This window comes from Euphorbia lathyris, chromosome 8 (genome assembly GCF_963576675.1).
Source record: "Euphorbia lathyris chromosome 8, ddEupLath1.1, whole genome shotgun sequence".
In the NCBI taxonomy this organism is placed as follows: domain Eukaryota; kingdom Viridiplantae; phylum Streptophyta; class Magnoliopsida; order Malpighiales; family Euphorbiaceae; genus Euphorbia; species Euphorbia lathyris.
The window spans coordinates 86,739,050-86,811,138 of NC_088917.1; the positions used below are offsets into that span (position 1 = coordinate 86,739,050).

The following is a 72,089-nucleotide window of genomic DNA, read 5'->3' on the forward strand; positions in this document are numbered from 1 at the left end:
AAGGAACTCAGTATGAGCTCCCCCATGATAGTTGACCTTTTTAATTAAGTGAACTCCCCCATAAGGATAGAACTACTGACTTAGTTTTATTCTAAACATTCTAAGGTTTGGCTGATAAGCCTAAGATCAGTTTTCAGTTATAGGTCAGCTTATGGGTCATATTCTATTTTACTCAGTATTCAGCGGAAGTGATGTATAGTGACAGAGCGCGCTGAGCAAATTATTGTTCAATGAGTTATATTTGACAAGTTCAAACATCTATATGCAGCATGCATTTATATAATACTTGGCATTTAAAGGATGAATAATCAACAGTTAAAATATGAATGCAAGTATTTCAGGAGTAACCGAAGTTAGGCAGGTTAGGCATAAAACAACACAAAAACAAACATTACAAAACAAAACAAGATAAAGTTCTTTTTCCTAACTTCTAACACTTAACACTCTAGTTTCTCTAACACTCTAGAGTTCCTTCTCCTTAGTTGCCACTTTTCTCCCCCGTTTTACCAGCATCAGCAGTAGGCAAATTAATCGGTAGGGGCAGGAGATTTGGCCTGATCCTGCAGCACACGTATTTGACCCTCCAAAGAATTCATATGACTGACCATAGCCAGCATGAGTTCAGTCATTCTGGTCATGTGAGCGTGTGTGGGTAGCTGCGTCTGGACAGAGGAGAAGTGATTGATTAATTCATGGATTTCACGCAGAATATGGTGTGTGATAGGTGGATGAGAGGACTGAGCAGGAGTCGATGGAGTAGGTGCTTGTTCTTGAAGCAGAATGCTTGCTGAGGCGATGACACGCCGACCTGACTCAGTGGCACCAAGGTGTGCATATTTGGCAGAAGTGGGTTCACACTGAGGGCCTTGTGTAGTGACAGGACTACGAGGCGTGTTGACCTCAGGTGCTGAATTGCTTTGAGTTTGAGGTGGGAGTGGAGCTTCCTTTGGACTTACAGGGGTCTTGGCTTGTTTCTCTACGGGAGGAACATAGGCTTGATTTTGTGGAGACCCCTCTTGAGCAACATGGCCCTCAAGAACAGGTTCTTCAGCTGTTCGCAGCTTCTTCTCAGCTGACTCAGCTAGGTCTTGATCAGCTTTCCTCTTGTTGCTTTCTATGAGCCTTATCTTTCTCGGGACAGTATGAATATCCTTTGAGCATGCTCCCTTTTTCTTCTTCTTCTCAGCTTCAGCAACCTCAGATGGCACAGTGGATGGATTCTCAGTTGGAGGTTCATTGATTGGTTCTGTACCCTCAGCAGTGTGAGCGGCTTCAGCCATAACATCATCTATAATGGCATCCAGGTTAGCCAGATTTTCCATTTCTCCAATGGGTTGCTCATCCTCAGCCATAAGATTCTCCTCCTCAGGAGTGGCATTTTCATCATATCCTCTAAGAGGTTGGCTATGTGAGAGTCCATTCAGCAGACGTGCAGTGATAGCAGTTCCCGTTGAACTTATTTCACCAACAGTCTCTATGTTCTTGTCTTGTATTATCCTGGTGATGAGAGAACCTAAACGGAGCTTCCTTCCGCTTCTTTGGAAAGCTCCGACCAAAAATACAGGCATGTTGAAAGGAGTACTGGTCAGCATATGCCAGATGAAACATTGTTCAAAATTAGAGGCAGATGAGGGAGAGCTGAGTTTAGGGAAGATAAAGTTGGTCAGCAAGAAGTGGGCCATCTTCTGATTTTTGCCCATGCAGGTGCTGGGTACTTCTCCCTTGTAGTTTCTGGGTTTACAGAATCCCTTCATCTTCTCTGCGATGGCTTTCGGTATCGGCTCCTTTGTGGTTCTGAACTGGATCCCTATATTTGGTATCTCTAGCAATGTAGCTAGATATTCAGGGGTTATCACTATCTTTTGACCCTTGACTGTGGTCTCCAGATAGTCAGAGTAATCTGCATCAACATGCAGGTTGGAGTAGAACTCTCTTACTATTGTAGGATAGGTTTGCCCGGACAGAGAGAAGAGACCTGTCCATTTGTTGTTTTTGATCCATTCACAGAATGGAGTCTCTGAAGAGATGAAGTCAGGGTGGAAGAATCGACTTCTTAATACCTCTTGATTCTTAGCCCAAGAGTGTACTTTAATCATTTTTCTCATTAGGCTAGTTGAAGGACCAGCCTGGTCAGAGGATTTGAGAGTTGGAGAGAAATAACTTTCGTTGTAAGACATTTTTGAAATTTTGAAGTTCTTTGGAAAATTTTGAAGCTTTCTTAGAGTTCAGTGTATATGTGACAAGGGTAGTGGGTTAGTATTTACTATTTATAGATTTTATGGTTTAGGGTTCCGTTTGAATTTTAATCCAGTTTTGCTCTGGGTTGTCCAATCGCCAGAAACCCTGACACTTATGACACTATTAAGACGTTATTCGGCGCATGCGCAGTACAGGTGTCACCTCGCGTGTAGTGACATTAAATGCTAATAAGTGCTTCTACTTAGTCGTTTGTTGATATAAACGTTTCATATTCTGAGTAGTCAGTACATTCTTTAGGAATGGCTTTAAGTTAAAGTTCGAAGCTAATTTACTCAGTGTGCAAGATTACTCAGTATTGTATATTTAGTCAGTTTCAAGAGATACTCAGCAAACAATAAATCATTCAGCATTCAATATTCATTTAGCACAGGAATTTACTGAAGAGGATTAAACATACCAATTGCTTCTCTCAGTATGCTAAATTGCTCTCGTGCTAGAGGCTTTGTAAAGATATCAGCAAGCTGCTCGTCTGTTGGTACATACGTCAGCTTGATTTCTTTCTTGAGTACATGATATCTGATGAAGTGATGTCGTATACTGACATGTTTCATCCTGCTGTGTTGAATTGGGTTCTTTGAGAGGTCAATTGCACTTTTGTTGTCGCATTTGACTTCAATTGTCTTTGTTTGAACACCATAATCTTCAAGCTGTTGCTTAATCCAAAGGACTTGAGCAACACAACCTCCAGCAGCAATGTACTCAGCTTCAGTTGTGGACAGGGCTACTGACGCCTGCTTCTTGCTGAACCAAGATACAAGACAGCTTCCTAGGAATTGGCATCCTCCAGAGGTGCTTTTTCTTTCCAGCTTGTCTCGTCCATAGTCAGCGTCAGTGTATCCGATGAGTGTAAAGTCATGAGTATTTGGATACCACAAACCTGCATTTACTGAGCTTTGCAAATATCTAAGGATCCTTTTTACGGCTATCTAATGGGATTCCTTAGGGTTAGCTTGATATCTAACGCAATAGCATACTGAGTATTTGTGCCTCATCAAGTAGATGTAACCATATCGAATATGGTCATCTATGAAGCTTATGAAGTATCTGAATCCTCCTCTTGCTTGGACCGACATAGGACCGCATACATCTGAATGAATGAGTCCTAGAGTGTCTGATACACGCTCACCTTTATTGCTAAAGGGTGTCTTTGTCATTTTACCTTTTAAACATGATTCGCATGTTTCCAATGATTCGGAATCGATTGGATCTATAAGCCCATCTGAATGTAGCTTTAGCATGCGTCTCTTGTTTATATGGCCTAAACGACAATGCCACAAGTAAGTTGAATTATCTAGCTTATGTCTTTTGGTATCAATTGCAAAAGCAGGAATTTTGTTATCTAACACATAAATCCCATTTTGTGAAATTCCTGAAAAATAAAAGATCGAATCTTTATAAAAATTGCAACTCTTGTCTTTTATTGAAATATGAAAACCGTCGTCAACAAGACGGCTAATAGAAATAATGTTACGAGACATTTCAGGAACGTATAAACAATTCCTTAATTCTATTACAAGCCCAGAGGGCAAAGGTAAAACATAATCTCCAATTGCGAGGGCGGAAACTCTTGCTCGATTTCCTACTCGCAAGTTTATGCTTCCTTTCTTTAGTTCATCAGTCTGTTTTAGCTCATGCATATTTGTACAAATATGAGATCCACATCCGGTATCAAGTACCCAAGATTCAGACTGTGAAACTGTATTTATTTCAATATAAAACATACCAGATGTAGAAGCACCTCCTTTTCCCTTCTTGAGGGTGGCTAGATACTCCTTGCAGTTTCTCTTCCAATGCCCGTCTTTACCACAGAAGTGGCACTCTCCTTTGGGCTTCTTCACTTCCTTTCCCTTGGACACAGCTTTCTTACCTTTCTTGGGATGTTTAGGATTGGGAAAATTCCATTTCCTCTTCTTTGATCCCTCAATTACAAGAGCCGGTATGGTCTTGTCTTTCTTCATATTGGGCTCAACTGACTTGAGCATATTTGCAAGCTCTTCAAGAGAGGTTTTCAAGTCATTCATCTGATAGTTCATAATGAACTGTGAATAACTTTCTGGGAGGGATTGAAGAATTAAGTCTACACTTAATTCGTTATCCATCGCAAATCCAATACTAGAAAGTTTGGTAATGTAGCCAATCATCTTGACAATGTGTCATGACTGATGTGCCCTCTTGCATCCTGCAACGATATAACAACTTGGATATCTCATAGCGTTCGCACCTGGTTTGTTTCCCAAACAATTCCTTTAGGTGCATGATGATGGAATTGGCATTCATCTCCTCATGTTGCCTTTGTAATTCTGATGTCATCGATGCAAGTATGATGCATCCGGCATGATCGTCATCAGCCTTGTTCTTCTGATAAGCACAATTTCCTCGATGGGAGCATCATCTTCAGGGACAGGGGGTATCGGTGTATCAAGTACATACCCAATTTTCTCGAACTTCAAAACAATTTTGAGGTTACGAAACCAGTCGGTGAAGTTTGAACCATTCAGTTTGTTATCGGTAAGAATGTTTTGCAGATTGGTTTTAGTCATGATTTTAAGAGTGTGTTTAAACAAAACCTGAGAGTGAGAAAGAGTAAACGTATGTCATTCATTTGCTTTAAAGTATAACAATCTAAAATTATAGGCCTTTTAATTTATTTCAGATTGCTCCCACTATTTTGCCAAATTAATAGCCCTCCATATTAATTCGAAGAATTTCACAAATCCTTTAGTGAGCTAGGATCCTAACTCCTGAGATTTCGCCTTGAGTGTGCTCAACAAGCTAGTCTCATTTGTTAGGTAGATTCATGTAATCAATCACATCTCGAATGTGACTCCTAGGTTATTGGGTTACTAACCACATTAGTAACTAATATGCTACTCATATTAATCCCAACCATATTGCCTATTAGTTTATGACAACATGAGTTTGCTCATCAAATTATCATAATCTAATTTAAGTATTACCCCATATTCATGAAAAAACGATTTTCGATAATTCAGGTGTTACCATAAGACCCCGAGCTTGAGTTTGCTCAACAACCCAAAGGCCCCCAGTACTGCCGGCTGAATTATAATATTAGGGAGGGGCAACCGATTCTAATAACTTACTTATTTACTTAACTTTTTAACGAGGGATTTTATTTAAGTCTCATAATCTAACTTAGTCTTGATTTGCTTTAGTATACATCAGACACATACATTCACATACATTGGCGTTATGGACATATCATCTAAATTATTCCATCGAGCCAGAGACGGAATAAAAGGGCAAACCTAAGGAAATACTAACTATTATATATTTCTCTTTAGGTCCTCCGTCTTCTCCATGACGCCTTGAAATTACATATTAATTTCTATACTACTATAAGAAAACTTCAATTGAATTGAAGGGAATCAAATGAGAGGAGAAATTACAATAGATAGTAGAAAGGCAGGACGCGCAGACCCTATTTCAAAAATACCAAAAGACTAAAAGGAGGGTCCAAATATGTCCATAACTCCAAACATGCATAGACTCAATTAAATAAATTTAATTGGTTGATTACATATCCGTCTTATGTAATATTTAGGTTAATCACATTAACTCGTCAAATTAACTTTCATCCAATTTTACTTCTAATCGTTTTGTATCTTTATATTAATTCTTAGATTAATATAACCATATAAAACGTCGATTACGCATGTCCCAATTATTTTGATTTCAATTCATTTAACACTTTGATTTACAACTTCGTAAAAACAAACTTTTAAACGAATTTTTCATTCGATAATCAAAACAGAAAAACTATTAATTTCTGAAACATATATTTATATATATAAGTTATATTCAAGCCGATTTTAACGATTAAAATCAAGTGGGATTCGGGCCGGGGGCCCGAAGCCGGGCTGCTGCCGCGAGGCTACAGCCGCGCGACGGCGGCTGGTCGCGCCGTGAGACGCGACCCGAGCCGCTGTCGTATTTTTTTTTTAATATAAAACATATATATGTATATATATATATATCAGATTTTAAAACGGTTTTAAAAACGATTTTCAGAAATAGGAAAAACTACAATAGATTTTCGTTTTATCTTTTAGAATTAATAAAACTAATTTTATTGACCTAACTATAAAACTAATAGATTTTGTTATCATGATTATCAACCGAAATAATTAGAAACATACGCATAATCTATTTTAATTAACAATTAATTAAAATTTATTTATCTTTAGAATTAATTAATCAAACAATTTGTTAATTAATCCTAACCATAAATATTTATTCAATCCTATTGAAAACTTCTAAATTTTCATATATGAAATAACGGATTTAACGATGGCTCTGATACCATTGAAGGTAATTAGGCTAAGGTATAGCAGCGGAAATATAAAATTTTTAGCCTACTTCCTTTTAACTATAGGATCCGTTAATCGTTATTTCATATAAAGAGGGATAAGAAGAAATACCTTTTGAAGAACAATCTACCGTTGTTATTCCACGAACTAGGGGAGTCGAATTCTCTTTCTCTCTCTAATTTGCAAATTTCGAAAATCACAAAGGGGGGATTAGGGAGCTTAGTCGAAATTCATGTAGTAGGGGGTATATATAATCACTTGTATCTAAACCCTAGCTAGATAGGAATAGGTTACTTAATAGGAATTCAATTCGGAATAGAATTCCCAATTATTATCTCACTATATATCTAATATATCTAGGATAATAATAAATAACCTAGTTGGATAATAATAGGAGTATACTAATCTAATTAAAACTCCTAACTTAATTATCTCTTAATTAATTTAATTCATATTCCTAATCAAATTAGGATTAATAGAATTAAAATAATTCCTTATTTATTATATATAAATTTCGGCCCCCTCTAATTAAATGGGTCTTACTGGGCTCAATTGGGCTTCCATCAATTAATAACATCCATCTCTCTTTCGGTTCCAAGTCTTATGTGTGATCCATTAGGTTCTTACTACTTCTGGCCGTATGCAACTATTTAATTAATTTCTTCAAGAATTATATTTAATCTTTGCATAACGGAATGATGTACTGAGTATGTTATTGGCAAGTCTGTAATCATTCCCCCAAAGTCCGTTAAGAAGACAGGTTGATTCTGTCGTTAACCTTTCCGTATTAGTTACAGTATAATTCGATCCTTTATCAACTACATCCTTGAACTGAATCTTATGACTATGGGTGATGTCAAGTCACATATAACGAGACGTTTGTTTTACTTGTACAGGCCGAGTCAACTCAAATAGATAGGTTAAGTGAAATCTGTATTTCTTACTCTTAAGCTATCACCTTGCAAGGATTTAGAGTCGAGTCTTCCACAAGCGATCCTTGGATGTATCTCCCATTAATCGGGAGTGATAAATGCTCAATCCAATGTATAACTACCCTGACATTACCTCCTGTGACACCCAACCTTTTCCGTTCACACCCTAAAGTCATCTCTGTTAAGGATCGTGGGACAGCAGGATCAAAGTCTCACATTTAGTAATTCAGGATGACCAATTAACATTCCTTTGAGTCTGAGGATTAGTTATACCTATTAATACCAATGAGATGAACAGGTGACAAGGATGAATCTACCCATCCTGTTATCTCAAATCGGATCCCCAATCCTAATGAACAACGTTTCATCGGATCTATGTAACTATCCAGATATCTGTATATATGAAGCTTGTGAGATCAGCTTTCTGTCGGACAGAAGACATTGTTACATACAAGTCTCAACAGTGATATATCAATCCTAAACATATCACTTGACTTGGGGTGGTTTTAAGTTTATTAGTTTATTATAAAGTTTTGTCTCACTTCATGCTTGTATGAACACTTTATAATCACTTTAAACAAACTTACAGATTTCCTTTTATTAGACTTTATTTAGTGCTTAAAAGGGATTGCCTTTATATAGTTATAAAACATATATCTCATTAAAACAAATGATATAAAGAACAATTCATTTACATTAAGTTTGTATCCTAGAACAATTGTCTATAGGACACCAAAACCCCAACACATATGACACCGAAGGAAATGAACACTGATACGTGGAGTGTTGATAACCTTCGGATTCAAGGGAGACGTGGAAAACCGAGAGCCTTCAAATCCAACAGACCCCTAGGAACTGTTTTCCTTAAAGGAAAACCCTCCTGATCGAACAAATAGATAACTGTTTAGAAGACGTTTCTTAAAAGAGGATTCCTCCTAAAAGAAAACGTCTAATAGAAGAGTGATTCCTAATAAAAAAGGGATTCTTGGAAGGAGTATTCTGCAGAACATTATAAATAGGTAAATATGACCAAAGCTAGATGTACGTTAACATCACTATTTCACAAGTAATTCATCACCTTCAACCCTCAAATCCTTGCTTACTTAGACATTGGAGCGGGTTTATCGGATTTAGGCCCCTCTCTGACCATCTGTTCCGTCTTATAGGTATCACGAAGAAGAATTCGAAAGGAGCTTCAGAAACATAGATCACATTTTACATATGAAAAGTAGTTTTTCCAACAGTAATGAATTATACTTTTCCAACAGCAAACAACAAGTAAACCAAATGAGCATTTAAACTGAATAAGTTATACTCCCTTCGTTTTTTAGTATATGACGTTTTAACCTTTTTAGTTTGTTCTTTTTTTATATGTTTTGTATTACCAATGTACTTTTAGAAATATTTTCTTAATTTTACCCTTATTTATAATAAGAGAGAGAAATTTAGTATTAATGCAAATAATCTTATTTAAGAAGAGAAAGAATTTTTGCATAGAAAGTACAAATTTGGAAGAGATGTATCAATAGTAAATTAATCATTTTAATAGTGTACTTAATGTACATTCCTCTTGATGAAAAACCAATAAAAAACGAAATGAGTATTGATAATGGATTTGCCCATGGGCCGGGTCTAATGGGCTTTTATATAAAAACACTCAGTCTAAGCTCAGCCTGCTATTAATTTAGACGGGCTCGGGCCGGACTGGGCTGGGACTTAAAAGCTAAATCCTAAACCCAGTCCATATAAACCCACTTAAAAATATATACATATTTTTTAGTTATAAAAAATAAAATTTATACTTAAAAGTAAATATGTAATATATAAATTTATTAATTAATATTAATATGCAGGTCGGGCTGGGCTAGTCCATGCTATTTTATAAATCTCAAGACCGTCCAAAATATAGGCGGGCTTTAGAAAACCTGGACTGTCTAGACTAATATTAATTTTCATTGTCCAAACCCAACCAAAAGATACATCTCTGGACGGGATGGGCGGGTATCCGAGCTCGTAGAAAGGTCTAACGGATAAGCATTTAAAACATTTTGTAATTCGGTTTCAAAAAAAAAAATTTTTTGTAATTATAACATTTTTAAATATTTTTGGACATTTAAAACATGGGATTACATCCATTTGGATCTTCAAATTAAAGCTTCAAAATCAATTAGGACCCTAAACTATAAAAATCATCAACCAGATCCCTGAACTAAGTAAAAATCATCAATTGAATCCCCATTCTATCCTAAAATAAAAAACTGTGACTATTTAATAGACTGTAATAATCTCCTGTGTTGGTTCAAAATGGGTTTGGGGAAGAAAGTTTGAAACTTTTCAACCGAATGATTTTCTACCATGCCTCAATTGATGGTTTTTGTTTAGAATAAGGACTCAATTGATGATTTTTTTTAATTATTTTAGGGGATAAGGTACCAAAATAGGCCTAAGGTTTTTAGGGAAGTACCAATTTAGATTCAACATTCAAAATAGCACCAATACAGGCTTAACGTTTACACCATAATATCAATTTAGGCTTAACGCTTACAACATAGCATCAATTTAGGAATTACTAACAGAACGTGATACGTCATCCGTTAAGTCTGCCAACTCAGCGCTACGTTATACAAGGTACCAAAATAGGTCTAAGGTTTGTAGAAAACACCAATTTAAGTCTATATTCTTATTTATTATAACTTGATATGTTATCTTTTTATTTAGTTCTATATTCTTATTTATTATAATACAATTAATTAGTATTCTTGTCTATTAAAACTTTATATTTGTTTTTCATCAAAGTTAATTTGGACAAACTTGAAACAAAGATAAAAAAAGATGGCACGAATAGGGATGAAGTGATTTTGAGATTGAAATTGTCATAATCTTGCTGCGGAAAAATTAAGGACTAATTTTGTGTGAATTAATAAATATATTAGAACCAAAACTGACTTTTAATTGAAGAAGTAGAGGCGGGATGAAAAACAAATAATGTTTTAATGGGCAATAATACTAATTAATTGTATTATAATAAATAAGAATATAGAACTATCAAGTTAATAGGAAAAGAATATAATATGATTAATTGTGACGTTTAGCTGAAATTGGGTATATTTTGTAAACGTTAAGCTTAAATTCGTATTATTTTGTAAACGTTGAGTCTATATTGATGTCTTTTGTACGTAAAGCTTAAATTGATGCTTTCTACAAACCTTAAGTCTATTTTGATACCTTATGTGATGTGACGTTGAGTTGGCAGACTTAACGGATGACGTGTCACGTTCTGTTATTAATTCATAAATTGATGTTATGTTGTAAACGTTAAGCCTAAATATTGGATGGTGATGAACTTTGACAAAGTAAGCTCATCCAATGGTAGAAGAAACAAAGTAAGACACCATTGATATTATATTGTAAAAGTTAAATCTATAGTTGTGCTATTTTGAATGTTTAGCCTAAATTGGTACTTTCCTAAAATCTTAGACCTATTTTAGTACCTTATCTCTTATTTTAGGGATCCGATTAATGATTCTCTTATTTTAGGGATCCGATTAATGATTTTGATAGGTTAAGCTCATAACTGACATTAAAATCTTAGTTTAGAGAGCAAAATGTGTATTATGCCTTGGAATATTTATGTTTCCGGATTGAAGGACGGATCTCACCAATATAAACATCCAACTAACATACATAAATAACCCCTTGAACTTGTCCAAATGTTGCAACTGCCTCCCTCAACTTTCAATCATAACAACTTACCCTTTAAACTTGTTCAATTGTAAAACGTAACCCCAAATTGGGAATTTTTTTACCCCATACTTGAAGCAACAGTAAACGCGTTTCCCCGGATTCGTATCACGCCAAAAATCTGATTATCACACTCCACGAGCGCTGCAGATTTGGCATTTCACGTGTTTCTTCAATTGCAGTCCATATCAGCAATTTGGGGTTATATTTTACAATTGGACAAGTTTAAGGGGTAAATTGTTACAATTAAACAAGTTCGAGGGATAAGTTGTTATAATTGAAAGTTGGAGGGACAGTTGCAACATTTGGACAAGTTTGGGGGTTATTTATGTATTAAGCCAACTAACAATGAAAGGAACTTATCCCCCCGAAAAAAACACCCCTGCTTCAACAGCAGTCATTCCACTGAGGGTCCGAAGTTCAGAGGAGCTAGATGAAAACGTTGAACCACAGCTGAACCCTAAAGAAGAGGTTTAAGCTTCCGAAACTGTAATTCGCCTACAAATTGAATCCGGTACCATGGATTTCGAGAGCTTAACATGGCGGCTACAATTTCCGACGAGGAGCACCCCCTTCTTCTCTATGATGTCAATGACATCAAAAGCTCTTCTTATTTTGCTTCATTTGCGAAATGGTTTCTCAAATCTATTATGTGGCTTTTGTTTCTTTCATGGATTGCTATCTTCTTCCTTGTTCCGTCTGATTTTGGTGCTCAACTTTATTCTAATTGGGTTGCTGCTACAAGTACAAGCGTCTTTGGAGAGACTGGTATGTTTTTTGTTCTTATTTTATGTAAATGTTAAATTAGGTTAAACGCACATTGGTCAATTTTCACTCAAAATGACAATTCAACTTCAATTTTGTATCAATAAAATTATTCAAACTTTTAATTTTGTCTCAATAAATCACTCGGCATGTTATCTTCTCTTTCTAGAACCAATTTTTTACATAAACCTTTGAAACTTCTCAAAATTAGTCTAGATTTAGACTAGAAACAGTTAATTAACCATAAGAAACCTTAATTTATTGGAAACAAGAGCAGGAAACATCATAGTAGAGATAGTTCCAACATTCCGAGGCCGAAACTATCCACAGTAGAGATAATTCCAATAGTCCGAGCCGAAAACATCTAAATAGCTGTGGTCACGGGGCCAGGGGGCCTGGCTCCTCCGGCCTTCCTCTCGTGCCGGCAAACTTAAAAGCAAAAATACATCAAGAAAGTGATATGGCTGCCACATTAGCATTATTACTGATGTGGGAGCTAGGTGGCAGCCATCATTTTTTTGCTATTGAAGTCTAGGAATAACTTTATTGAGACAAAATTTAAAGTTTGAATAATATTATTGAGATAAATTGAAATTGTACCATAATCTTGAGACCATCATGAAAATTCAGTGACCAATGATACATTTAACCCTTATTTTACCTAAATGTTCAATTAGGTGTGTAAATGTTGTTTATTTATTGCTAGATTTTGTTCTTTCTGTGAATTGCAGGAAGTGCTTTGTTGATATACAATGGCCCCATATTCATTATTATGCTTGTTGCTGTTCCTTATCTTGCTCTTTTTAGGAAAGAGGTGGACCAACAAAAGCTTCATGGGTATGCTATTTTTATGCACATAACCTGTTTGTTTTAATTCCCCTTCGAAGAAGTGGGATAAAAAGTTTTTACGGTCACTAAAATAAAGTCCCAAAGTATCAAAATTTAAGGTTACTATGGCAGAATCTAACGAGGTTTAATACATCTTTAGCTTTATGTATTTGTCCAAAAAATTCAATTGCCAATTGTGCTTCTAAAATGTTCAATTTACCCCTGAGCTTGTTTAAAATAACATATTAATCCCCTAAAATACACGCGGCAGAATAAGAAGTTTTGAAAAAGTTGACATGCTTACACTTTTAGAACTTTTTCAAAGTACAAGGGAACAATTTTTTAGACAAGTACCGGAGGACTAAAGATGTATTAAGCCAATCTTAACAATGTAAACCACCGACAAGCTGAAGTGGCTGCATGTTAATAACACCTCACAATTTGTTTGACACGTGTTGCCACGTGGCAATTAAAAAAAAAAGTAATTTTTTTAATATCCTAACCCGGTGATTCTTATCCCAAACTGATTCAATTCATTTTATTTTTCACTTGGCAACATACAGAGGTGTTATTGATGTGACGGCCACAACAGTTTTTCAGTGGTTTAAATTGTTGGATACGATTATTGTGATTTTATTGATAAAAGGCCTAATACATCACCCGCTATCTGAACTTGTCCATAAAAGTAGATTGACTCTTAGTGTCTCACCAGCTCCTTGAACTTGATTATTTCGTATCACAAACTCTCTGAACTTGTCCATAAAATTAGATTAGCTCCATGAACTTTATAAGTGTCTCAACAACTCCCTAAAATTGCTTATTCCGTAACAACTAAATACAAAAACCTATTAAACTAAATTCTAAATTTTTCTCTTCTCCTACCTTTCAACCTATTATAAGAGATAGTGTTGCAGGTTTGAGAGATCGAATGGATGAGGATTAAGAGTTAGTATTATGGTTTTTCTCTTCTCCTACCTTTCAACCTACTTTTCTCTTCTCCTACCTTTCATTGAGCTGATGAGACACTTGCAAAGTTTATGGAGCTAATCTACTTTTATGTACAAGTTGGTGATGTATTAGGCCTTGATAAAATTTACTACTTTAGTGATTTTATGGGATAAAAACTACTTTAATGACCATAGAAACTTTTTATCCTGAAGAAGTGTGAAGAAGGGTTTTAATTTTTTTTAATTTTTTTAGGAATGCAGCTCCAAGACTTCGCTTGGGGACTTTTCCTGTTATAGTAGATGGACCATTTGGAGTTGTCTCTGCAGCTGAATTAATTGGGATGTTTCTCTTTTTGGTGTTCATTCTCTGGGCTGCTTATTCTTATGCCATAGCAAATTTTGAATTACTACTTACTTATGGCGATTTGACGCTTCAAGAAAGCAGGTTTACTTCTACTGTTGGACATGGGTTTTGTTTGTATTTATTTGGCCTATACCACAGGAGCCCTCTATAGTTGTCCATTTTGGTCACCTATGTTGCACAGAGAAACGTTATTTCTAAAAAAAATACAGCAAGGAAACGGTAAAGAAACGGAAACGGACACCAAACATGGAAACGCTAGTGAATGTTTTGACCACTCGCCTTTTGGGTTGACTTTCCATATGCAATGTGATTTTTTCCTTAAAGAAAAACACACAACATAGTTTGTAATAGCCTCTCTAAACTCATACACAATTTGAAATATAATCCCGAAAGGTCACATTGCAATTTTTTATAAAAGGAAAAGCCACATTGCATATCGTAAAGGCGATTCGTCCTCACGGGTCAACAACTTCTCCGATTAAGTAAAAATAGAGGGCGCTTTATGTCACTTTAAGGGAGTTTGAGTGGCTAGTGGATTGTCCCTTGAGTTCTTTGTATGGTTTAAGCTTTTTTTTGGGATAAATTACACTCATGACCACTAAACTTTATTCATTTTTACGGTATGACTACTGAATTTCAAAAAGTAACATAAAAGTCAATCAACTTTACACAATCTAATATTATAGCCACTAAACTTCAAACTCAAATTGACCGATGATGGTCGCAAAATGGAAATGTCCAAGAATTAAAGTTGCTTTGAAACACATTTACCATGAAACCACATTTTTTATTTTTCAAAATCAACATGTTTTCTCTCTCTAAACAATCACATTCTCTCTCTAAGTAAACAACACTCAAGTGACCTCAAATAAAAAAAAAAAAAGTCTAAGAATTAAAGTTTCTTAGGAAATTATCAATTCTTGGAATTTTTTATTTTGAGGTCATCAATAGTAATTTTGGGATGTTAATTGAAGTTTTAGTGGCTATAATGTTAGAAAGTTTAAAGTTGAATGACTTTTATATTACGTCTTGAAGTTTCGTGAGCTATACAGTGAAATGAGTAAAGTTCAATGACCATGGATGTAACTTACCCATTTTTTGGGTATAAGTTACAAAGTGACCTCAATGTTTTTGTGATAGTGCCAATTTAGTCCCAACATACAAAGTAACACAATTTTAACCTCAACCTTTATGAAATAGTACCAACTTAGTCTTGCGTAACGAAACTTGACACCTCAACGTTTGTGAAATGGTACCATTTTAACCCCAAGTTCCGTTACCTAAAATTGGTACCATTTCATAAATTTTATTTTTATTAATGAGCCTTTTGGCTCTCGCTATGGGCCATGTTTCTAGGACCCATTATGCCTTAGTGCGCCATATACCTTTAATAACCATGAAGTTGCAAAACTTTGTCATCAAATTCCTTTTGCATCAAAAATTGCATACAACAGTTAGAGAATCATTGAAAATGCTTTGTTTTCTTGCAACTAATTGGCCAATTTCAACCATTTTGCAGGCTCCGAATGTTGCAGATGACAGTCTATCGCTTTGGTTCGATGGCCCTGTCGATCATAGCTTTTTTGTTTCTCCCGGTTGCAAGGGGATCAATCCTCCTTCGTATTGTAGATATACCTTTTGAGCATGCCACAAAATATCATGCTTGGTTGGGACATCTCACTATGTTTCTTCTGACCCTTCATGCACTAGGCTATATGCTTGTATGGATTATTCGAGGCGAGCTGCTTGCATCTGTAAGTTCTTATACCAATGCGTTTTTTGTTTACCGGAAAATATTGCACAGGAAAATATTTTCCTCATTTTTCTGTGTTGGTTTGCTTAGGAAAACAAGTCAATGGAAAATTTTAGGTTAGTCAAGGGAAAATTTTACCAAAAAAGTGAAGAAAATTGCTTTAAAAAAAGAAGTGAAAGAAAATATTTTACCCTACCCTTTTGAAAACAATAAAATATTTTCCTAACCTTTTAAAACCATACTTCATTCTTTCTTTAGTCGTTTGAAAATAAACAGACACCCACCACTTCTTTCCGTTTTTCGGTGTTGTAGCCTAACACCGAAAAATATTTTATTCTTCAATACAAAAAATTTCCTTAAACACGATTTTCCAAAACACAATATTTTCTGACAAACCTAACCTAAATTTTCTTGTTTTTACATCCATATTATTGTGTTCGTGTCACTCTTTGTTGTATATGTATCAACTACTTCTACATGACTACATCAACATACAATGGTATTGCTAACATTCTGGCTGCAATGGATGAGTTACATTATTAAGTTTTGTCCTAAACCATATGAATCCCCTTAAAGTTATTCGTTTTGGTCATTTTGGTCATATGACTACTTACCTTTCGATTGACTTTTCCTATGCAATGTAGCTTTTCTTTTTATAAAAAACTGCAATGTGACATTTTCGGATGATATGTCAAAGTGTCTATGAGTTTAGAGAGGCTATTGCGAAGGTGTAAATTTTTTTGAAAGAAAAAGCTACGCTGCATATAGAAAGTCAACCGAAAAGCGAGTAGTCAACATCTTCAACAATTGAGGATAAATACAATAGTGTTATGTCACTTTCAGGGAGTTGGAGTGACTAATGAGTACTGTTATTAGAATCTTACGACTCGGGATTCAAATCGTACTATTCGATTCGATTCAGCTCTATTTCGACCCGGATCTATAAGGCGAATCTAAGTTATAACAAAATCTTACGATTCGCAATTCGAATCATACAATTTGATTCGATTTAGCTTTATTCGAGCCGGATCTTCACCACCGTTCATCAAAAACTCCACCAACACTCACTAGTAAACTCACTCTCCTCCACTCCACTCCGATTGTTATTTTGTCAAGTTATCAACTCAAACTAGTTCCATTTTATCATTATAAAGTTGACAACAGGGCCAAAAAAAAAGTTAGAAACTCCAACTCCTCAGCTCCACTAAGTTATTAAACAGAGTCCTATTTGTGAATTAGTTTGACTAGTATTGCATTTGCATTAGATTTGAATATTAAGTACTTGGTTGATATGATTTGTTTTTTCGCATTAAAATTGCATTTCTAGACTAGTATTTGATAATATTTTGAGTTCATCTTGGTAAATATTTTATTGTTTATAATATTATAAATTTGAATCGAATCTTACAATTCGATTTGATTCACAAGCCATGATTCATAAAATGTGGATTTCGATTCACGAGTCGAATCTCAATTTGCCTTCTAAACTTGTTCAAAAAAGCTTGATTGGCCCCCTAATCTTTCAAAGTATCCCGAACCCCCTCAACTTGCTTAAAATAGCTCCTTCAACTTTAAATGTAAGCAATTAATCACTCGGTTGCAAAAAAGTAAGCTGTATGTGTAAGAAGTGTTGCACGCTCTTTGAAATGTTATTACATAATTAACAAAATAGATTAAAACATATTAAAAAGAATGTTCATACTTGCTCAACCGTAAAAACATTTCCTCTCTCATATTAGAACTTCATACCAGGCGCGTGCAACCTACTTCTTTGCAAACCAGTGATTAAGTGACTGCATTTTAAGCAAGTTGAGGGGCTATCAGATACTTTGAAAGTTTAGGAGACCAATCAAGTTTTTAGACAAGTTCAGGGGGACAGAATGTATTAAGCCTATATTTTTATTTATTTTTTGCGCCTCATGTTCAACATACGCATGCCTTGCACGTAGGTTCGAAGACCTCTTAGCGTCTTACGCCTTTAACAACTAAGATTATTTCTGTGCAGATATTGGAGTGGAAAAGTGATACTGGTGCAAATTTTGCTGGGTTTATAAGCTATGCATTTGGCCTATTAATGTGGATGACAACACTCCCCCCTGTGAAAAAGCGATGTTTTGAACTTTTCTTCTATACTCATCAACTTTACATACTTTTCATCTTCTTCTTTGCGTTACATGTTGGTGATATCTTGTTTAGCAAAGCTATGGGAGGAATAATTCTTTTCATGCTTGATCGTTTTCTGAGATTTTTCCAGTCACGAAGAACTGTTAATATAATTTCAACAATGGTGTTTCCATGTGGAACAATGAAGCTTGTGTTTTCAAAACCCAGAAGTAAGACTACTTCTTCCCACGTAAATTACATCCATGGCTACTGAACTTTACTCATTTTCACGGTATGACTACTGGAACTTTACACTTTCAGACATTATAGCTACTCAACTTTAATCAACGCCTCAAAATTAAAGTTGGTAATTATCGGGTTTGTGTCGTGTCAATTTCGAGTTAGTGTCAAAATGAAGTCAACTCTAACCCAACCCAAAAACTTGTGTCAACATCGGGTTAGTGTCAATTTCTTGCAGTGTTTTCAGATCACATGTTATTTTACTATGTACGTATATTAGCGGTGACAACTAAAAATGTAGGAGGATATGGTACCAATATTCAAATATTTTATGTTATTTTTTTATTAATATGCTAACATGAGGGCGAGCCTTGGCGCAACGGTAAAACGTTGTTGTCGTGTGACCAGAGGTCACGGGTTCGAGTCTTAGGAGCGGCCTCTTGCCAATTAAATTGGCAAGGGAAGGCTTGCCCCCAATACACCCTTGTGGTGGGACCCCTCCCCGGACCCTCGCTCAGCGGGGACGCGTAATGCGACCGGGCCGCCCTTTATGCTAACATTAATCATCCACAAGTAGGCCAATATCATGTTGGGGGTAATTTAATTTATTTATAACAATATAGGAGGTTCGAGTCGTGTTTGCAAGTAATAATTGTAATTTTATTACATTTATTAATAAAGATGACATGTAAAAATATGAGAGAATATATCAGTTATCTTAAATATTCCTGTCATTTTCGGGTAAGTATGCCACCTCTACTCAAAATGTCTTTTGACGACTTCAAAATAAAAAATTCCAATAATTAATGCTATTTTAAGCAATTTTAATTCTTTAAAATTTTCCTTTTGAAGTCATTTAAGTGTTGTTTGGTTAAGAGAGAAAAATTGTTTGGTGAGGAGAGAGTAAGTGAATTTTTAAAGAGAGAGAAAGCTCTATAAACAACGATTTTAAAAACTAAAAAAAATGTGATTTCATGGTAAATGTCGTTCTAAACAACTTTAATTCTTGAACATTTCTTTTGAGGTCGTTAATGGTTATCTTGAGGCATTAGTTAAAGTTTAGTGGTCATAATGTTAGAAAGTATAAACTTTAACTAACCGTTAAAAATGACCGTTAGTGACCTCAAAATGGAAATGCTCGAGAATTAAAGTTGTCTAGAACGACATGGTAACATTTACCATGAAACCACATTTTATTTTCCAAAATTACCACTTCTAGAGTGCTCTCTAAAAATTCACTTTCTCTCTCCTAATCAAACAACACATAATTGACTTTAAAACTAAAAATTGAAGAATTAAAGTTGCTTAGAATATCATCAAATCTTGGAATTTTTTTTATTGGGAGGTCGTCAACGATCATTTTGAGGCGTTGATTGAAGATCAATGACTATAATGTTAGATAATATAAAGTTGAGTGACTTTTATATTAGGCCTAATACATCACCAACTCCTTGAATTTGTCCATAAAAGTATATTGGCTCTCTGAACTTTATTAGTGTCTCACAAGCTCCCTAAACTTGCTTATTTCATATTATCATCTCCCTAAACTTGTCCATAAAAGTCGAGTAGCTTCCTAAACTTTGCAAGTGTCTCACCAGCTCCCTAAACGTATCAAACCTAAATTCTAAAAATACATCTTCATCTCTTCGAGAGATAATTTTTTCTCTTCTCCTACATTTCAACCTATTATAAGAGTTTGTGGTGTAGGTTTGAGAGATCGAATGGATGAGGATCGAGAGTTAGTATTATGGTTTTTGTATTTAGTTGTTATGAAATAAGCAAGTTCAGGAAGTTAGTGAGACATTTGTAGAGTGTAGGGAGCTAATCTACTTTTATGGACAAGTTTAGGGAGCTGGTGATACGAATTAATCAAGTTTAGAGAGCTGGTGAGACACTAATATAGTTCAGAGAGCCAATATACTTTTATGGACGAGTTCAGGAAGTTGGTGATGTAGTAGGTCTTTATATTATATTTTGAAGTTTAGTAGCCAGTGTAATTTACACTTCACTGTTTACTTGAATGTTTTCCAGTCATGTACCGTTATGTAATGTTTCTATTTTTGACATTATAGATCTGCAGTATAATGCTCTCAACTTTATATTCCTTCGTGTTCGAGAAATATCTTGGCTGCAATGGCATCCGTTTAGTGTCTCATCCAGTCCCCTGGATGGTGAATGTCATCTTTCAATCCTTGTAAAAGCTGTTGGAAGCTGGACATCAATGCTTAAAGAAAATATCTCGAATGCGGTTTCAGTGGAATCTCATGAGAAGATTCCTTTCTCTGCTTGTTCCAGAATTTCAGCCTCTTTAGAGGGACCTTACGGGCATGAATTACCGTACTATTTGAGGTTTGCTTTTTTAATCTCTGTGTTTGTAGCATGTCTCTTGAATGATTATCACCCTTGTGCCTCAATGATAATGTTACGCTGTTATCACTATTTGAATCTTAAGATTGGATTCAATTCAGTTCTATTTCGAACCGAATCCATAGGGCGAATCTGAATTATAACATAATCTTATGATTCGTGATTCAAATTGTACTATTTGATTCAACTCTATTTCTAGCATAGGGCGAATCTGAATTATAATAGAATCCTATAATTTGCGATTTGAATCGTACGATTTGATTCAGCTCTATTTCGAACTGGATCTATAGGCGAATCTAAATTATAATAGAATAGAATCGGTGGTGAATTGAAATCGTCATTTTGAGAATGCTCTATTTCGATTCATTGATATCCTGGCTACATTATTATTATTATGGTAAATTAAAGAAAAAAAAAACTTTTGTGGTTATACAAATTGTCAAACTAAAAGATCTTCGTTTTTAGTAAAGCGAGAAACCTCAGACTTCTCTTAGTCGCAAAAAAAAAACCAAACATGCGTTTGACAATTCGTGTAATAGCCATTCCAGAAAGTTGAGAAATGCTTCTCTTTATTAGCTTTTATATGGAAAATGATTCCTACCTTCTTGACCCAGAATTGGTCCGTTGGGGGCCAAGTTTGCGTAAAATTTTTTTTTCCTAAAACTTCTCAAATTTAAGCTAGATTTGGACTACGAAAATAAGATTGAGTCGTTTTGAACAAATTTAGAGAAATTTGTCGTCTATCATATATTAATCAAGATAAATTTTGTAATTAAATACAAACTCAATGAGTTAATTAGCTACTCCGAACCTTAATTTGTTGGAAACAGAGGGCCGAAACCATCCCTAATACTGGTAGTTCCAACAGTCGGGAGGCCGGAAACCATCCATGTTAGGGGTGGTTTCGGCGGGCGGGGTCCTGGCCCCTCTAGGTCTCGTTGTCTCGGCCCCTGCTTCTTGATTGGAATGAAGAAATTTGGGATTTGATTTGATAGATGAGGTCCTGTTCTTCCAAGCTAGTATTGCTGAACTAATTCTGCAATTTATTTTATGTTTTTGTGTTCTTAGATACAAAAACCTCATATTAGTAGCCGGAGGAAGCGGGATCTCGCCTTTTTTGGCTATTGTAAGTGATATTTTCCACCGGATAAAGAGCGAGAACCCGCACTGCCAAACAAATATTTTGATTGTATGGGCAGTGAAAAAATCAAATGAAATTAGTCTTCTTTCTGAATTTGATGGCATCATTCCACATTTCTCTGATAAATTGAACATTGAAATCCAAACGTTCATCACTCGTGAACCAGAGCCACTATTGGTACGTGTATCTATAGTTTTGTTATGAATTGTTCATCTCGTAATGTTATTTTTCATTTGTAATCAAACCGATTCTAATTGCAGGAAAGTGCGGAAGTTCTGAAAGTGACAAATAGTTCGGGTTTTTCGTCCTCAAAAGATGGCAGCATGTCGATTTTAGTTGGATCGGGGAACAAGATATGGTCCGGAGTATATTTTTTCGCATCTTCAGTTGGTTTTATTATTTGTTTCAGCATTTTGGAGGCATGTTACATACAACCTTTCGATATATTAAGTTGGTGGTATAAAGGTTTGCTGTTCGTAGCGTGCATGGTTGTTAGCGTGTTCGTTTTCGGGGGCGTTGTGGTTGGCATGTGGTATTATTGGGGAAAAAAAGCGTCATCCGATGTCAAAACTCAAAACGATAGGGAGCGAATTGATGATAAAGTGGTAACAATGGATATAACTTCGGAAGCTCTCGCAAGTTTAAGCACATTTCGATATGGTTGCAGGCCAGATTTCAAAGGTACGTTTCTGAGATTGAACGAAAAAACAGGCTTAAATTTTGGAACACAGGGGTAAATTAATGAACTTAGTTGTTGGTTTGTAAATTTTGATTATTCTTGTTGTAATTAGAGCTGTAAATGAGCTGTAAATGAGCTGTAAATGAGCCGAACGGCTCGACAAAAGCTCGACTGTATTCAGGTTAATTTATGATCGAGCCGAGAACCGAGCTGAGGTTGAGCATAGTGAAACCCAGCTCGAAAGCTCACGAGCATGCTCAGTTATAGGTTCATAAACAAGCTCAATTATAATCTTCATGAACACGCTCATGAGTAAGTTGGTTCGATTATTTCTTTAATAAGAGTAAATAATTTATTAGTCTCTGTATTTTTACTTAACTAATTGTTTAGTCCTCGTATTTTAATAATATACTGTTTAGTCTTTCAAATATTTGAATTATTAAACAATTTAGTACATCACGTAACTTTAGAATTAAACAAAGTTAAGGACTAAACATTGTGTTAGATAAAAATCTATAGACTAATAAATTATTTTTCCTTTTAATAATAATATTTATATAAAGGAGAAAATGTAAACAACGTAGTTTTGTGTAAAGTTTAGTTTTGTAGGTTTCAAAACTATGTAGTTTTAATGAGTTGCTTAGCAAAGCTCGTGAACAAGCTCGCGAACAGCTCGTGAATAAAATGTTGAGGTTGAGCTTAAGCTCGAGCTCGTCAATTTTCTATGGCTAATATTTCCAAAATTGCAGAAATATTTGAACGTATGTCAAAGCGATGGAGCGGTGTCGATATTGGAGTGATAGTTTGCGGTCCGGCAAGTTTGGAGTCAAGTGTTGCACGGGAAACCAGGTCACAGATTTTTGAGAGAAGTTTTTCCTCCCATGATTCCATTTTCCATTTTAACAGTCATAGCTTTGAGTTTTAGCAAATATTTCGGTATGTTGTAAGGATATGGAAACAGAAATGGATGCCGAAAAATGTAAACGGAAACATGAAATTGAAACTTGTAGACGCACTATTAAAGAGGAGTGTCGGTGTAACATAGGTGATTGTAGCTAGTAGCTTCTTAATTAGTATGTAATATTGTAAGGCTCCAATTATTCCCGTAGGTTTGTGAGCAAGCTCGTGAACAAATTCGATTACAATTTTCATGAACAGAATCGTAAGCAGGCCTTGTTCGATTATTTTTTTTAATAATAGTACTTTTTTAGTGGACTAAATAGTGTGTTATTAAAATTTGAGTACTAAACAGTGTGTTAGATAAAAATGTAAATAACTTAGGGTCCGTTTGGTGTGTCGTAATGTAATGTAATTAAAGCTGTAATTAATCAAAGTTGTAATATAATGGAATGGAATAATGATTCTATTACTATGTGAGAAATTATATAGTATGCCTGGCATACCACATCAAAATCCGATATGGTATGCCATGGCCAATGAAAAGAGGGCACGTGTTAAATTATTTTTAAAAATTAATAAGAAAATAAAACTTAACTTTTTGTTAATCCAAATACTCAAAATAGACCTGTCTTTCTATTTTTCTTCACCGCCCCACCACCACCATTGCCTTCATCACCTGCTACCATTGTCTCCTTCCCATCATCTTTTTTTTTTTTGCTGACTTTTATTTTAAATTTCAAATTCATGTTTATCTTTGTAAATCATTTATCTCATGAAAATAAACTTTCCAGCCAAAATACAAAAATTAACTATAAGATAAAATTTGATGCTTTTTCTGAAGGTACAACAATGGTGGTTAATTAATGATTATATAAAAAAGAATTTTGCTGTCTACAAGACCTTTTGTTGGTGAAGTATGTTTTTTGCTGGTAGATTTCTATCTTGATAGTTTATAGAAAAAACCCAACCAGAAGAGAATAAACAGACGAACGGAGGTGACGGTGGTTGGCACCAGAGACGAACGGAGGGAGGTGACGGTGGTTGGCACCAGAGACGAACGAAGGTGATGGTTGGCATCGGAGACGAACGGAAGTTACGGCGGTTCGCGTCGGAGCTAATGGTGTGATTCTGGAAAAAAAACCAAAAGCCAAATTTGATTTGGGGATTGAACTAGGGAATAATTTTTTTTATTTACTAATTTTTAAAAATAATTTAACACATGCCCTTTTTTAATTCGTCTTGGCATACCACATCAGATTTTGATGTGGTATGCCGGGCGTACATTATAATTTCTCTTTGGTTGACAAATAAATATAATTAGCATTACAATAATATTTATGTTTGTTTAGTTAAATGTAACTGTAAAATTTCATTTATACAATTAAAATCAAAAAAAAAAAACATGAAAAATGTGAAATTAATATATTTTTCTCGTTTTTTTGTTTTCTATTGTCACCATTTTTTCCTATTTTTCATTTTTCACATTTTTTTTTGCTTTATTTTTCGTTTTCAGTTTTTCTAATTTTTTTCGTTTTTGAGAATGATGAGAAGTGAAATTTGACAAATGAGATATTAGATTAAACTTTAAAGATAGAAATTAAGGTTACATGTTTTGGTTATAATGAGAATTCAAGCCATTTTTTAGGTTTAAAACATCATTTGCTCCCTGAACTTGTCCAAAAAGCTTGATTGGCCCTCTGAACTTTCAAAGTGTCTAGATAGCTCCATCAACTTGCATAAAATGTTCAGTTAGCCTCCTAAACTTGCCAAAATGTAATCAATTGATCACTCGATTGCAAAAAAAAAAGTAAGTTAAATGTGGAAGATATATTACACGGGTCTTAAAAAAAGTAAAAACGATAAAAATCGCGGCAATGCAGTTCTAATATTAGAGAAGACAAGTTTTATAGTTGAGCAAGTAATAACTTCATTTCTAATCTATTTTTTAATTATGTAATAATATTTTAAGATGCGTAGAATACGTCTTCCGCATTTAACTTACTTTTTGGAGACGGAGTGATCAATTGATTACATTTTACGCAAGTTCAAGGGGCTAACTGAACATTTTACACAAGTTGAGGGAGCTATCTGGAAACTTTGAATGTTCAGGGGGCAAATGATGTATTAAGCTTTTTTTTTTTATGTAATGGAAATTATAATAGTTGTTAAACAAAATTTAATTTATGGATTTCTAATTCCATTACAACAAAATTTTAATGTGGAACCAAATATGGAAATGACCCTTCAATATAATGAGCATTCCATTACAAAGCCCATTACGTCTTACCAAACGGGTCCTTAAGTTTTATGTGAAGTTTACTTTTGTAGGTTTCATTTCTATATTGTTTTGTGTTGAAAAAAATTTAAATAAACATAATTAATGAGTTACTCGTATATTAAGTCCATAAAAAGAATTAACAAGTTATTCTCAAGTAAAGCTCGTGACCACTTCATAAACAAAATGTGAGCTGATTAATTTTCTAACGAATAAGGCTTGGCACGATTTCCGCCCTAGTTGTAATGTATTTTGATATTCCGAAAATTGCAGAAATATTTGAAAGTATGTCAAAGCATGGAGTGATAGTTTGCGGCCCGGCAAGTCTGCAGTCAAGTGTTGCAAGAGAAATCAAGTCACAGATTTATGGGAGAAGTTTTTCCTCCCAGGATTCTGTTTTCCATTTTAACAGTCATAGCTTTGAGTTTTAGCAAGTATTTCGTATGTTGCACGGATATGGAAGCAGAAACAAATACTAGGAAATATAAACGGAAACAGGGAATTGAAACCTGCAGAAACTCTACTAAAGAGGAAGTGTAACATAGGTAATTGTAGCTAATAGCTTAATTAGTATGTAAAATTGTTTGTAATAATCTATGAAGCATCGATACGGGTACGGTACGACAAAGGGTATTTTTAAAAAATATGAGATACTGGTACGGCGGGATACGACAAATTTTATATATAATTAATAATATATATATCATTTATAATAATGAAAAATTCAAAAGATACATAAATATATAAATCACAAACATATATAAATCACAAATCATATCCATAACGTCATTATAAAAAATACAAATATACTAGTGGGGTAGGGTGGGGTAAAAATACAAATATACTAGTGGGGTGGGGTGGGGTTATTTAATTTTAATCCTTATACTTTCTGAGTTTTTTTTTAAAAACCTGCACTTTCAAAGTTTTTCAAAAAACCCCTAAAGTATCCCCGACGTGCCCCCGGAGTGTCCCCGGCATGTCCACTAATTTAAAAAAGAAAAAGAAAAAAGGGGATACTTCCCAGTCGTGTCCCGTACTCGGAGTATCAGATACACGTACGTTGACCTCTGAAAAGTATCGGTGCTTCATTGGTAATAATTTATTAAGGCTTTCATGGTTTGTGAACGAATAAATTCGATTATAATGTTCATGAACAAACTCGTGAATACGCTTTCTTCGATTATTTTTTTTAATAAGACGACGTGTTTGTTAAAGAGGTTCGACAAACACAAAACGCAAACCCTTAAATCTTTTCTCAAACATGAATGCAATCCAATTGTGAGGTTCATCTTGAATGACAATCAGTTTTACACATTTGTATCATTATCATAGCTTCGGATTAATTAAATCTTAGCTTTGTAATTTCTTTTCAAGTTGTATTGGGAAGGGGAGGTTGAGGCTTCTTCATTTTGTTTGCTTGAAACCAAAAAGAGAGAAAAAGAAACAAATATTTACGTGGCTAGCTGACTACATCCACGGGACACGAAAATTTACGTGGTTCGCCACATAGTGACTACATCCACGGGAAAGCATCTGGCAGGTCTTATTATTAATCAACTTTGCTGTACATCTCACAAACTCAATGTAAATTTGCTGCACATCTTTAACTAAAATCCCATGTTTGAGATGTTACGGCTTCTTTCTGCTTGCTGAATGAATCATTATGCATAATCAGTTGTTCACGAGCGAGCCTCATCGGTGGATTTGAGTCAAGTTAGAAGAAAATGGCTCCCTATTTGCTTTTGGAGCTGCCTTAGTTGTTCACGAGTGAGCCTCATCCGCAGATTTGAGTTTTGGAGCTGATCTAGCCACTTCTGGAACCCCAAATTCATAATCAGTGTTCATGAGCGACTCTCATCAGCGGATTCGAGTCAATTTAGAAAATGGCTCCCGATTTGCTTTTGTAGCTGCACTTCTGAACCCCAAATGCATAATCAGTTGTTCACGAATGAGTCTCGTCAGCGGATTTGAGTTTTGGAGCTGCCATAGCCATTTCTGGAACCCCAAATGCATAATCAGTTCTTCACGAGTGAGTCTCATCAGCGGATTCGAGACAAGTTAGAAAATGGCTCCCGACTTGCTTTTGGAGCTGCCTTAGCCACTTCTGGAACCCCAAATACATTCCAAAATCTAAGTGTTTCATCTCCTGCAGCAGTGGCCACAGTGCAACCATCCGGACTCTGAGTCATGTAAAGTACTCTTGATGTATGACCAGTGAGTTCACCCATTTTAACCATGGATGGATATTTCCAAAGAGTAAGCTGATTCTGAGTGAACCCATGAGAACTAAGCAGTTCCCTCTCGTTCTTATTCCACAACAAAGAGCAAACCTGAGACCCAGTGTCCACTGAGTTCAAGCAAGCACCCGTGTGTGTATTCCAGAACTTAATGCACCTATCTGCACCGCCTCCTCCGGTAGCCAGTAAATTTCCTTGGAAAGGACACCAAGCAAGAGCTTTAACTGCAGAGGTATGATCTTCAAGTCTGTGAAGCCACTGTGTAGATGATGCCACAGATCTATCCCATATATGAACAAGGTTATCATTGCCTCCACTCGCTAATTGTTGCCCCGAAGTTGACCATTTAAGCCCACACACTTCTTGATGATGCCCTCTATAAGTCTCAACAATATGCGATCTAATTCTCACATCATTATTAATTACTTGACCATCCATTCCTCCTGTTGTAAGGATATGATTATTCCATGCCAATGCCCCTACTCTTGATCGGTGCCCACCTTTCAATTTTCTTAGCTACAAAACAAAAACCAAAACCAAAACAAATTAATCTCCCAAAGGGATGACAATTTGTAACACGAAATCCCATATGGAACATGTTTCATTCAAATTAATCACTCTAACTAACCGTATGTAAGTAAATAAGGTAGTTACTAGAATGAACATGCAAGAATATTTACTTCCATAATATCATCGTTTCATTTTTCTTTACTTTGCAAAAACTCAGGATTTTATCCCATAGAGATACTAAATCTTTCGCCTCTAAATTCAATGGGATGAATTCCATCTCGATGAAATTGAATCGGATCAATATCATGAATAACAATATCTGAGCTATCAAATCGATTCATTGTCAGACAATTCAATAGTATAACATAGAAAGATGGTTTATACATACCGAATTTAAAAACGTTTCTTGATTCAATTGAAAATTTCTTGACTTCACTTTTTTAAATTTATCTTATCATATTATGTATGAGATAACACTATTTTGGTACAAACATGAAATTGACACCTCTACATGAAAGGAACATAGATAGTATATAGAAACAGAAAAAAAAATGAACTTTACGGTCTGTTAGAACCAGAATCCCATAATTGTACTTCAGAGTTGTTCAAACCCCATTAATCTCCCAAAGGGGTGACAATTTGTAAAACGAAAATTCATTTTTCTGGCATTTATATCATGTATAAACCTCTATGAAACATATATAGGAGACAACAATATTTTGACACAAACATGAAATTGACACCTCTACATGAAAGGATATAGAAACACAAACAAAAATGGAGCTTTACCAGTCTGTTAGAAGCAGAATCCCATAACTGTACTTCAGAGTTGTTCAAACCAACAGCTAAGTGGCGTCCATCGGGAGCCCAATTCACACTAGTAACAGGACCAATTTCATCATCCATGGTCACAAGTTCTGATGTAGAACCATTAGAAGCATCCCACAAATATATTGTGCTTCCTAGAGCTATAGCTAGAACATTGCTGCTGCCCCAATCCAACAAATTCAAATAGAAATCGTCGACAAGATCAGGCGCATCCAATGTCCTCTCAGAACTCTAAATCAGAAAACTAGTGTATCAGCATTAACCCAATTAAAGTAATGTAACCAAAAGAAAGAGTAAAAAAGAGAGAAAGCAACCTGAGGAATGTGTCTGCGAGGCTTGATGGGTTTGGGTTGGAGACTAGCTGAGGAAAGGTGTTGCTGAGGAATCAATTCAACAGGAGCAGGAGGTTTGTTCTTGAATGCTAGAATACGAGTCCTGTTTATATTTAAAGTTTCTGCCAGTTGTTTCCTGTAAGCCTGACTTGATGGAGAGCAAGGTAATCCTTCCTCCTTACCTTTCTTACCTTCCGTTAACATGTAATGTGCAAAATCCATATCCATAGCTGATCGATTCGGTATAAATCTATCCAACTGTTGCATCCATATATAAAACACTGTGATTAGAATGATTCCAATAGTATGATTAGATTCGATTCAGCTCTATTCTGAGCCTGATTTATTGGGCAAATCTAAATTATAACAAAATCTTATAATGATTCACAATTCAACTCTATTTTGAGCCATATCCATATCCATTTGCTGATCAATTCGATATAAATCTATCCAACTGTTACATCCATATATAAAACACTAATTAATTAACAAATCCATATCCATGGCTGATCTATTCGGTATAAATCTATCCAACTGATACATCCATATATAAAATACTAATTTAATTAACAATCTCAGTTAACAAATTGATTAAAAATCCCAATAACAAGCCTCTTACATTTTCATTATTAGAATTCCTTCTCTGAATACGTTGTTCTTGATGTGGGAATCTCGAATTTGCTTTCAAGATCATCGAAGAAGAAGAAGAAGAAGAGCTCGTGAATCCTGCATCCATTATGTTAATACCAACAAAATATAGAGATAACAAATAATAATATGCAATCAATTGATAAATCTACGAAATAACAAACAGAAAAAAAAAACGAAATTAAACCCTGTTAAAAAGAAGATTAAGAAATTGAGAGAGAGGGCTTTGCTATTCAGAATGCTCAAACCCTGTTAAAAACAAGATTAAGAAATTCAGAGAGAAGGCTTTGCTTTGCTATCCAGAATCCAGAGTGAGAGAGAATTAGAAGAAGCGATTGATTATCACAAAATGAAGGCTCTATTTAATGCTGATTTGGTAATTGGTCCTAGGGTTTTTTATGCGTTTGGGTTTTTCTGATCTGTTGGCCGCCGAGAGTTTTGGAAAGAAGCAACGGCTAACTACGTTAAAGAAAGAGCCGTTGAAAATTGGATTGACCATAATGCCCTCACTTATGTCTATGGGCCTTGGATGACTGATAGAAGCCCAACTCGAGTTTTTGATGTTCAATATTATTAAATACGCTTTTTTACCGTAAAATCACAATTGGGCAAATTACACTCATGACCACTGAACTTTACCCATTTTAATAGTGTGACCATCGGGCTTCAATTTTCAAAGGACTAAGGTGCAAAAATACTTATAACATTATGTAATTTTACCCCTAACGTTGAAAGCCAAGAACAATTTTACCTCTAATGTTGATAAATTGGGTGAATTTGAGAAATAATTTATCAAACTGTCTTCTTGGTCATGAATCTTGTCACCTACACTTCACACGTTCGTCATTTTATCAGTAACAAATCGCAAACATATGTTGAGATGTGAAAAAAAATCAAAAAAATATACTGTCTTTTTACGAATCGGATAAAAAAAATTCAAAAAATTCACCTAATTTATAAATATTAATCTCCAATTCTATTATTTAATTATAAAAAACATGAAATCTTTTTTTAGAACTAACTGATACGTAATTATTGCAGAATAAGGAACAAAATATTTGTGTTTTATAATAATGTCTGAAATTAACCCAAATTATCAACGTTAGGGGTAGAATTGCTCTTGGCTACCAACGTTAGAGGTAAAATTGCACTATTTTAGGCGTTAGGTGTAAAATTGCTCCTGACTCAAAACGTTAGGGGTATTTCTGCACCTTAACCCATTTTTAAATGGCCACTGAACGTTATACTTTTTAACCGATGACCACTCAATTTTAACTAACTCCTCAAAATGACCGCTGACGATCTCAAAATAAAAATATTGAAGAATTAAATTTGTTCAGAACATTTACCATGAAACCACATTTTTTATTTTCCAAAATCACATTTTTTGGAGCTTTCACTCTCTCTCCTAACCAAATAACACCTAAATGGCCACCAAAAAGAAAATTTATAGGAAGTAAAGTTCCTCTTCGAATTTTTTATTTTGAACCCGTCAACAGTCGTTTTGAGGCGTTGAGTGACCAACGATGCTAAAAAATGTAAGGTTCAGTGACCATACCGTTAAGGATTGAAGTTCAGTGACCACAGTGTTAAAATTGGTCAAGTTCAGTAGCCATAGGTGTAATTTACCCATCACAATTAGATATAAAATTTAATGTATCATTTATCTATCAACTTGTCCAAAAATAAACTTAATTGGTCTTCTAAATTTACATGTTATCTTAAACTTGATTAAAATATCATGATTAAGTCTTTAAATGTATACAAAAAAAATGCTATGAAAATATACAAAGCAGAAAGTTAATTTGTTTTAAAGATCTAGAATCGCGAATTAGACTTTTACTTTTTAAGTTTTGAATTTTTTTTACAGATTTAGACTGATTAAAATATATATCAATTTAAACAAGTTAAGATGACACATGGATCACTCTAAACAAGTTTAGGGGCCAATGAGTCACTTTAAAAAAATTCAGGTAGCAAATAGATTATTTTAAACAAGTTTGGGTGGTTAATAAGACTCCATGTAAGTTCAGAGGATCAATCAAGCTTTTTTGGACAAGTTCAAGGGACTTTTGATGTATTAAGCCTATAAAATTATAACTAAATCATACTACCAAAATTAATTATAAGCTTAATACATCAGTTGCCTCTTGAAATTGTCCAAAAAGTTTGATTGGCCCTTGAACTTACATGGTGTCTCATTAAACTTGCTTAAAGTGCGATGATTAAGTCTCTAAATCTATAAAAACGCCATAAAGATAAAGATGTGCAAAACAGAAAGTTAATTAGACTTATAATTACGAATTAGGCTTTTATTTTTTATGTTTTGATTTTTTTTACAGATTTAGACAAATTAAAATATGTATCACTTTAAACAAGTTCGTGGGGCAAATGGATCATTATAAGTAAGTTCAGGGAGCCAATAAGTCACTTTAAATAAATTCAGGTGGCCAATGGATTATTTTAAGCAAGTTGATGAGGCTAACAAGACATTTTATAAGTTTAGGGGCTAATCAAACTTTTGGAACTAGTTTAGTGGCTCTTGATGCATTAAGCCTTAATTCTAAATATGTAACTGTTTTCTTTTTAATTTCATCTATATTTGAAATTATAAAAAATATATGTTTTTTTTTACAGTTTGAATTAAAGATTTTACAGTTTTTCTATAGTTATATTTTTACATCCAAAACTGATTTTAAACAGCGAAAAAATATAAATTTCTTTTTTTTGGTAGGAAAGGAAAGAAAAAACAAACAAAAACCAAGAAAAAAACCTAACCCGGGATTAGCCTAGGGAAGCTAACCCCCACCACATCATCCAAAAGGAGCGAAGACAGGAAATCAGGAGGAGAAGAGAAGGTTGTAACTCCCAACATCCTCTCATGGCCTTCTGCCGCCAGACGATCAGCCACCTTATTCTGTTCTCTGAAAATATGGCTGAAATCGATGGACTCCTAATACCTTTGATTAAATTTTGGCTATTTAAACAAATAGCATTATCGTCAGAGATCATTTTGATAACTTCTAGGTTGTCCGATTCCACAAGCACTTTCTTCAAACCCAGACTCCTAGCAAGCCTAAGAATAGAGAAGATTCCCCAAAGCTCTGCAGAAAAGGAGGAACCCATACCCAGGTTCTGCATGAACCCAGAAATCCACGCACCACCATCGTCTCTCAGAACTCCACCAGCAGCAATTTTACTATATTTATGACAAGAGCCATCAGTATTTAATTTTACCACCTCTTCACTAGGCCTACACCAACCTAAGAGATGGACAACCTTCTTCTGGATCGGTTTAACAAGAGGGTCCTCTTTAAAGCTATCAGCAATAGTAAAAAAAAATTTAGAGAAGAACTCAACCAAATTAGGAATAACAACATTCTCTCCCCCAAAAATCTCAACATTCCTCCAATTCCACAGCTGGTGACAGACAATTGCAAAGATAATGTCACCATTCTCAAGATTAGTCAACAACTTCCCACTAACATCATCGGCAAACCAGTCAAGATCAGAATGGGAAAGGAAAGCAGGCAGCAGCTGGTTAGGGAGAATTTTCCTCCACACCTCTTTACTCCTGGGGCAATCTCTAAGAGCATGGCAAATAGTTTCTTCCTGCCCTCTGCATCTAATACACGCACCAGACTCCACCAGATGACGTCTTTTTCTGTCAGTATTAGTGAGCAGCCTATCCTTAACCCCAAGCCATATGAAGCTCTTAATGCGGTAAGGAACTTTCAAAGCCCAAATAATTTTCCACACTTCAGAGTGAGGAACCTCCAAATTTTGATTGAAAGCCTCGAAGGCAGACTTACAAGTATAAGTCCCATTCTTCGTTAACGCCCAACAGTGGCTATCCCTATCTTCGTCTTTGCTGCTAATCTTAACTCCTCTAATTCTCAGGAGAGTGAAAAAAATATAAATTTCAAATGTATGTAAAATAAATAACACTCTGTTAACCGAATTTTATGTTCAAAATTGATTTTTTTTTGTTATCAATAGCTTAATGAGACCAAAATAAATTATTCAGGACTTAATGAACCAAAATATGAAAAATCAAGGGCCTAATGATGCTTTTTGTCTTAGTAAAAAATGTAAAGTTCAGAATTATAATGTCCGATTTTAAAATTCAGATGCCAATAATGAAAGTAAATGCTAAATTATGGTCATGAGTGTAATTTACCCCTTAAAATGATGAAATGAAACTCTAGAACATGGTCTGGTCAATAGAAGGGGGGACAAAAAAGCATGGATTAAATGTGTCGTTGGTCACTGAACTTATATGGATGTTTTAAAATTGTCACTCAACTTTAATTTGTTTCAATAAAATCAATCAACTTTGAGTTTTGTCTCAATTAGGTCACTCCAGCGATTTTAATGATTAAAAATGATTGGAACGATGACATGAGTGACACATCGGCATAATGATCTAGTTCTTTGGCATAATGAAAGCGCATATCCTCCCAAAACACTACAAAGTAAAGCAAAATATTAATAGAAAAGAAAAAAAGGAAATAATTGAGAAATAGAACACAATTAACCTTGACAATGGAGGCAAGAACTTCAATAAAAACAGTAGCTGCTTGGCCAAACAGATCGCATCCCCTCCAAACAAGTCTAACAAGTACACTAATAGAAATTAAATCAATGATAATCAATTAGAAATAAAAAAAATACTAGAGAAGGCAAACAACCTGTTGTTGCGTATCCTTACACTACAATGCATGAAACTACTAAATAAACGAGGATATTTTGCTAAGGTTTGTATTGAGATCTCATTTTGCATTATAATAAGGATTACAAAGAAATGATTGTAAAGATGGATAAAAAATCGTATCTATGTACAGTAAATATATGTACTGTACATTTATTGTACATGGTTAAATATATGTACAGTAACAATATTCTTAGGCTCACTATAAGTAGGGTTGTCAAAATGGATAAATGAATTGACTCAATTCATTTAATATATGAATTGATACAACTCGATTCATTTAATAAATGAGTTGGATGATCCATTTAATAAATGGGTGGATATGACATAACTCATTTATTAAACAAGTTATATGAATTGACTCATTTAACCCAATTAATTAAATCTAAGCAACTTTTGATTTAAATGCAATGAAAATTAAAAATCAATATATTTAATTCATTTAACCCGATTAACTAAATATAATTAAAATCTAGATAAAAAAAAAAGTAAAAACGGAAACAACATTAAAAAAAATGATACGTTAAATGTGAACAAAGATGTAACCAATGACATAAGGGATGGTTCATGTTTTGTATTTTTCGTGTTATTCACGTTTTTTTATTTTTCGTGTTTATCATGTTTTTGTGTTTTTTCGCGTTTTCGAGGTTTCATGTTTTTTTTCGTTTTTCGTTTTTCGTTTTTTCACATTTTTGTGTTTTTCTCACGTTTTTTATTTTTTGTATTTTGTCACTTTTTCTTGTTATTCACTCTTTTCATTTTTTAAAAATTAACCCTTAAATACATTAAGTTTTTAAGTAATTTTCAGCTTTTTATTTTTTAGTTTTTTTCCATTTTTCTCGATTTTCCGTTTTTTCGTAATTTATTATTTTTTCACAAATTATTAAATGAGTTAATTGAGTCAACCCAATTAACTCATGACCCAACCTATTTATTATATGAGTTAGGTGGGTCGACTCGTTTATGACTCAACACATAAATGGGTCAACCCTAATTCATTTAATTACGAGTTAAACGAGTCGTTAAATGAGTTATGATCCATTTTGACACCTCTAACTATAAGTTGTAAATATATTGTATCTATGTCAATAGTCATAATCAACAGTCAATAGTCAATAATAGTCATAGTCAAGAGTCAATAGTCAACAAGTGTAAATTGATTAGCTTTTACTACCTTTCCTTGTTTAGGTGTTCACAGAAACAATTCATTCACATGATCAACTTATTCTTGAGAGTAAGAACTGAGTTAGTTCTCTTTATTTATGTGTTGGATATTTAGATTCGAATGAAGGATATGAAGTTGGCTAGTAGGATCAATTAGGTTCAAAATCAAGTTTAGGTATTAATTTAACCTATCAACTTGGAATTTAGGATCAAATTAACTTAAAATGACATGTGTTTATACGTGATTGGTAGTTATTTAACACGCCGACATATGTTAATTTGGACTAATTTGGCCCTACATGCAATGCAAGTTAATTGGCCAATTTAATACCCAAACTTGATTTGTACTAAATCGATTATACTATCCAACTTCAAGTTTATACATATCTTTACATCGGGTTTTTGTAATTTTCTATTCCAAGTCAAACTCAAAACGTCTGCATTACATGGATGGACTTTGATTATGCCAAGAAATTCTCTCCCAAAATGTGCGGCTTCTCTCATTTTATTTTTTATTGTTTCTGCAATTTTACTTTGAATTCGTTGTTTGGCACTTTTTGTTTTCAGTTCATATGAAAACTGATCATTGAATTACTATCAGTGTATTTTGTCAAACTTGTTTAGCTTCTATGTTTTTTAAATTTTGGTTCGACTAATTAATTTGATTATCATCCATCAAGTGAATTTATGGGACGTATGGAACTTCCCTCTAAGAATATCAAGATCCTCGTTCTTGGCGCTACTGATCCGAAGGTAGACGCATTTTGTAATTTCTGGAACAATTATTGTTTTTACATATTCATGCAGAATATCCCTTTAGATGATGCAATACTCTATGCTAGTCATGGCCTTGGAAACACTTTTCGACTACGAGAAATATAATGGTATTACTGAACTCGAGTAAAATCATACTTTATTTTGTGATATATAAAAAATAATGACATATTGAGAATTATATAGTATCATTTAGTTGTATATTATAACTAATTATAATTGGGTTAGTTACACAATAGTCATGGATAGATTAAATATTTACAAGTGTCCAATATTAAAAGTGATGCGGACATCCTAACTGGGATCACTGATCACACGCGTCTTGGCGGATCCTCAGACATCACATCCACGGAGGGTGTACCTAGGAGGGCGGATCCCAAGGACATACGAGCGGGGCGGATCTAAGAGTACACAAGGAGGCGTATCAACATCTGACCAGGGGAGGATCCTCAAGCCACTCCTGGGAGGATCTCCAGGTTTACTGATTGTCGGGGCGTATCACCTATTTTACCCTTTTGTTGATAACCTTATTGTAACCCTAGTAGGGGTAGTCCTTGTCTTTTGTTATCATTAGGGGGATGTATTTAAACCCCCATTTTGTAAGGATGAAACAACTTTTTATCAATCAAAATCATTCTCTTTGAGAACCTAAGGTTTATACCTTGTTTATTGGGATTCACTCCTTCTAGTTTATCTAGAGAAGAACCTCTTTGTTGGTTTATGATTAAAACCTTCATTTATCGCTTTCAATCTGTATCAGTTGGTATCAGAGACGATCGTTTCCTGACCCGAAACTTCTTTTGGCAATGGTTCAACCCCGACAACCGCAAGATTCTATGGAGAGCGGTGACCGGAGGTATGAGGAGCTGAGGGAGCACCTCGCGGAGCAGATCCAAGCCAGCCATGAGCGGCAGAGGCAAACCGACCAACGGTTCCTGGAGCTAGCCACCTCCCTAGAAAACTTCAAACTGGAGGTTCTGGCTCTAATCCGACCAACCGCGGGAGGATCAACCCAGAGAAAGGAAGGAGTCCCTGAACCGCAGCTTCCACAAATGGGTCCTAGGGATCCTGAGGTAAGAAGACCCAACTATGTCCTTGTGCATAATGCTGATAGTGATAGTGATGACTTTGAGGGTCTTGGGGATGATGATACCGTTAGAACTACGAGGGATGTTGGGCCTATTGACAACCGACGTGTGGATGTTGCTAGAGTATGTTGAAACACCTTTCCACATGATTTTGATTTGACAAAATTATCTAAGTAAAATTAAATATATTCTAAACACACTAAGTTTAAATGCTTTGATTTATTTAACTAATGTGTTTGTTCAATGTTGAGTTAAATTGTTTATAAGACATAAAGACTAAAAGACTTAAAGCCCAATACGGAAGTCAAAGCCCAAGTCAAATAGATCAAGACAACTCGGCCCGCGTGTGCAAAACGCTGTCGTTATGATCAAAACGCAACTCAGTAAGAGAAGGATCTAGAAGACCTTCGTTGAACAACTTCGGAGTGAAGCTGCTGAGTTGAATCGACAAAGAGTACAAGACAGCAGCTGAGCAAGAATAACTTCCAGACAAAGTGTTTCCACTTTGGGTAAAGTTCAGAAGACACAGGACGCTGTCTAGTTGACCTTACCATAAATGGAGAGACATTCTGTCGAGCTGACTAAAAGCTGCTCAACACTGACCGAGGACAGAAGATACTCAAATCTGATTGGCCGAGTGCTCTGAGCAAAACTGAGTGACAACGACAGGAAGCCGTTTCCCTCCAACGGTTATTTCGAAATTCGAAATGGCTGATGTCTCAGACGTCTCTATAAATAGTGCCCTTCAGTTGCTTCATTTCAACACAGAACATTATCAAGCCATTACGCTGACCAAAATTCTACTCAAAGTTCTGTGAGAAAAAGCAAAGCAAATACTTACACCAAATTCTATATCTTTCGTGTAAAAGTCTAGAGTGATTATCTAATCATCTAAGGTGTCTTAGCAATTGTTGTTTAGGACAAATCTTTATCATTTCTAGAGATTAGAAAGGAGAGGCTGAGTACTCGGTTATAGTACTCAGCGAGAGATTAAGAGTGAGTAGAGGTATAGAGGAATGTACTCTTGTTATACTCAGCTTCTAAGTTGTAAAAGGTTTGATGCTCTACCGTTAAAGAGCTTAGTAGAGAATTCGAAAGCTCGGAACGTGTTCCGGGGACAGGACGTAGGCTTAGAGGCCGAACCTGGATAAATCTGCTGAGTAACATCTTTCTAACCTTAAACTCCTTAATATATATATTGCTTGCTTAAACAAAACTGACCAAGTAAAGAGGTCACGCTGAGTTGTGTGCATTGAGTATCTGAGTTCAGGAATAGACTCAAGTGCTATCTCCTGACTCAAAGAAGGAAGCTGACTTAGTCACCAGTTGACTAAGCTAGTGTCTTAATTAACTCAGCGCGCTGTGTAATCCTTTTCAAAGAAAAAGAAGTCAACCTTAACGTACTAAAATTTTCAATAGTTCCTATCCCCCCCTTGGAACTAACTTGTTATGTAATAAGGGACCAACAAGTGGTATCAGAGCTTAAAAGCTCACTGTGAAAGGTTTAACTACCTTGAGCTGATCCCCACTATGGCTGAAAACAGCACTCGGTTTCTCCCAGGAAACCAGACAACTCAGATCTTACCTGAGGGGCTGTCCATTACTCGGCCTCCCCTATTCTTCGGGTCTAACTACACCTTTTGGAAGAATAGGATGAAAAACTTTATTCAGGCAACAAACATGAGTGCATGGCTTTCAATAGTCCAAGGCCCGTTTGTTCCTGTTGAAGTTATGGCTGGCCAAACAGTTGTCAAAGCTGAGGCCAAATGGACAGAGGATGATCTGAAGAAGCTACAAAATCACACTTCGGCCATAAATATGCTTCACTGTGCGCTTGATGCTGCAGAATATAATAAGATATCAGGTTGTGAGTCAGCGCAAGAGATCTGGAAGAAGCTGGAGGTCACCTACGAAGGAACCAACAAAGTGAAGGAGTCCAAGGTGAACCAGCAGATGAGACTATACGAGCTGTTCGAAATGAACGATGATGAAGGAATATCTGACATGAATGCAAGGTTTACAAACATCATCAATGAGCTCAAGAGACTTGAGAAGATCTTCACTGAGGAAGAACAAGTCAAGAAGATTCTTAGGCGTCTTCCTAAAAACTGGCAAGCAAAGAAGACCGCTGTTGAGGAAGCTCAAGACTTAACCACCTACAAATATGATGAACTCATCGGCTCACTGCTGACCCATGAGATCTCAATGAAGAATTTCGAGGTGAAGGAAAAGTCTGAAGATAAGAAGCAAAAATCTCTTGTCATGAAAGCTGACTCCACTGGTGGGAGCTCAACAGATGATGGAGAGATGGCTATGTTCACCAGGAAGATGAAAAGGTTGTTCAGAAAGATTGACAAATATTCTAAGAAGCCTTACAGAAAGTTTGATAAGTATAAAGCTGAGTCCAGCGACAGCAAATACAAGAAGGACAACTCAAAGCCCATTACATGCTTTGAATGTCATCAAACTGGCCATATCAAGTCAAGCTGCCCCACGCTGAGGAAAGAAAGGAAGAACGGCAAAAAGGCAATGGTGGCAACGTGGAGCGACAGCGATGAGTCTTCATCATCAGAAGCTGATGCCACTGAGTCAGCAAAGATTTGTTTTATGGCTGACGAACTTGCTGAGCCGTGCATCTCTGAGCATGATGACCCCTCCATCGCATCTGATGACGAGGAGCAATCAAATGAGGTAATATCACTACCCCAGCTCAGAAATGAAATGGTTAATGCCCTGAGTGATCTCTACACACTTGTCAAAAAGTGTAATAAGAAAGTTAGAGCACTCAGCAGGCGCTGTGACGAGGTTGAAGAGGTCAAGCTGAGTGACCTCAGATTCCTTCTTCAGGACAACTCAACTTTGCATGATAACATGGAGATCATACATAAGTTTGTCTCTGAAGTCCATTCAGATTCTAAGAAACTGAGAAAGGACGTCACAACTATCCAGAACCAACTAAAGGTTCCAAACAAAAGAAATATTCCTCTGAATACTCAGTACCGAGGTACTGGTCAGCAGAGATGGAATCCTCAGCGGAATGTCCAGTGTGACTTCTGTGGGAAGAAAGGACACACCACAAATGTAACATCCCCAAAACCCTAACATATGAGTCTTCCCATATTCATATATGTTTTCATGATTGAATACATACATTTTAGATTCATCTCATTGTCAGTAGAAGTTTTGTATGCATAATGCGATTATCGTGCGATTAGTAGGCGATTAGTGTGTCGTTAAGATGTAACGATTGGTTAATTGAGTTAGGACTTAAATGAATGAATTAATGAATTCATATGTCCTATTGATTAACTTACATTTTTGGAGGGCTGGATTGGAGGTTTGTGAGCAAGCACGAGGTGTCACTCAAGTAAGACAAAGTATGCCTCTTTGTTTTAACAATGATTGATACAACTCATTTCTCCTCATTTCCAGCCACAAATTCGACCAAAACTTCAGCAAACCTTCCTTTGATATACCCTAACACCCTCCAAACAAAACTCTTCCAATTTCTTCCATTTTCAAGCCAAACAAGTCAAGTTAGGAAGCATACTAGGTGATAGGCACAAGTTGAAGGTTAGTATGTTGTTTTAGCTTGTTTTCTATGAGTTGGAGATTCTGAAAGACCTAGGTATGATCATAGGATTTGTTGTGGATGAGTTGTGATTGCGTTTTTTGAGTTTTGGTGTTGTTTTCATTGGTTTTAGGCTGTCCAAATGAAAGATATGTATCAAGTGCCCTAAACAGAAATCTAGGGTACTGCTTTCAGTCATATTGGAGCCTATTTTTCATATTGATATTGTTCGAATTTGAAGATACATAAAGAATAACATATGTTTCTATATGTGTTATGAAACCCTCTGTAAAATATGGGACTTTAATTCCATATATAGAGGAAGAAAACCTAGATGGATCATGACTGCCTCGAAATTGAATGTCATGTGAGGCAGCCATGTTTATGTAGCATTTTGAGGATCTTAGAGTCCGAATTGGAGAAAGTTTCTTTATACAAAAGTGTTCCTAAATACTTGAAGTATATGTCTGTAAAAGGATTTGGCAATCCATTGTGCTTATTGTGAGCTAGGTTGAGTGCATTATGGTAGATGCAAAGCTGGGTAGTCTGTTTCTTGGCTGGAAACAGGACAGAATAATTTTTCATGCCATATATTGTGTAGAAGTGATATTAATGTGAATTTTGGATATGTTCTACCCATATATGTCTAGTTTCAGTAGGTTCAAGAATCAGGGCATTTGGATTCATATAGAGAAAGTTATGGCAGAATGTGTGCAAGTAGGTCATGTGATGATCTAAGACAAAAGGATTAGATTGCATGAACTTTGTGGCATTAGCGTCTTGTAAATCATATAGCATTCCTTAGTTTATATTTTCATTAATTTTATGTTAAGGCTAATTGGATCAATGTTATGTGACATTAGGAGGGCAAGGTGCAATTGAACGCACACCCGATCGTGTTGACTAGATCGAACCAAGTGCGACGGTAAGCATATTGCTTGTATATGTGTATGAATGTATTGTGCCTTGTAACTTGTTGAGTGTGAGATATTGTTGAATCTGATGTGAATGATGTCGATAATGTTTGAGTGTTTGTGATACGTTATGATTGATAAGAAAGTGATATGATTGAGTATGTTGCAGTGTTATGAGTAAATACGGCATGTTGAGCCTTGTGCACATACTGGAACTGAATAATGGTTAAATGAATATGAGCTTGCTTAGATGGATATGTGAAATGGTCTAAGTTGAGAGTGCTATCCGAATATTGTGAGCCGGAAGCACATGTGTTGAGATATATGAGTACGTGAGTCGAGTGTAACTCCTCCGTAGCACAGATGATTGTATTCCGAATTTAGTGAGTCGTAATACAGATTGGGCCCAATGACCATTTTATATATATTGTCTAAGTACAGCAAGGCCTTTCTAAACTAAGTATTACTATTCGAAGTGAATAAATTCTAACTTGGTACTGATGACCTATTTGGATTTGTGCTCTTCACATTACTTGTATATACATATATGTGTAATATGTTTATTGAGTAGGCAGCTCACCCCTTGCCAACAGATTTTACAGGTTAGGTGGAGTTCTTCTTGCTTAAGGTCGCACCAGCAGTGTCAGTCCATTCTCATCTAGGCATTTTGGAGTCTTGTGAATGTACTTTTGTTTTGTAAATCCTCTGTGTAGGATAATGACTTAAACGTGTATTGTAACTTGTAAATGCTTTCTCTTATGTATAATATGTAAAGTTTATATGAGATTGAAGTTTATATGATTGAAAATTGAAAACATGTCTATGACTGATATTGTGTGAGATATCATGTGATCCAAATGAGGGGGTTACAACAAAGGTGTGCTGGCACGCTCAGCACTGGGGTGCTGACCAGTCAGTGAGAAATCCTAAACGGAAGGTCAGCTGTGACTTCTGTGGAAAGAATGGCCATACTGTCCATGTATGCCGCCATAAAATTAAATATGATGCTTTACCTGTTGAACCTAACAAGCAAGGTACCTAAAAGTAACTAGTTACATTGCAGGTAAACCTGAGATGTGCTGAGAAGTCAAAGATGTGGTATATTAACAGCGCATGCTCGATGCATATGACTAGTAATGAAACTCAGTTCATCACATTTGAGCGTAAACAAGGAGGAAGCGTAAGTTTTGGAGACAACAAAAAGGGTAAGATAGTAGGGTCAGGAACCGTTGGAGGTAATCCTACTATTGAGTCAGTCTCCCTAGTCAGCGGACTCAAATATAACTTACTCAGCGTAGCTCAGCTATGTGATAATGGGAGAAAAGTTATATTTGATGACACTGGATGTAAAATATACGAGGGTAAAACTAATGAGTTAATTTTAACTGCCCCTCGCATTGATAATGTCTTCATGCTGAACTTGGAAGAAAATTCATGGCTATGGCACAGGAGACTTGGTCATGTAAGCATGGACTTCCTAGCCAAATTAGCAAGAAAGCAATTGGTTGAGGGACTGCCAGAACTTAAATTTGAAAAAGATCAACTATGCCACGCTTGCCAAGCTGGAAAACAAACCAAACAATCTTTTCATAGTAAAAATATTGTCTCAACTAAGCGTCCGTTAGAGTTACTACACTTGGATCTCTTCGGTCCAGTCCAGCCGCTGAGTCTGGGTGGAAGAAGATTTTCCTTGGTCATTGTAGATGACTTCTCTCGGTACACGTGGATCATCTTGCTGAGTAGCAAGGATGAGACCTTTGAGACATTTTCAAATTTGGTTAGAAAACTTGAAAATGATAAAGACCTAAAACTGGCTCACATCCGAAGTGATAATGGTGGAGAATTCAAAAACCAACAGTTTGTTGAATTCTGTGAAGCCAGCAGCATTGACCATAATTTTTCTGCTCCTAGGACGCCTCAACAAAATGGGGTTGTAGAAAGGAAGAACAGAACCTTGGTTGAAATAGCCAGGACAATGCTGAGTGAGCATAGGCTTCTAAAGTACTTTTGGGGAGAAGCTGTTAACACAGCGTGCTATATTCTTAATAGGGCTCTTGTTAGACCTATACTAAAGAAAACCCTCTATGAACTTTGGAAAGGACGAAAGCCCAACATTGGATACTTTCGTGCCTTTGGCTGTAAATGTTTTATTTTAAACACCAAAGATAGCCTAGCTAAGTTTGACTCAAAAGCTGATGAAGCTATCTTTTTAGGCTACTCAACAAACAGCAAAGCATACAGAGTTTTCAATAAACGAACTCAAGTTTTAGAAGAGTCAGTACATGTTGAGTTCGACAAAACTAACCCTGCAGGAAGATATTTGCCGCTGACCGATGATGATCCACACTCAGTACCCGCTGCTCAAGATACAACCGCTGAGTCATTCCCTCAAGGGCTGACCAAAGGTAAAAGTGAACCTCAAATTGTTTTCACTGACCAATCTATGCCTGCAGAGACTGTTGAAACACAGACAGCACAAGACATCAATCTACCAAAGGAGATAAGGAAACCAAGAGGACACTCAGAGAGTGCCATACTTGATGCCGCTGAGAATACCCTGATGATAAGAAATCAACTCAGGAGATACCTCAGCAACGTAGCCTTCGTCTCAGTTCAGGAACCTAAGAACTTCGCTGATGCTGAGGAAGATGAATTCTGGATGAGCGTAATACAAGAGGAACTTGACCAATTTAGAAGAAACGATGTATGGGAGTTAGTGCCACATCCAAGGAGTCAGAAGACCATTGGAACAAGATGGGTCTTCCGCAACAAGATGGATGAGCAAAGAAATGTAGTCAGGAACAAAGCAAGGCTTGTAGCTCAGGGCTACAGTCAGCAAGAAGGTATTGACTACGGTGAGACCTTTGCCCCAGTGGCAAGGCTAGAGGCTATTAGAATTTTATGCGCTTATGCAAGTTATATGAACTTTAAACTGTTTCAAATGGATGTTAAGAGTGCATTCCTTAATGGAGTTATAAACGAGGAATTTTATGTTAATCAACCTCCAGGGTTTGAGGATCCTAAGTTCCCAAACCACGTTTATAAACTCAAAAAGGCTTTGTACGGCCTCAAGCAAGCACCACGTGCTTGGTATGAGAGGCTGACCAGTTTCCTGCTGACTAGAAACTATGTCAGAGGCAAAGCTGATACAACCTTATTCATTAAGAGAAAGGGTAAAGACACCCTGCTGGCTCAAATATATGTTGATGATATTATTTTCGGTGCTACTAATGAGTCAATGTGCAAGGAATTTAGCAAGCAAATGCAGACTGAGTTTGAAATGTCAATGATGGGAGAACTCAACTTCTTCCTTAGACTTCAAATCAAACAAGGGAAAAATGGCATCTTCATCAGTCAAGCTAAATATGCCAAGGAGATATTGAAGAAATATGATCTTGAAAATTGCAAGCCAATATCTACTCCTATGGGTACTTGATAGGGGTCAAAAACCCCTATCTTTGGGTACGGTTTTAGGACGGGTTTTAGTGTTATTTGGTTAATAAGCGAGCAATTCTCGCATTTAAATGCTTTTGTGTGAGTTAGTTAGAAATTGGAAATGTTTTATTTACTTTTCGCTGTTTAGGCTCATTTTGTGATCAATTTAGGCAAATACGACCAAATTAGCATGCATCTAATAATTCTGTTATCTTTTGAAGCTAATTGATCCGTCAAAAGTCGCACCAAACGAAGCGTTTGCTCAAATAAGCGATTGGCGGGTTAATTTAGCCTTTGGACTAATGTTGTTTGGAGTTTTTATGCATGCGCAGGGATAAGTTCGGGCGAAAAGACACGTTATTGGCATTTCGGCGACAGCGTGGGAGCGCATCGGGCTGGACTGCTCGACGAACTGGCCTTCGCAGGCCAGCTCGCCGAGCACGCCTTCGCAGGCCAGCTCGCCGAGCACGCCGTGCCTGCTCGTCGCGAGTAGGCCCTCAGGGACCAGCTCGCCGAGCAGGTAGTGCCTGCTCGACGAGCAGACCTGCGGGAATTGGTCAAAAAGACCGATTCCGCCCCCACGATGCCACGATGGACCCCACGACTTCCTACCTGCATAAGGACACGAAATAGGTCAAGAAAAGGGGCCGAGCCGCGTCTATAAATAGGATTTTTCCAATGTAAATTAGGCATCTTTTATCTTTGTAATTTTCTTAGATTTTCATCTTGAGAAATCCTCTCCACCTCCTCCATATCCTTCAAACCTCCATTGAAGACACCTCCAAAGCTCCGTTCACCGAGGATTGCTCAAGCTCCATCCTTAAGTCCTAGGAAGACGCCTGCATTGGTAGACAGGTTCCCTGAAAGGAATTTTTCTTCTTTTACATTCTGTCTAGCCTCTGATACATATTATGAATCCTAGGCTCATTGTAACTTCGTGACAATACTTTCATCTTTGATATATATTATAGTTCTTGTTCATTCAATTGTTTTAATGCTTTAATCTTTATCTTACGCTTTGTCTGATTAGTTTAACTCATTCGATAATCCCAAAATCAAGTTGGCACATATTGCGAGCTGAATCTGACCTAGTCAGTGCCTATAGGATTGACAACCCTATAGAAGATTAAGCCCAAATTGCTGAGCCTTAGAGCTAGTTTCGGCCTTACAAGGGAATCACGAACTAGGGACTTTAGGAGGATAGGTCGGGTTAATCGCCTCGGACACAAGTGACTTAGGTTTTAATTTAATTGCTTAAACAATCTATTTTCATTATCATCGTATCCCTTCATGTTCCTCCGGTTAATTGCATTGGTAAAAGATCACTTAGGAGTAGTTTAACTCAATTAGGGGTAGAGTAACTTAATTAGGCGTAGAATAACTTAGTTAGAATTCAATAACTTAACTAGGAGTAGTATAATTCAACCTAGGAGTAGATTAACTTAGAAAAACCAACTCAAAACCCCCTAAGCCTAGATAACATCTGAAACCAAGTAACTCGATACTTGCAGAAATAAATCCTGTGGACGATAACCTGGACTTAACCAGAAATTTATTACTTGATAACGATGGGGTACACTTATCCCTAAGATCGGCCTCGCTCCACAACCGCGCGAGGCCGCGTCAAGTTTTTGGCGCCATTGCCGGGGATTTATTTCTTCTGCAATATCGAACCAAAGGTCGATTTGTTAGTTTAGGCATTCCTTTGTGAATATCTCTGTGAATATCATCTATACTTGTTTATAACCGTTAATACTTGTTTATATTTATACTTGTTCATATTTATACATGTTTATACATATACTTGCTTATACATACACCTGTTTATATACGATTCTTTTTGTAAATATCCTTGTTTATATCGTTTATACCTATTTATGCATATACTTGCTTATACATACACATGTTTATATACGATTCTTTTTGTAAATATCCTTGTTTATATCGTTTATACTTGTTTATACATATACCTGTTTATACATACACTTGTTTATATACGATTCTTTTTGTGAATATCCTTGTTTATATCGCTTATACTTGTTTATACATAATTCTTTATACTTATTCTCTATACTTATTGATATATAATCTTTATAGCTTCTATACTTGTTCATATCTTTTGTATTTGTTCATAACTATATACTTTTACTTATCAACTTTTGTGCTAGAACTTTACTTTTTCTCAGCATTCTCTGATCAATGAATTGGCAAGAAAGAGTCGAGTGGCAAGCTCAAAAGTTTACTATCCCATCAAGACAATACGTTCATGCCCTGGAGAATGAGGCTCCCAATCCCTCCATGGCCGAGTTAAATAAGAAAATGAATATCTTGATGGCGAAACTGAGCCTCAACACCAATGAAAGTGTAAGTTTTGCGGGTAATCACCAAAGGTATAATTCTAACCCCAATTCTTACAGCTTTTATGGTAGTGATTGGAGGAGACCTCAACACCCAAATCTGTCCTACGGGAACCCTAACATGTTGAGGCCTCCAGATAGGTTTGTTAATGAGCACAGGGAAAACAAATTGGGAATGTTCCCTTACGAACAAGTAAGCCAAGTTCCTCCACAACCCTCTAGCTCACGAGATGAGGTGTTGTCCCTTTTGAAAGGAATGTCAGCCCGACTTACAATCAACGAGGAGGTTTGCAAGGACTTGAGCAACTAATTGGCTCAAATAAACCATGAGATGCAAGAGCAATCCCGAGATGCTCTCCCAGGCATAAAGGAAAACATAGAAATCCCACAAAGGGAATCAGCTCAAGCCATCTCTTTGAGGAATGACGAAAAGGTAGAACCAAGTCCACTGTCACATGCATCACTCAAGGTAAGTGAAGAACCGGAAGCGGTAAGCAACCCCGGTTCAAAATCTGAAATTCTAAATCATGCGATAGAAATAAATGATCAAATCGAAGCTTGTGTATATCAACTACCTTTTCCTCAAAAGTTAGAAAAGTTTGGATTTACTCCTTGTTCAGAAGTTTTCATTCTCTTCGACCTACCAAGAGAATCCAAAAGGGAGCAAACCAAACTTTTTCATAATATGTTTAAATTCGGCCTCCTACTTTCATTAAACTTATTTGAGGCTCTTAATCTGTTTTGTAGGTACGGGTTATTTGTTAAGGAGTTCGAGTTCCTAACGCGAGTAGAAGCATACACCTAGGCGGTAATTCTATGTCGAGCTCACCGACTATAACGTAGCGCTTCTTGGGAGGCAACCCAAGTTTTAATAAAACTTTTCAGGTTTATTTTATTTAGATTATACATTGATCTTTTAGTTTAGTCTTTTTAGTTTTCCTTGACGTTTTTTTTAAAGTGTTCGTTTAAAAAAATAAAAAAAATAATAAAAATAAATAAATAAATAAATATTTTTTTTTAGTTGTTTAGTTTAGTTTTCTTTTATTTTATTTTTATTTTTATTTTTTTTAAGTGTTCCGGTTTTTAAAAAAAAAAATTTGGCCCCTGCCGCCCAGCCCGCCGCTGCGCACTGCGCCCAGCCCGCTGCTCGGCCGCGATAAGCAAACTGTTCGGATTTTTAAATCCCGAACGGGGCTGAAAAATAATAAATAAATAAATAATAATAAAAAAAGGCACCGCAAATCATCAAGTTTTTTGCGATTGCGATAAAATCCGTAAGTTGCCTTCTCCACCCTAACTTTTTGCATTTCTACTTTATGGTTTGTGATGCAATGTTGGGACTTATTGCATATTTTTAGTGTGAGGAGCACTACAAGAAATTTGATTTTTGGCAACAGAGAAGGATATTGCGAAAAATATTTTCAACAACAAAAACGCATATTTCGCAACGACTTTCAGTCGTAGAGAAACATTCCGTTACTAAAGGTTTCTGCAACGACATATTATTGTTGCAAAAAATATATACATGGCAACAACACATGTTGTTGCGAAATTTAAACTGATCTAGCATGAGTTCCCTTTTACACTCGATGAAAATGCACTAGAATCGGTGAAGAGCTTGTCTTTGAATGTCTAGTAAACATTAGTGGCTAATGGAATCGTTAAAGTGAAGACGGAGAGTTGTAAGCAGATATATGTACTTGAACTTTTTGAGACTTTCACATTGCATGTATAATTTCCATGCAATCAAGCAAATAGTATGTCCATTTAAAATATTAAAAATTATTCATATCTTAGTTTCAGTGTTATACTAAAGGATAAATTGATAAAAAAAAATGTCAAATTGAAATAATGTTTTCGGGTTAAAAGGTCAATTTCATCAATATATAATTCGTGAAATCTCCATAAAAATATCAATATCAGCGGTAATGTGTAAACATTAAACATGCTAACATGTATAGTAACACTATTTTTATCAATTTATTTTCTACCATTTTATAACCAAAACCTAAATAGTAAACATTATGTGAATTTTTCAAGTTTTAATGGGCAAAATATTTGTAAGGTCCCATTAAGATATGACATTACTTGGGTGACCTTCAAGTTATGGAAAAACATTCTAACTCTAGAGGTATGGCAATTAGTACCTAACAATAGTAGAAAGTGCATATAAGGTGCAAATTTGCTCCTAACATTTTTTTTCGGGAAGTGCATATTTGCCATTAACATACGAAATAGTGTAATTAAATCTCTAACGTTGTCAAGTAAGATCAATTTTATCCCTTCCTAATAGAAAATTTAAACAGAATGGTTTACGATTATTTGACTCGTTATTTAATTATCACATCGGATTTTTGAAATATCAATTATGTTTAAAATATTTATTGTGTTACACAGTTACAAACAAAATGCCAAAATATCAATATTTAATTCTGATAGGAAAAGTTAATTACCAAGAATCGTCTAAAATGTTAAAATGTTATCAAAATATATAAGCAAGCTACCGAATTACAAATAACTGTTTATTTTATAGAGAAACTTGTTTGGAAGATCCGACGTGACAGTCGAATAAATGTCAAATCAAGTAGTTCAAATTTTCAATTAGGTAAGGTTAAAATTGATCTTGTTTGGCAATGTTAAGGGTAAAAATGCATCATTTTGTATGTTAGGAGTAAAACTGCACTTTCCCAAAAAAAATTAGGGACAAAATTCGACATTATCCCTAGAAAATAAGGTACAAATAAAGCAAACTATGAAATTGGTAAGACACTAAATAATACAATTAATACTGACTAATATATATGGTAGAGGTCAACCAGAATTTAATGAATACTTACTAGTGGCTCATGTGAAATAAAGACCCAGAATCATGACCACCAAAAGTGTATAGGATATTAGTGGAGAGTGAGTTACACATTCTGGCCTGTAATCACCACATAAAAGAAAGAAAAACCCAAGTGATAATAATAACCTAGATGGTTGTTCCATCTCCTGTGTTGTCCTCTTTTTTCTCTGCATTTTTTACTCCATTAAAGCTATACACCATTTCTTCCTCAACTTGTTTCTATGCGAACATTTTTTCTTTATGGACCTGAACAAAGTGTGAAACAATGTATAAGAAGCAAAAAATGAAGAATTTTGAATCAAACCCAAAACCAGGAACCTAAATAAGAGATTAAGGGTCTGAAAAATCACCCATTATTATTTATAATCGAAGAAGATAACTAAAAACAAAGATTTTCACTAAAAATGTACCTTTCCATTGACAAATGTGTATCAATCCTCCAAATCTGGACAAAAGAGCATGATAGCTCTAAACCCACAAGCGAGAATGAGCTTAGAAAAAAACGCCATCGCCTCTGTCGGAGAGTTAGGGGACAATGAGAGAAGTTGATGATTGGTGCAAAGAGATAGCCAGCGCGGTTGAGAGAGTTAAGATCGCCATTGACGACAAGAGTAGCGGAGAGAGGGGCAATGAATCGATCTTAGAGAGAGAGGCAAGAGGCAGAGTGAAATTGAGAGGAGAGAGACACTGTCATAATAACTTATACTGATCTTTAGGTTTTAATTTACAACCCTTAGATTGGGATGGATCAATGGTCTAGATTTCAGCAACTGAAAAGTTTTAACTTAATGGGTGTTTTTCTTATTATTTATATCATTATATATATTTGGAGGGAATTGTTTTCGTATTTGGTAGGAATTGTTTTCGTTCCAAATAGTTGGAAGGAAATGAAATTTTTTATTCAATATGGCAAAAACTTATACTAAAATGTTGTTATAAAATTATTATTTAACACTATTAAATATAACGTTTTTACTAAATAATTGTCATTATTAATATTTATAAATAAAATAATATATTATGTAATTTGCAATTCATTTTAAATTATATAATTTACTAATTCTTAAAATTTATTTTTTTTATAAAAAATTTATATATTTAAAGTTTAAATATTAGTTAAAATTTATTACTATTAGAAAAATATAAAATAAAAAAGTGTTTTAATAATATTTATTTCACAATATAAAATATAAATCTGTAACTAAATAATATTTATAACATATTAAATATTATGTTATATATTTTGTTATTCAATTTGAATTAGGTAACTTATTAAGTTTTCAAAATTGGTTTCAAAAAAAAGTTTTCAAAATATTCTATTTATATTTAAAGTTTAAGTAATAGTTAAATTTTATTAATAATAAAAAGAAAAAATTTATATAATATTTATTAAAATATAATGTATTATATTTATATTATTAATAATAAACCATCTCTTCAAAAAAAAAAATAAAGCATTAAATAAATGTTCGTATATTAAAGTATTGCATGATATATTAATGTGTTGTCTAATAATTATTATATATATATATTATTAGAATAATAATAATTTTGTGCAACAATCAATATTGTAGCTTAATATTTCTCAATGGGTAACAACAAAAAAGTTGTTGCTAAAATTAATTGCAATAGTCATTCGCAACGATTTGAATGTCCGTTACGAAAATTAATTTTGAGCAACAACTATACTTGTAGCTACTTATATTGATTTTTTTTAATTGGTTTAATAAAAAATATTCCCAAAGACCTCTTTTGTAGGCAACATATCTCATTTAACCGCAACAAGTTTTTGTTGTTGCTATAAATACTTTTATTTACAGCAACAACATACAGTCGTTGTTGTAAATGCTTTTATTTAAAGCAACCACTTGCAGGTGTTGCTGCAAATACTTTATTTACAACAACAACACGCGATTGTTGCTATAAAGCTTTCATTTACAGCAACAACATGTAGTCGTTGCTGTGAATTCTTTCATTTACAACAACAACATATAATCATTGCAGTGAATGCTTTTATTTAGCGCAACAACATGCGATCGTTGCTATAAAGCCTTTCATTAACAGCAACGAATCTATTGTTAGCAAAGTTAATACTTTTTTTCACAAACCTAAGAAATTTACAGCAACAACTATTGGTAACGACACAAAAACATTCATTGCTAAAGTTTATATTTAGCAACAACTTTTTCTGTTGTTGCCAATACTTGTTGCCAAAAAGCAATTTCCTTGTAGTGGAGGAGGGGTAGACAAACTTACAAAAATTGTATAATTTTTAAATTTTTGTTGCGTCGTGTCTAGTTTAGTTTTGCGTTTTTCGGGTTTTATTTAGGTTTTGCATGTTTAGGACCTAAAACCGTGAACCTCCTTCGAATCTAAACTTCGTTATTTGTCCTCGAGGACTGAGAACCGAATCTAAGATTGCATGACAATTAGTTTAGGTGTAGGACACAACCCTTGTATCTGTAAAAGCATGAGCTAAAGTTTGCATTTAGACCCTACTTTTGAAGAAATGTCAAAATCATTACTGAGGTAGATAACTTAAGAATCGAAGGCATGTGACGTTAAACTTGAGCTTGGGGAGAACTAGTAAACACAAAATTGAAACCCAAAGAATTGTGAGTTGAATTCGAGCCTAAGAGCGAACATCAAAAAGCTCTTTTTCTTGACATTTTTGTGTGAATGCTTTGACTTGTGGAAGATTACAGATTTTGCACCTAATACTGTGTTGAACCTACATGCAATGATTTGAGATGATAAACGATGAAATCAGCCTCATTAGAATTAACCCTTTTTCTTTACCTTATTTTCTCTTTTTCATCCACTCTAGGAAGCCCCTTTGAGCCTATATATTTGTAGTTTATAGATTTTTTTTTTCGTTCTAACCTGTTTTTGCAAACCATCACTTGGTTTGCTACTTAACCCAAAGTTTTTGCAAAGCTCACATCGAGCCTTTGTCGTTCTAGCGCTTTATCTTTGTTTATGGCATCATAGTAGCAAGCCAAAAGGCTAAGAAGTGAATGAGCATCACTATCCCCAAAAAAAAAAAAAAAGAAGAAGAGAAAAACAGAAAAATAGAAAAAAAGAAAAGAAAAGGAAAGAGACGAACTAAAAGGGGAGAACTTCATTCCCCAGTTCTCTAAATCAAAACGTCTCAAGAAAACAATGGATGTATAAAAAGCTCAATCACTTCATATTTGCTAAAGCCATTTGAACTTTGTTTTTCTAGCACTAGAACTATTAACCCTTGTTGTACCTTTAACCCTCTAACCACATTACAACCCCAATTCGAGGTTGTTTTTGATATCATCGGAGTCATATAGCATAGTAGAGGAACTCGGATGAACATGCAAAATCAACGTAATCCTAAGCAAGAACATAAGCCGAGAGTAAACACTTTAGCCACCAAAATTATGTGAAATGAGTGAACTACCTATGGTGAGGTGTTTTACTTAGCGATCCCCTCAAGCTCGTTTAATTGAACATGTGTCCTTTTCCTTAAAACATATGACCCATGATAATTGAAATGCGGCTTTTGGATATCGTGTCTCTACTTTGTATTTCCGAATGCATGTAATTACAGATGCTCAAAATTGTGTTAAGCACCTAGTCAAACCGGGAGGTTTTCTAGCTTGCTTGTGATTGCGGGTTTAGTTTTTTTAGTTTACTTGGGGACAAGTAAAGTTTTAAGTGCGAGGAGATTTGATAGGGGTCAAAAACCCCTATCTTTGGGTACGGTTTTAGGACGGGTTTTAGTGTTATTTGGTTAATAAGCGAGCAATTCTCGCATTTAAATGCTTTTGTGTGAGTTAGTTAGAAATTGGAAATGTTTTATTTACTTTTTGTTGTTTAGGCTCATTTTGTGATCAATTTAGGCAAATACGGCCAAATTAGCATGCATCTAATAATTCCGTTATCTTTTGAAGCTAATTGATCCGTCAAAAGTCGCACCAAACGAAGCGTTTGCTCAAATAAGCGATTGGCGGGTCAATTTAGCCTTGGACTAATGTTGTTTGGAGTTTTTGTGCATGCGCAGGGATAAGTTCGGGCGAAAAGACACGTTATTGGCATTTCGGCGATAGCGCGGGAGCGCATCGGGCTGGACTGCTCGACGAACTGGCCTATTTTAGGCCAGCTCGCCGAGCTGGCTATGCCGGCTCGTCGAACAGGCCCTTAGGGGCCTGCTCGGACAAGCTGGCGCGGCCAGCTCACCGAGCAGGCCCTCTGGTGGCCTGCTCGCGGCGAGCAGCAGTGCCTGCTCGACGAGCAGACCTGCGGGAATTGGTCAAAAAGACCAATTTCGCCCCCACGATGCCACGATGGACCCCACGACTTCCTACCTGCATAAGGACACGAAATAGGTCAAGAAAAGGGGCCGAGCCGCGTCTATAAATAGGATTTTTCCAATGTAAATTAGGCATCTTTTATCTTTGTAATTTTCTTAGCTTTTCATCTTGAGAAATCCTCTCCATCTCCTCCATATCCTTCAAACCTCCATTGAAGACACCTCCGAAGCTCCGTTCACCGAGGATTGCTCAAGCTCCATCCTTAAGTCCTAAGAAGACGCCTGCATTGTAACATCTCAATTTTGTGCATTTCATTTCATATAGACATATGCATTACACGACATTATTCAAGACATTAGAAAATAATATTGCATTTTACATGTCATTATGTCATTGGATACATGAAAATTTATGTAGATACTAATATTAGGATAAGTGAAAGTATATGAAATAGATATTTAAGTTTGTCTTAAAAAAATAGGGACTAAATTGAATAATCTCAAAAGTATAAGGACTAAAAGGTAATTTTCCAAATTTATAATTTAATAATATTATACATAATTTCAGATCTAATAATAATAATAATAATAATAATAATAATAATAACAATGGTAGTGGTAGTGGTAATAAAAGAGTAATAACTAGATATATGCAAGGGTAAATGATGAAATTTATTTAAACCACAAAGATAAGTTTCTAGATAGATCATATGATGGTTGATCATCTCAAATTCTCCAGAAAATTTAGAGAGAGAAACACTTTTAAGAGAGAGAAAGTGAAGAAAAGAGAAGAAGATGAAGATGAAGTGGTAGAAGAAGAGAAAGGTATGCTTAGACATCTTTTTGCACAAATTATTTCATATTTTTAGAAGCTGATTTTGAGGAAGTTGAAGAAGAGAAATTTTTGAATCTATATCTTAGGTAAACTACAAAATTCGTTTCATACTATTTGGGTAAGTATCCTAGGAGATATGGTAGTATCAATTAGACTAGGTCTAATATGAAATATGTACTTGATTTGTTTCTTCTTGAATAATTTGGGACATCTTAGGTTCCGAATTTGAGGAAGGTATAAAAATAAAAATTGATCCTTTATATGTTGAGTAAACCCCTGTAAAGTTTGGTTAGTATTGAATAAATAAGTAGTGAGAAACTCACTAAGGAAGTGTAGGTGTGCTGTGTTGCATAGGTTCTAAAACAGGGTTAGGTTGTAAATTTTATTGTAAATTATTTAGAGCTCCTAAAATTCTGATATTTGGATATGTTATACCTCTATATGTCTAGTTTTCTTACCAAAAAGAATCAGAACATTTGGAATTATATCTTTTAAGTTATGAGTAAATTAGCAAAACTGGTACAGACGAGTTGATGTTGAGATACGACTTCAAAAGAAATTTTGCCATAAATCGGATGGTTCTGGGAAAATTATCAAATTTTAATATGATCTTAATATATGAGTCAGGAGTACAAAAAAATAAGAATTAGGTCAATTGGTTTAGTATGGAGAGAGTTATAAGGTTTTTGCTATTGACGGGTTATTGAGAAATATTATTTGATATTGAAGTTTATGGAATAAAAGAAGAATAAGAAAATGAAATTTGGTAATTAAAGAATGATGTCTCTTTAATCATATGTTAAACTATACTTATAGGTACTCAAAACTTTGAAGATATTCCGGAGGAAGGTACAAGTCGCCGTCAATGAAGCTAGCGGCTTAGTTGTGAGTATAAACATGATATGAATATTTTGGCTTTTGAAGTTGTGATTGAAATGTTGACATTAATTGATATTTTGTGATATTGTGAATTGTCTTGCTATATTTGATGTGAATTGATACTTGATTTAATTGCTTGTGATGGAATGACTTAAATGCAAAGTATGTGCACATGTTGCATAAAACGTAAATGGCGTTGTGGCATACCAGTCTAGACACTTATGATTACTTGATTATATGGACTACTTGGACCTATATGGTCAGATATATGGACTACTTGGACCTATATGGTCATTTACATGGACTACTTGATTACATGGGCCGAAAGGTCGAATTATGAAATTACAAGGCTGTACAGCAATACATGTGTTACCGTTTATCTGCTACTTGATCCCGGGAAGTGTCTAGCTGGTGGTGTCACAACAAAATTAATAAAAAGGCTTATCATTTGCATATGCATGAATTTGTACGTGTGTATGTGTATATGATTTATAATTCATTGATTGTTTATATTCACTGAGTGGCGACTCATATAAATCGCTAAATTTTTCAGTTGGTTGATGAAGTAGACGAATAAGAGTTTCTAGAAGGTTCAGATATTGTAGATAGCATGGATGAAAGGTCGGTCTGCTGGGTTCCATCTCATTCTCTCTCCTCTCCTCATAAGCATGTAGTATAAGTAATCTTTTGGACTAAATAAGTTTGTAAACTTTGTGTATAAATACTTATGTATACATTAACGTGTATGTGTTTAATATTACTACGAATATAAGTGTTAATAAATGCTCATGTCTATTGAATAGTCTAAAAAAAAAAAATTTATACGTATAGGGGGTGTTACATGCATTGGTAGACAGGTTCCCTGAAAGGGATTTTTCTTCTTTTACATTCTGTCTAGCCTCTGATACATGTTATGAATCCTAGGCTCATTGTAACTTCGTGACAATACTTTCATCTTTGATATATATTATAGTTCTTGTTCATTCAATTGTTTTAATGTTTTAATCTTTGTCTTATGCTTTGTCTGGTTGGTTTAACTCATTCGATAATCCCAAAATCAAGTTGGCACATATTGCGAGCTGAATCTGACCTAGTCAGTGCCTATAGGATTGACGACCCTATAGAAGATTAAGCCCAAATTGCTGAGCCTTAGAGCTAGTTTCGGCCTTACAAGGGAATCACGAACTAGGGACTTTAGGAGGATAGGTCGGGTTAATCGCCTCGGACACAAGTGACTTAGGTTTTAATTCAATTGCTTAAACAATCTATTTTCATTATCATCGTATCCCTTCATGTTCCTTCGGTTAATTGCATTGGCAAAAGATCACTTAGGAGTAGTTTAACTCAATTAGGGGTAGAGTAACTTAATTAGGCGTAGAATAACTTAGTTAGAATCCGATAACTTAGCTAGGAGTAGTATAATTCAACCTAGGAGTAGATTAACTTAGAAAAACCAACTCAAAACCCCCTAAGCCTAGATAACATCTGAAACCAAGTAACTCGATACTTGTAGAAATAAATCCTGTGGACGATAACCTGGACTTAACCAGAAATTTATTACTTGATAACGACGGGGTACACTTATCCCTAAGATCGGCCTCACTCCACAACCGCGCGAGGCCGCGTCAGTACTGACACTGTCCTCTGTGCTGACGAGAATGGTAAGTCGGTAGACAGCAAATTGTATCGAGGTATGATAGGCTCTCTACTTTACTTAACAGCAAGTAGACCGGACATTCAGTTCTCAGTATGCTACTGTGCTAGATATCAATCTAACCCTAAGGAATCTCATTACATAGCTGTAAAAAGAATCCTTAGATATTTGCAAAGCTCAGTGAACGCAGGTTTATGGTATCCCAACACTCATGGTTTCACACTCGTTGGATACACCGACGCTGACTATGGACGAGACAAGCTTGAACGAAAAAGTACCTCTGGAGGATGTCACTTCTTAGGAAGCTGTCTTGTATCCTAGTTCAGCAAAAAGCAGGTGTCAGTAGCGTTATCTACCACTGAAGCTGAGTACATTGCTGCTGGACACTGTGTTGCTCAAGTCCTATGGATTAAGCAACAGCTTGAAGACTATGGTGTTCAAACAAAGACAATTGAGGTCAAATGTGACAACAAAAGTGCAATTGATCTATCCAAGAACCTAATTCAACACAGCAGGATGAAGCATGTCAGCATAAGACATCACTTCATTAGAGACCATGTACTCAAGGGTGAGATAAAGCTGACCTACATCCCAACGGATGAGCAGCTTGCGGATATCTTCACAAAGCCACTGGCTCGTGAGCAGTTCAGCATACTGAGAGAAGCCATTGGTATGTTTAATCCTCTTCAGTAAATTCCAGCTCTTAATATATATTCATGCTGAGTGAATTAACATGTTGAGTGATCTATTATTTGCTGAGTGAATAGATGTATGCTGAGTGATTAATGCTGAATGAATGAATATCACATACTGAGCAAACATTGGCACCGAGTAGTTATCTCAAGCTAAGAAATCATCCGTTTGCATAAAAATGGCCACTCAGAATATAAAACGCCTAGTATTCTAAACGCTGAATATAAGATTTGTTGCATTTAATGCTAGAGCACGCGAATAGCCACCTAGGATGACGTATGCGCCGAATGTGTCATAAAAGCCAGGATCATTGTCGGTTGACAATCCCAAGGCAAAACTGACACATGGATTCGATAAGATCCACTTTTCACCGGTATAAATAATGGGTAAATCCCCATTGTTATCTCTTTACACTTACCGAATTTTCTGGCATAAGCATTCTCTCTCTAAAAACTCTCAAAACTTCCCAATCTTTCTCTGAAACTATGACTAAGGTTTCCGTTAACATCTCCGGTGCCGGTCATCCTAAGACCAGTTCCGATGAACCTTCCAGGCAAACTACTTCGCCTGAAACTACAAAGGTCACTATGCCGAGCAAAGGCAAAGCTGGCCAAGCCACCTCCTCTAAGGGAAAGCCGACCGAGGTCAGAACCTACACCAAAGTCTTCGCAGACGTTAGAGAGTGCAAAATAGACTTCTCACGATGGTTCTCTGAGGCCTTCGTAACAACCGAGCAACCATTCTGTGAATGGATATCGAAGAATGGCTGGACCGAGCTGTTCTCCATTAGAGATCCCACTTACCCTGACCTAGTAAGGGAATTCTACCACAACTTACGAGTTGCTAACGATAACCAGGACTACCTAGTAACCGTGGTAAAGGAGAAAACAATCTTCATCAACCCTACCTACCTTGCCAATTTGCTTAAATTGAAAAATGAGGGAACAAAGATGAGGAGAACTGGTGATCATGAAGGAACTGGGTATGTAGCCACCTTCTGCAAACCCCCTGGCCATTCTAGAGAAATCTCAAGTTCATCAATGGGCCAGCACCAAAAGATGGCACACTATCTGCTGACCAATTACATCTACCCCAAGATTAATTGCACTAGCTCAGCGACAAATTTCAAGCAATGCTTCATATGGCATATGCTGACCTACAAGCCCATCAATATGTCAGTTTTCTTAATTGCTGGCTTCCAGAGGAGCACTGGAACTCTTAGGTTGGGCTCACTCATAACCAGAATCCTCAAAGACCATCAGGTTGACCTGTTCGAGGAAACTGAGGCCCAAGGCTCTGAGATCATAGCTGTTGCGCTGCATGCCTTGAAATATAACCAACCGATTAAGAAAGGCAAAAATGTTGATGAGGCTGATGAGGAGACAACTGTCCCAAAGAAGGGCAAAAGGACAAAGGCTCCAGCTGCCCGAAAGAGGAAAGCTGTTGGGACTCCTTCAAAGAAGGCTGAGCCTCAGGGCAAGAAGCTAAAGTCAGCTTCTCAAAAAGGTCAGGAGAGACCTAAGTCAGCCGAGAAGAGAAGCAGGCAAGATGAGCCTAAAGTAGAGGCAAGAACAGATGCTGATGAGCAACCTCAAAAGAAGAAAAAGTCTTCAGAACTGACCCCTATTGATGCTATCCCCACTGACATCATTGTTCCTGGTGATTCTCACTTCACACAATGTCAAGGAACTGAAGCTGAGCATCAAGAAGATGATGTGGAACTGGATGATCACTTTATCACTTGGGTGGAAGAAGAATTAGATAACTCAGATCAGGATGATGAGGAAGAAGAAGAAGAAGACAGCGATTAGGATGACGCTGAGGAAACAGCGAGTGAAGAGGAAGCTGCTGACCCAACTAACACTGAGTTGGCTGCAGATAAAGTACAAGTACAAGCTAATCAGCCCGATGCTGATCAAGAAGAAACTTCTCCTTCTCACTCAGGAGAATCTATCCAAGTTGATCCCACTCCTCCTCGCAGAAGAAGATTAGTAAAGGCAAGTCAGAAAACAGTCATCGATCTCCCTGTTCAAAAGCCGACTAAAGATCCTTCTTCTCTGAAGCTGAAGTTTTTCAGTAAGCAAACCCCTTCTTCTCAACAAGCTTCTCTTGAAAAGCAAGCCTCTGTTTCTTCACAAAAGGAACAAGCCGACTTGAATGTTTCCGCTAACTCTACAAGCCAAATCGAGCAAGTTCTCGTCAATGTTGCTGCTCCAAGCACTGTGCTGACTCAGAACATTCCTGCCCCCGTCAGCACTGAATCTATTAGGGTTACTACTTCACCAACCATAATTCCTGCCGATCAACCATCTCTTCCAGAACTCCAAGTGCAGACTGAAAACTCTATTCCAGTCACTGACCACGTCATAACTCTGACTCCTCCACAAACTGATCATACTGAGGAAACTGGGCAACACGATGAAGGATCCCTAAGTTATCTGCATGCCACCGAGTCTGGTAGAAAACTCATCAACTCGGTGCAGTCATTAATTAAGGACATTCATCAAACTACTGCACCTACTGCTGGGTTTAGTGGCAATGCATCAAATCAGCTATCCCAAGTCACTCAGCTCTTAAATGAGGTTAAAGGACTGAAGGATCTGCTAAGTGATATGATCTCAATTCAATCACATCAGCCCAAGCAGGACTCAATAACTAAGCTGGCTGAGCTCCAACTGACAACTCTTCAACATCTTAACACTCTTCAAGGCCAATTCCAGACCTTGTCAGTTGCGAATACTCAGTATGCAACTTCTGATGAAGTTAAGATGCTCTTTGCCCAGCTTCACACTGAGCAAATCAAGACCAACAATCAGCTGGCCTCCTACTCTCAATGCTCGATGGAGCAAATTAGCGAAGCAGTTCGTCTGCTGAACTTAAATAAACAAGAGATGGACACTGACCAGATGAAGCAGAATGAGATTCTGGTCACTACCCAAAGGACCTTCACACATGTGCGTCATAATAATATCCAGCGCCAATACTATGACTCAGCTCTACTGAAGACGTTTCATCAAGCATTTGCTGCGCTGTCAGATACAATTACTTGGGTAGGTAAGTCTCAAGCCTACATCCTGAGCTTACTCAGCGCCGCTGAACTAGGTATACCTAAAGATGTCTTGGATGAAGGCATTATTGTTTTTGACGGCATCAATGAAAGTGCCGATAAACTTAAGGAGTTGTCTGGCGTACTGACCGCCGCAGTCTTAACCGACTCCTTTAGGATTCCTCCTCCACCCGATGCTGACAAAACGGGGGAGAAAGAACCAGCTAGGACTCAGCAGGAAGCTCCTAGAAGCAGCCAGTCTAAGCAAAAGAAAAAGAAGAAGAAATGGGCTAGCTTAGTTTTTGTACTTAGTCTGTAATCTCTATGTTCTTTTATACTCATCTTTTGTTATGTATGCTGACTACTTTACTTCAATACAATACTTGCATCTTTTATCCTAACTTGAGTTATTTCATACGATGCTGAGTATTATGTTATTATGTATCTTCAATTACATCAACTGTGTTTACTGTCTATAATACTTGTTGATTGTATCTTATGCTGATTAAATGTTTGACATTGTCTTGTATGTTTATAAAACACTGTCTCATAAGACCCATTGAACAAAATGATTACTCAGTGCACTCTGAATGTTAAACCTTCCACTTAAATACTGAGTAAAATAGAATATGTTCCATGAGCTGACCTATATCTGAAAACTGACCTTAGACTCACTCAATTAAACCTAAACATGTTTAGAGTAAAACTAAGTCAGTAGCTCAACCCTGACGGGGGAGTTTGCTAAGTAATAATAGGTCAACTATCATGGGGGAGCTCAACATTGAGTTCCTCGCTGAATAGTTTTGCCAACATAAAAATGGGGGAGTTTGTTGAAACACCTTTCCATATGATTTTGATTTGACAAAATTATCTAAGTAAAATTAAATATATTCTAAACACACTAAGTTTAAATGCTTTGATTTATTTAACTAATGTGTTTGTTCAATGTTGAGTTAAATTGTTTATAAGACATAAAGACTAAAAGACTTAAAGCCCAATACAGAAGTCAAAGCCCAAGTCAAACAGATCAAGACAAATCGGCCCGCGTGTGCAAAACGCTGTCATTATGATCAAAACGCAACTCAGTAAGAGAAGGATCTAGAAGACCTTCGTTGAACAACTTCGGAGTGAAGCTGCTGAGTTGAATCGACAAAGAGTACAAGACAGCAGCTGAGTGATGCGCCCCCACCTAAGTTAGAGATGAGGACTCACTAAGGGATAAGTGTACCCCGTCGTTATCAAGTAATAAATTTCTGGTTAAGTCCAGGTTATCGTCCACAGGATTTATTTCTGCAAGTATCGAGCTACTCGGTTTCAAGAGTTATCTAGGCTTAGGGGGTTTTGAGTTTGTTTTGCTAAGTTAATCTACTCCTAGGTTGAATTATACTAATCCTAGCTAAGTTATCTTATTCTAACTAAGTTACTCTATGCATAGTTAAGTTACTCTACCCCTAATTAAGTTAAACTACTCCTAATTGATCTTTCGCTAATGCAATTATCCGAAGGAACATGGTATGAACGATAATAATAAAGATAGATTATTAGGTCTATTGAATAAAAACCTGATCTGAGTCACTTGTATTCAAGGCGATTAACCCTACTTACCCTCCTGAAGTTCCTAGCGCGTGATTCCCTAAGGCCGAAACTAGGTCTAAGACTCAGTAAATTGGCGCTTAATCAACTAAGAGGTCGTCAATCTCCTAGGCTCTGACTAGGTCAGATTCAGCTCGCAATATGTGCCTACTAGATTTTGGGGCTTTTGAATGAGTTAAACCAATTGAATAAAGCGTAAGACAGAGATTAAACAAATAATCATAGAACAAAACAAGAGCTAAATTATTATTATTAAAGGCGAAGATAATTGTCACAAGATACAATAAGTCAAGTTCGGCAACTATATCACAGAGTACAAACAAGGAAAGATAAAAGGAGATACAAAAATCCCTTTCAGGGAACCTGTTTACTCTGCAGCCGGCGACTTGATCTTAAGGACGGACCTTGATAATTCCTCGAGAAAAAGCTTTGAAGGAGCTTCAATGGAGGTTTGAAGAAGATGGAGGAGATGGAGAGGAATTACAAGGGGAAAGCTAAGATAATTTACAAAAACGAAAAATATCTAATTTACATTGGAAAAACCCTATTTATAGATGCGGCTCGGCCCTTTTTTTGACCTATTTTTGTGTCCTTATTGGTGTAGGAAGACGTGGGGTCCATCGTGGCTTCGTGGGGGCGGAATTGGTCTTTTTGACCAATTCCCGCAGGTCTGCTCGCCGAGCAGGGCGAGCTGCTCGGCGAGCAGGGCTACTCGCGCCGAGCAGACGCCTGGTGGCCTGCTCGGCGAGCAAGCTCCTGCTCGCCGAGCAGGCCTCTGGCGGCCTGCTCGCCGAGCAAAAATGGCCCACGGAGGCCCGCTCGTCGAGCGTTTTCGCCCGGCACGCCCTCGAAGCTTGCCGAATGTCGTCGATGCCCTTTTTCGCTCGATTTTACACCTGCGCACGTATAGAAACTCCATATAACATTAGTCCAAAAGCTAAATTGATCCGTCAATCGCTTATTTTGAGCAAACGCTTCGTTTGGTGCGACTTTTGACGGACCAATTAGCTTCAAAAGATAACGGAATTATACTATGCATGCTATTTCGGCCGTAATTGCCTAGATTGGTCATAAAACGAGCCTAAACAACGAAAAATAAAGTAAGCGTTTGCAATTCCTAACTAACTCACACAAAAGCATTTAAATGCGAGAAATGCTCGCTTATTAACTAAATAATGCTAAAACCCGTCCTAAAACCGTACCCAAAGATAGGGGTTTTTGGCCCCTATCAAACCTCCTCGCACTTAAAACTTTACTTGTCCCCAAGTAAACTAAAAAACTAAACCCGCCATCACAAGCAAGCTAGAAAACCTCCCGGTTTGACTAGGTGCTTGACACAATTTCGAGCATCTGTAATTACATGCATTCGGAAATACAAAGTAGAGACACGATATCCAAAAGCCGTATTTAAATTATCATCGGTCATAGTTTTAAGCAAAAGGACACATGTTCAATTAAACGAGCTTGAGGGGATTGCTAAGTAAAACACCTCACCATAGGTAGTTCACTCATTTCGCACAATTTTGGTGGCTAAAGTGTTTACTCTCGGCTTATGTTCTTGCTTAGGATTACGTTGATTTTGCACGTTCATCCGAGTTCCTCTACTATGCTATATGACTCCGATGATATCAAAAACAGCCTCGAATTGGGGTTGTAATGTGGTTAGAGGGTTAAAGGTACAACAAGGGTTAATATTTCTAGCGCTAGAAAAACAAAGTTCAAATGGCTTTAGCAAATATGAAGTGATTGAGCTTTTTATTCATCCATTATTCTCTTTTTGGGATGTTTTCTTGAGACGTTTTGATTTTAAGAACTGAGGAATGAAGTTCTCCTTTTTGTTCGTCTCTTTTCTTTTCTTTTTCTATTTTTCTCCTTTTTTTCTTTTTGGATAGTGATGCTCAATCACTTCTTAGCCTTTTGGCTTGCTACTATGATGCCATAAACAAAGACAAAGCGCTAGAGGAAAACAAAGGCTCGATGTGAGCTTTGCAAAAACTTAGGGTTAAGTAACAAACCAAGTGATGGTTTGTAAAAACTGGGTTAGAATGAAAGAAAAATCTATAAACTACAAAAATATAGGCTCAAAGGGGCTTCCTAGAGTGGATGAAAAAGAGAAAATAACGTAAAGAAAAGGGTTAATTCTAATGAGGCTGATTTCATCGTCTACCATCTCAAATCATTGCATGTAGGTTCAACACAGTATTAGGTGCAAAATCTGTAATCTTTCCACAAGTCAAAGCATTCACACAAAAATGTCAAGAAAAAGAGCTTCTTGATGTTCGCTCTTGGGCTCAAATTCAACTCACAATTCTTTGAGTTTCAATTTTGTGTTTACTAGTTCTCCCCAAACTCAAGTTTAACATCATATGCCTTCAATTCTTAAGTTATCTACCTAAGTAATGATTTTAGCATTTCTTCAAAAGTAGGGTCTAAATGCAAACTTTAGCTCATGCTTTTACAGATACAAGGATTGTGTCCTACACCTAAACTAGTTGTCATGCAATCTTAGATTCGGTTCTCAGCCCTCAAGGACAAATAACGAAGTTTAGATTCGAAGGAGGTTCACGGTTTTAGGTCCTAAACATGCAAAACCTAAATAAAACCCGAAAAACGCAAAACTAAACTAGACACGACGCAACAAAAATTTAAAAATTATACAATTTTTGTAAGTTTGTCTACCCCTCATCCTCACACTAAAAATATGCAATAAGTTCCAACATTGCATCACAAACCATAAAGTACAAGTGCAAAAAGTTAGGGTGGAGAAGAAAACTTACGGATTTTATCGCAATCGCCAAAAATTTGATGATTTGCGGTGCAATTTTTATTTATTTATTTATTATTATTATTTTTCAGCTCCGTTCGGGATTTAAAAAAAATCCCGAACAGTTTGCTTATCGCGGCCGAGCAGCGGACTGGGTGCAGCGCCCAGCGGCGGGCTCGGCGCAGTGCCCAGCGGCGGGCTCGGCGCCAGCGCCCAGCTCGGCGAGCTGGGCCTCCTGGGCCAAAATTTTTTTTTTTTTTTTAAATTTTATTTTAAACCTGAAAACTTAAAAATAAAAAATAAAAATAAAATAAAACTAAACAACTAAAAAATATATATATATTTTTTTATATTTTTTTTCTTTATTTTATTCTATTTTTTTTTTTTTTAAACGAACACTTTAAAAAAAACGTAAAAGAAAACTAAAAAGACTAGACTAAAAGATAAATGTATAATCTAAAAAAAATAAACCTGAAAAGTTTTATTAAAACTTAGGTTGCCTCCCAAGAAGCGCTACGTTATAGTCGGTGAGCTCGACATAGAATTCCTTCCTAGGTGTAAGCTTCTACTCGCGTTAGGAACTCGAACTCCTTGAGAAATAACCCGTACCTACAAAACGGATTAAGAGCCTCTAATAAGTTTAATGAAAGCAGGAGGTCGAATTTAAACATATTATGAAAAAGTTTGGTTTGCTCCCTTTTGGATTCTCTTGGTAGGTCGAAGAGAATGAAAACTTATGAGCATGAAGCAAACCTAAACTTTTCTAATTTTTGAGGAAAAGGTAGTTGAGATACACAAGTTTTGATTTGATCTTTTATCTCTATCACATGATTTAGAATTTTAGATTTTGAACCGGGGTTGCTTACCGCTTCCGGTTCCTCACTTACCTCGAGTGATGCATGTGATAGTGGACTTGGTTCTACCTTTTTGTCATTCCTCAAAGAGATGGCTTGAGCTGATTCCCTTTGTGGGATTTCTATGTTTTCCTTTATGCTTGGGAGGGCATCTCAGGAGTGCTCTTGCATCTCATGGTTTATTTGAGCCAATTGGTTGCTCAAATCCTTGCAAACCTCCTCATTGATTGTAAGTCGGGCTGATATTCCTTTCAAAAGGGACATCACCTCATCTCGTGAGCTAGAGGGTTATGGAGGAACTTGGCTTGCTTGTTCGTAAGGGAACATTCCCAATTCGTTCTCCATATGCTCATTAACAAACCTATTTGGAGGCCTCAACATGTTAGGGTTCCCGTAGGACAGATTTGAGTGTTGAGGTCTCCTCCAATCACTACCATAAAAGCTGTAAGAATTGGGGTTAGAATTATACCTTTGGTGATTACCCACAAAACTTACACTTTCATTGGTGTTGAGGCTCAGTTTCACCATCAAGATATCCATTTTCTCATTTAAGTCGGCCATGGAGGGATTGGGAGCCTCATTCTCCAGGGCATGAATGTATTGTCTTGATGGGATAGTAAACTTTTGAGCTTGCCACTTGACTCTTTCTTGCCAATTCATTGATCAGAGAATGCTGAGAAAAAGTGAAGTTCTAGCACAAAAGTTGATAAGTAAAAGTATATAGAACAAATACAAAAGATATGAACAAGTATAGAAGTTATAAAGAATTATATATAAACAAGTATAAACGATATAAACAAAGGATATTCACAAGGAATGCCTAAACTAACAAATCGACCTTTGGTTCGATATTGCAGAAGAAATAAATCCCCGGCAGCGGCGCCAAAAACTTGATGCGCCCCCACCTAAGTTAGAGATGAGGACTCACTAAGGGATAAGTGTACCCCCGTCGTTATCAGGTAATAAATTTCTGGTTAAGTCCAGGTTATCGTCCACAGGATTTATTTCTGCAAGTATCGAGCTACTCGGTTTCAAGAGTTATCTAGGCTTAGGGGGTTTTGAGTTTGTTTTGCTAAGTTAATCTACTCCTAGGTTGAATTATACTAATCCTAGCTAAGTTATCTGATTCTAACTAAGTTACTCTATGCCTAGTTAAGTTACTCTACCCCTAATTAAGTTAAACTACTCCTAATTGATCTTTCGCTAATGCAATTATCCGAAGGAACATGGTATGAACAATAATAATAAAGATAGATTATTAGGTCTATTGAATAAAAACCTGATCTGAGTCACTTGTATTCAAGGCGATTAACCCTACTTACCCTCCTGAAGTTCCTAGCGCGTGATTCCCTAAGGCCGAAACTAGGTCTAAGACTCAGTAAATTGGCGTTTAATCAACTAAGAGGTCGTCAATCTCCTAGGCTTTGACTAGGTCAGATTCAGCTCGCAATATGTGCCTACTAGATTTTGGGGCTTTTGAATGAGTTAAACCAATTGAATAAAGCGTAAGACAGAGATTAAACAAATAATCATAGAACAAAACAAGAGCTAAATTATTATTAAAGGCGAAGATAATTGTCACAAGATACAATAAGTCAAGTTCGGCAACTGTATCAAAGAGTACAAACAAGGAAAGATAAAAGGAGATACAAAAATCCCTTTCAGGGAACCTGTTTACTCTGCAGCCGGCGACTTGATCTTAAGGACGGACCTTGATAATTCCTCGAGAAAAAGCTTTGAAGGAGCTTCAATGGAGGTTTGAAGAAGATGGAGGAGATGGAGAGGAATTACAAGGGGAAAGCTAAGATAATTTACAAAAACGAAAGATATCTAATTTACATTGGAAAAACCCTATTTATAGACGCGGCTCGGCCCTCTTTTTGACCTATTTTCGTGTCCTTATTGGTGTAGGAAGACGTGGGGTCCATCGTGGCTTCGTGGGGGCGGAATTGGTCTTTTTGACCAATTCCCGCAGGTCTGCTCGCCGAGCAGGGCTACTCGCGACGAGCAGCCCCCTGCTCGCTGAGCAGGCACCTGGCGGCCTGCTCGGCGAGCAGGCATGGCCTGCTCGGCGAGCAGAAATGGCCCACGGAGGCCCGCTCGTCGAGCGTTTTCGCCCGGCACGCCCTCGAAGCTTGCCGAATGTCGTCGATGCCCTTTTTCGCCCGATTTTACACCTGCGCACGTACAGAAACTCCATATAACATTAGTCCAAAAGCTAAATTGATCCGTCAATCGCTTATTTTGAGCAAACGCTTCGTTTGGTGCGACTTTTGACGGACCAATTAGCTTCAAAAGATAACGGAATTATACTATGCATGCTATTTCGGCCGTAATTGCCTAGATTGGTCATAAAACGAGCCTAAACAACGAAAAATAAAGTAAGCGTTTCCAATTCCTAACTAACTCACACAAAAGCATTTAAATGCGAGAAATGCTCGCTTATTAACTAAATAATGCTAAAACCCGTCCTAAAACCGTACCCAAAGATAGGGGTTTTTGGCCCCTATCACTGAGCAAGAATAACTTCCAGACAAAGTGTTTCCACTTTGGGTAAAGTTCAGAAGACACAGGACGCTGTCTAGTTGACCTTACCGTAAATGGAGAGACATTCTGCCGAGCTGACTAAAGGCTGCTCAACACTGACCGAGGACAGAAGATACTCAAATCTGATTGGCCGAGAGCTCTGAGCAAAACTGAGTGACAACGACAGGAAGCCATTTCCCTCCAACGGTTATTTCGAAATTCGAAATGACTGATGTCTCAGACGTCTCTATAAATAGTGCCCTTCAGTTGCTTCATTTCAACACAGAACATTATCAAGCCATTACGCTGACCAAAATTCTACTCAAAGTTCTGTGAGAAAAAGCAAAGCAAATACTTACACCAAATTATATATCTTTCGTGTAAAAGTCTAGAGTGATTATCTAATCATCTAAGGTGTCTTAGCAATTGTTGTTTAGGACAAATCTTTATCATTTCTAGAGATTAGAAAGGAGAGGCTGAGTACTCGGTTATAGTACTCAGCGAGAGATTAGGAGTGAGTAGAGGTATAGAGGAAGGTACTCTTGTTATACTCAGCTTCTAAGTTGTAAAAGGTTTGATGCTCTACCGTTAAAGAGCTCAGTAGAGAATTCGAAAGCTCGGAACGTGTTCCGGGGACAAGACGTAGGCTTAGAGGCCGAACCTGGATAAATCTGCTGAGTAACATCTTTCTAACCTTAAACTCCTTAATATATATATTGCTTGCTTAAACAAAACTGACCAAGTAAAGAGGTCATGCTGAGTTTGTGCATTGAGTATCTGAGTTCAGGAATAGACTCAAGTGCTATCTCCTGACTCAAAGAAAGAAGCTGACTTAGTCACCAGTTGACTAAGCTAGTGTCTTAATTAACTCAGCGCGCTGTGTAATCCTTTTCAAAGAAAAAGAAGTCAGCCTTAACGTACTAAAATTTTAAATAGTTCCTATCCCCCCCCTTGGAACTAACTTGTTACGTTATAAGGGACCAACAGAGTATACCCAGGGCTAGGAAACTTTGATAGAGATGATGCCTTTAAGCTAAAAATAGACTTACCATCTTTTGGAGGCAAACTAGATATAGAGGGATTCTTAGACTGGTTATCGGAAGTTGAACGTTTCTTTGAGTATGCTGGGATTTCTGATGAGAGGAAAGTGAGGCTGGTGGCGTATCGCTTGAAGGGTGGCGCATCAGTTTGGTGGGATCAGATGAGGGAAGAAAGAAGAAGAGAGGGCAGAGATCCAATTAGATCTTGGCTACGGATGAAGGCGATGTTGAGGGAGCGGTTCTTACCGCCGAATTATGAGCAGTATATTTACAGCTCCTACAGGGGATGCTCTCAAGGGACCCGAAGTGTCCATGAATATACCTCAGAGTTCTTGAGGCTTTCGGCAACGGCAAACTTATCAGAAACTGAAAGCCAAAAGACCTCTAGGTATCTAGAAGGGTTGAGATACAACATCCAGGATCGTATTGGCACACAGATGGTGGTTCGGGTACAAGATGTCAGGAATTTAGCCCTCAAGGCTGAGTCCCAACTAACCGGGAGATCCAGGAGATCCGCCACTACTGAGTGTACGCCTGGAGGAGGAGGCAGTATGAAGTCCTATGACAAAGGCAAACAGGTGGCGAATACCAGTGGGGCCAAGTTCAGCAACGCCGGAAGAGGATCTGTCGAAGATACTAGGTCGTACAAGGAAGCACATGTACTACCTAAGAGCAACAATCCGTACACGAGGCCAGCGCCTTTTAAATGTTTTCGGTGCAATGAGCCAGGCCATAGGTCCAATGAATGTCCTAGGAGGAAGAGCGCCAACATGGTGGAGAGGTATGAAGATGACTATGACGAAGGGGATGAAGTGTTTTATGAACCCTTAGGAGAAGATGATGATGAGGCGGATGAAGAGAGATACGCCATTCATGTGGTACGGCGT

General features: G+C 36.5%; 2 protein-coding genes and 1 long non-coding RNA gene across 4 annotated transcripts; 2 read left to right on the forward strand and 1 right to left on the reverse strand.

Annotated features, from left to right (window-relative positions):
* The first annotated feature begins 11,646 nt into the window (after positions 1-11,646).
* LOC136204095 (ferric reduction oxidase 6-like) lies at positions 11,647-23,657 on the forward strand. 2 transcript variants are annotated; one of them, XM_065995291.1, is made up of 9 exons: positions 11,647-12,028; positions 12,757-12,862; positions 14,054-14,245; positions 15,684-15,918; positions 17,923-18,250; positions 20,333-20,609; positions 21,696-21,945; positions 22,029-22,449; positions 23,197-23,657. In XM_065995291.1, the coding sequence occupies exons 1-9, from the start codon at positions 11,800-11,802 to the stop codon at positions 23,370-23,372; spliced, it is 2,214 nt and encodes a 737-aa protein (XP_065851363.1). In that variant the 5' UTR covers positions 11,647-11,799; the 3' UTR covers positions 23,373-23,657. The 2 variants fall into 2 exon arrangements, with proteins under 2 accessions (XP_065851363.1, XP_065851364.1); XM_065995292.1 differs by lacking the exon at positions 11,647-12,028 and having other exon boundaries at positions 12,762-12,862; positions 14,062-14,245.
* A 3,395-nt stretch (positions 23,658-27,052) lies between these two features.
* On the reverse strand, positions 27,053-30,607 carry LOC136203112 (cell division cycle 20.2, cofactor of APC complex-like). The gene is made up of 4 exons (XM_065994172.1): positions 30,149-30,607; positions 29,512-29,787; positions 29,159-29,428; positions 27,053-28,375 (listed from the first exon to the last, which is right to left on the reverse strand). The coding sequence occupies exons 1-4, from the start codon at positions 30,263-30,265 to the stop codon at positions 27,662-27,664; spliced, it is 1,377 nt and encodes a 458-aa protein (XP_065850244.1). The 5' UTR covers positions 30,266-30,607; the 3' UTR covers positions 27,053-27,661.
* Positions 30,608-56,043: 25,436 nt separating this feature from the next.
* LOC136202172 (uncharacterized) lies at positions 56,044-57,832 on the forward strand. Its single transcript, XR_010674340.1, has 3 exons — positions 56,044-56,143; positions 56,970-57,038; positions 57,586-57,832. It is a non-coding gene; the product is annotated as an uncharacterized lncRNA (long non-coding RNA).
* The last annotated feature ends 14,257 nt before the right edge of the window (positions 57,833-72,089 follow it).

Excerpts from the sequence above, each read along its gene's own strand:
- LOC136203112 (XM_065994172.1), bottom strand. The coding sequence starts at position 30,265 with ATGGATGCAGGATTCACGAGCTCTTCTTCTTCTTCTTCTTCGATGATC. Across the intron at positions 29,429-29,511 it reads CTCGCAGACACATTCCTCAG|AGTTCTGAGAGGACATTGGA; the intron begins GTTGCTTTCTCT and ends TTTCTGATTTAG. Across the intron at positions 28,376-29,158 it reads ATTCTGCTTCTAACAGACTG|CTAAGAAAATTGAAAGGTGG; the intron begins GTAAAGCTCCAT and ends TTTGTTTTGTAG.
- LOC136204095 (XM_065995291.1), top strand. The coding sequence starts at position 11,800 with ATGGCGGCTACAATTTCCGACGAGGAGCACCCCCTTCTTCTCTATGAT. Across the intron at positions 12,029-12,756 it reads AAGCGTCTTTGGAGAGACTG|GAAGTGCTTTGTTGATATAC; the intron begins GTATGTTTTTTG and ends TGTGAATTGCAG. Across the intron at positions 20,610-21,695 it reads GAATTACCGTACTATTTGAG|ATACAAAAACCTCATATTAG; the intron begins GTTTGCTTTTTT and ends TTGTGTTCTTAG.